Below are 72089 nucleotides of genomic sequence, written 5' to 3' on the forward strand. Positions count from 1 at the left end.
TCACACTTGTTGTCCAAGCTGGAATGCAATGATGGCACAATCTTGGTTCACTGCAACCTCCGCCTCTCAGGTTCAAACGATTCTCCTGCCTCAGCCTTCCAAGTAGCTGAGATTACAGGCATGTGCCACTATGCCCAGCTAATTTTTGTATTTTTAGTAGCGATAGGGTTTTACCATGTTGGCCAGGCTGGTCTCGAACTCCTGACCTCAGGTGGTTTGCCTGCCTCTGCCTCCCAAAAGGAGGCTTGTGATTTGTGCTGGGGTTACAGGCGAGGGCCACTGTGTCTGGCAGGACTTAACTTTTAATATCCTCATAGAAAAGCAAATCAACTAATCAGGAGTTGAGCCCAAAATTCTATTGAAGCAATTCTGAGAGATACGGGGCAGGACAAGCAGACCCAACTTGTGAATGCAGAATCTAGGGAATCATGGCGACGCTGAGTGCAGGTCATCAGCTGCCCTGTTGTGGTGCATGGCTGCCTTATCTACAGGATGGTCTGGAACCTGGTGGGTGTAGCTGGCCAGTCAACAAACATCTGCTCCAATCTTCCAGTGGGCCTTCTCTTAGCAGAGAGTGCAAAACATCAAGGACCCAGACTCCTTACATGCGGTTTAAGTTTCATCAGTGACTTGATTTGTAGGGAATATTGATTCTGAAGTGAATGACATGGATAAAGAAACAAGATTAGGCAAGCTGTATTGAGGGTGTGCATTTCAGCAAGCATTTTGGGGCTAACAGGGTGATAGGCAAAGAGTGCAATTAGTTATTTTTATCATTCCCCCAACAAATTGTTTCTTATTTTGAGAGTCTGAATGATATACATACATACCTTCATGTGCCTACCTGGTCGTTTTAGAAAGGTGTATGGGGCATAATCACAGCAAATATTTTCTTAGCCTCTGCTTGATGCCAGACACTTTACTAAGCACTTTGCACACAATGACTCACTGAATCCTCAAACAACCCTGTGAATTAATCTCCATTAGTATCTCCACTTTATACTGAAGAAACAAGTCATCAAAATGAAAATAATTCTCCAAGGGTTGCATTGAGCAAGTGCTGGGAGTGGAAGCGGGACTTTATCTCAGGCAGTTTGGCTCTGAAGTCTCCTTACTTAACCTCTTGAAGATTGTGACATCAGAAAATCCAAGGTCACAATGACTTGGGCTGTGGAAAAGGTAACCGATGATAGAAACATACTTTTGATTCCTTGGGTTGTAGCATGAATGCTTGAAACTCAATCCCCCAACTTGGGCTAAAATGAAAAATGTATCAAGCAGAAATACTTACTGTGTGGTAAGATGTATAGTTGTAATTCTCTGCTTTCTCTTAAAATCTGGCCTGTTGCATTCAGGCACTTACTGAACAAAATGCATCTACACCAGGGATGCCTTTCCTCAACTCTAGTCAATTTGGTCACCAGCACAAGAGAAACAAGGATTAAAAGCATTTGAGCAAGAATACCTCAACTGTTGACAGACATTCGAAAGGCAATTTCAGAATGAATTGCTATAAATGAAAACCAAATAGGGCTCTGCGAAGGGAAGGGGAATGATCCATGCAATATTTAATGCATTGTGCCAATGATATTTGAGGCAACCCAGGGCTTAAAAAAAAATGTAAAACAAAGGAACAAAACTTCTAAGCATAAAAGTAATGCATTTGATGTAAATAGATTGTCGGCTTTGTTCTTCACAATGGCTACCACTGTGAATCCAGTGTACACATCTTTATTCCCCTAAATCTGAGGAGGGGCTCATGATTACAGGTAGTTTTCTCCTTCATTATATTTTTTGTTTTATTTTAAGTGTTAAAACTTTGTCTAACATTATGGCTTGCTTTGAAATATACTGATGGAATATTTCATGAAAAAAAATATCATCAACTCCTTCTCAAGGTTAAAAACTAAAGGTTTAAAAGAGGTAACATCCATCTTATATGCATGTGCCCAGGATGAGACGATTAATAATGAAGTTTAAAGTTCTCTAATTTCTCTGTAATTCCCAGGAATTTAAGTGATATTTTGCTATAACAATGTGACTGAAATTTCTCTTTTTCCAAAGAGGAATCCCTTACACTGTGATTTTTAGATTTAATATTGAAAACAGTTTTAGATTTAAATAAAAATGAAAAAGATAGTACAAAGAGTTTCCACACATTTTCCACAAAGTTTTCTGTATTATTAGCATCTCTGTTAGTACTGGGTATTTGTTACAACTAATGAAACAGTATTAATACATCATTATTAATTAAAGTCCATGGTGCATTGTGTGTGTGTGTGTGTGTGTGTGTGTGTGTGTGTGTGTGTGTGGTGTGTGTGTGTATGTATGTATGTGTGTGTGTGTGTATGTGTGTGTGTATTTATGTGTGTGTGTGTGTGTGTGTGTGTGTGTGTGTAGCACTTTCTTCCTTTCTAGCACTGCATGGCACTCCATGATCATCTTACTTACTTTCTGAGTTCTAGAATCAGCCATTTCTCTAAGGAGCCTTGGTTTCTTTCACTGAACAATGATATTAGAAATCAAGAACTTGGTGTTATGTGTCCTTGTAGCTCTTGATGTCCTTTCCTTTTAGACAATCTCAGCAAACATATGTGTGTATACTCGCTGGCTTTTACACAGATATTTATCAATATTTTTGTATGTATCCATTTGTATTCATCTAAACATGAGTTGATATTAATGACCTAAACTCTCTAGTCTATCACCACATGGATCACTTAGCTGCTGCTTCTTGATTGTCTACAAATTTTCACTTTACTAGTTGGAAACGGCTCCCACCAGCAGCCATTTACTGATACATTCAATTCTAGAATACAAATATAGCAAGATGAGGATTTTTAAGCTGTGTCCCCATGGGAAACACCGTTGTCATCTACAGCACCATTCTTAAGTGCAGTTCTTTTTGCCTTTAGCCTTACAGACACTATTTCTTCCCAAAGTTACTTGGGTCATCACCTTTCCTTCCTAATCCCATAAATGAGCTTATTTTATACATGAGTGATACAGTTAGATTCTCTTGGCATGGTCTGAATTCCTTCCTGGGATATCCAATTCTTCTAAATAACCTTTTTTTTTAATTTGCGTGTATTTATTTTCACTTTATGTTTTGTAAGTTCTGTAGTTTTCGGCAAATGGATAGGGCCACGTAGCCGCAATTATATATCATACTGTGCAGTCTTTATGTTCTAAATACTCTCCTGTGCTTCCTTCCTCTCCTCTCCTTTCCTCCCGTTTCTCTGATCTCTCTTGGCATGACTGATCTTTCTATCATCTCTATATCTTTGCTTTTCCAGAGTGGATATAATTGAAAGCATACAGTATGTAGCCTTTTTACACTGATTCTTTCACTTAGCAATGCACTGTGCTTCCTCAGTGCCTTTTTATGGCTTGATAGTGCATTTCTTTTTATTGCTGAATACTGTGCTATTGTACAGATAAACCACATTTTTTAATCCATTCAGTTATTAAAGGACATTTTGATATTTTCCAATTTTTGGCAGCAGCATATAATATAAACAATTGTAAGCCGCGTTATCTATGAAAATCAGTTCTAATTTAATTTGTATAACAGAGCTAAAGTAAATTTACCCTTGTTCCTCTAAAGGTAAGCATTCCCTCACCTCCCATTCATGGCTTCCTTCAAGACTTTCTCTTTCTTTCTTTTTTTTTTTTTACAGTTTGAAAATGTTATGTTTAGGTGAGTGTGTTTATTTATTTGCTATTTAGTCTGCTCTGTGTTCTCTGTGTATTCTGGTCCTTAGTTTTGAGTATCAGTAATTTTCAAATGTTCTCAGTGACTATTACTTCAAATATTTCTCAGTTTTGTCTCTTTTTTCTTTTATACTGCCATTGCACATATGTTACACCTTTAAAATTGTCCCAGAGTTCCTGGTTTCTTCTTCTTCCTCCTTATCTTCTTAGGTTTCTCCTTCTTCCTCTTTATTGTATACTTTTTGCTTTTTGCATTTCAGTTGGGAAGTTCCTGTTAACATGCCCTCAAGCTCACTCATCATTTTCTTTGCCATGTCTAGGATCCTGATGAGTCCATCAAAGGCATGTATCTGTTCCAGAGTTTTCCGGTTCTAGCATTTTCCTCGAATTTTTCTTAGGGTTTGTGTTTCTCTGTTTACATTACTTATCTGTTCTTCTATGCTGACCACTTTTTCCAGAAGTGTTAAATTTATGGCTCCTGCAGCCCAACCTCCAGGTAAGAAGATCTCAGCTGTTTCTGTCTATTCACCTGTCTCTGCAGATTTCAGGTAACAGTTTGTCCTGAGACTTCAGCTCTTTAACATGTCCAAGAAAAGTCATTAACTTTCAGTGTATTCATATTTTTTTCTTGTTGTAAGAATTGGAGTAACTATTTCTAAGATTTTTGCACATCAGACCTGAAAGAAGCCTATTATATATTTTTTAATAGCAGCATTTAGGTTCCTTACTTACTTTGTGATTTTACTTTGTGTGCGGAAACCCATTCCGTAAAAACGTGAAATGTATGCCTTTTATTTGGGCGTTTGCAATGGTTCTTCGGAACTGAAATTGAAGCACAGTTTCATATTAATACAAAAGTTCATCCATTGTACTATTATTGTCATGCTATGTGGTAGAATTAAATACGTGTGTGTCTGTGTGTGTGTGTGTTCATAATAAAATCTTGTTGTATTTGTATTGAAGAATAATGTAAGACTTTTAATTTAAAAATAAGAATGTAGGATGACTAGAAATAGCTGTGAAATGTCAATGCAATTTTGTTACAAATTTATAATTTTTCAACCTCAAAGTTTTAATGTTATTGATGAACTCTGTGAAGGGCAACTCTGCTTTGTGACCTGTCAGTTTTATAACGTGCTGAAAAATGCATAATGACACCCCCGGAAAGATTTAGTAGATACATTTTGCATACAAACATAGAATTTAGTATAAATTCAACAATTTACTAATGGATTGGAAAAGGGAACAGGAATGTTAGATTTCTTCAAGTTTTGGTAGCTAATAGTCTCACTATCTATCTTATAGCCTTCTGAAGATATGTGCCAAGTAAGATTTATTGTCTTCAAGTGAAGAGCTTCTAATTATTTTTCTGTTTCATGCTATCTCCGCTCTACCTAGGTCTGCACTAGATGTACAGTATATATCTTTGCTTGTCCAGGGACTATGGCACTGAAATGAATTGTAGTCAACACTTGGCATCTGGGAATGAATTGTGCTACAAGTAGATTATCCTGATCATGCTTTTCTGTCATTTCTCCGTCAATGTGTCTGTCCCTTGACAGACAATATTTGTCTGGCCTAGATATCTTCCAAAGAAACTGCGAGTTCATTTTGTATAACATATTAATCTAGGAATAACCTAAATGTAAATTTGTTGAAAATACATCTTTGAAAAATAAATTTATTAAATCTTAAAATCAGTTATAAATATTTTAATGATAACCCCCCCCTTACTGGCAAATAGAGTTAGACTATGATTGAAAAATAAAGTGATTTTCACCATTGAGTTTTTACCACTCAAGGATTCCTTCCAATACTTCAAAGGAGTAGTAGACCAGTGAATTAAAAATTAAAAAAAAAAAAAACAGAATTAGTGTTATGGTACTTTAAATCTTAGAAATTACAAAATTACAGGTTAAAAAATGTACTATAGTAGAAGCTAAACCTACTTGTACATAGTTACTAACTAGCTTTGCTCTTAGCTAAGTCATGTATCTTTCTAGATATTATTTTTAGTGCAAAATACTCCTGAAATGAGTGTAATTTATGCACTGATAATGTATGATTGCTTCTTTGAAGTCTAATATTATAGAATCAATGTTGTTAAACAATACGAAGTTGGAATATGGGTGTTACAAATTCAGACCAAAAATATATAATGTAATATAATCATCACAAAACATGTTGACTCTAGATACACAATGGATTTTTTTTTAATTACAACATGGTAATATTGAGGTAAAGTACATAACTTAGTGTAAAGAAACATGGAAATTTCTTGTTTAGTGCCATCAAGAGCATATTAAAAATCTGTTCAACTTACTGAAAATTATTTTTTATTTAATATTTTACATGCACCCTTAGAAACAATAGCTATTATCTAGCTTTTGAAGTGATTTAGTAAGATCTTTGTTATCAGGGAAATATTATATTTCATGTTCTCCATATAATTATATTCAGTTAATAATAATCGACTAGCATTGTTTATGTACTTGGCACCATGCAGTGCACTAGTTCTTTAATGCACTGTCTTTCTTAATCCTGAGAGCAACACTGTAAAGTCAGTAATTTTATACTCCATTTCACCAATGAGAGTACAAGACTATTAGGATCAGAGCAAGGATTCCAAGCCAAGGTGGATTTGCTTCAGAACTTCTACGTATTGCTACTTCTCAATTAAAGCATTTATAAGAAAAATAAAACAACTATCAATGAAATGAACCATAATATTCTACATCTTATTTTTTTAAGAGGGATATCATTTTTAAAAGATTTTATTTTTATAAGAAATATTGTAATTACAAATACAAAATCATTTTGCTTCAGTGAAATCAACGAAGGTTTACATTAGAAAGCATCTGACACCAAGTTTCAAAATTTATTTTCCTATTAATTCTGTTTTCTGAATTTCTGGTATATAAGGATACAGCTGTGAAAGAGACCAACAGAATTTTGCTCTCAAGGTATTAATATTTTCTACAATAGAAAGTAAACAAAATAAAAGGACAGGCTGTGATATGTGCTCTTATATTTATTCAGAAATTTCTATCATAATTTTAATGAATTAAATAAATATACTATCATACATTTTGGCAACATAGAGAATAACCCCCACATTTTACATCTTTCACTTAAAGGTAGTGTTATTTTTCTCTTATTTTCTTCATCAGCAGACTGAATACAAACTCAGCAATTTTTTGTACAGTATCTGTTTTAACTTCCACTGTGATAATGAGGAAAGTCATTCAAACAAAGTAGCTCTGTTGCCTGGGCAACACGTTTCTTTCCTGTGTTCATCCAGTTCCAGATAGGGGTCTATTTTAACCGTAAGTAAAGACATGAAGATTATATCCCCTAATGAATGACAGAGATTCTACCAAATGTGAGTAATGAAAATTGCCTGTAGAAGAAATTGCTCTCTATAGAACAATTTGGGTTTAGTGTTGAGATGCAGGATTACATGAACATAATCACTCCATACCTATTGAACATTCATTAGGAAACGTTCTCTTGTATAGAAAGATACAGATTCATGCCCTCCAAGAATTCATGGTTTGGTAAGAGACAGAGATGAGCAAGAAAATAGAAAAGAGAAAGCTGATAATACTTCTCCACAAGAAAATGATAAGTATTCTGCTTTTCTATTACAATGGACGACAATGGTATGAGATGGTTAATTCTCATCTCTAGCATGTAGTCTATTGACCAAAGTTGTGTCTATATAGACTCTGTAGCAGAAAAATTCAAATTCTGAAAGTGCTGTTGAATGGAACAGATCAGAAACGGTTTTGTCCATGAGGCAGCAAAATTGGCCGGAATTCAAAAGTGCCATTCAGTTCCTTCCAGCAGCTGTGTTGTAAGATCAGCCTGACCAATTCGAATGGCAGTTTTGGCTGGAATGTTCTCAGAACCATTCTGTCAGAGAATGTGTGGAAGCAGTCCCAGAGCAATTCAGACCTGCCTATGCGATGGCGAACAGCATTTTAACAATGCCTCTCCCAATAAGTTCCATTTGGAAATAACACTTCTTCTACCTCTAAACTGCTTGTATTTTATTGCCTGCCATACATTCCCTTGTGTCTTTGTAGTGTGCATATATATCATCATTCCTATGAAAGAGTAGACACCTACACATCGTCACTTATGCAATATTCTCAGACAGGCTTGCCTGTGCATAGGCCGTGTGCCAGTATATATTTCTAGAAGGAAATAAACCACCATGTATGTGTGGAGGTGGCAAAAATCTTAATATCTGAACAGGGATTTATTAGTGAAGTCTTCCATATAGGAATTTTTTTCATATGGCTCCATCATACCAAATTATATTCTTGTGATTCATTATTGAACGATAAAAGCAAACTCCCAAAAAATGAAAGCAGTATTGATAAAAATGACTAAAATAGTATGTAGGATATGGCATGCCACATACCAATTGCAGTGGGGGGATGCTTTCTGGCATATATATACATTTATATGAGTTGATCTGAAAATAAACTAATTTGTCATCAAACTTTTGGAAAAAATAAATATGTACTTTATTTTTGATTTTGGATCTGGTAAAGCCTTTTCAATTGTCCATCCTAGGCTTTGACACTTAAAAATAAAAGGGACCGAGCAAATACAGAATAGCTAAGTCAACAAGTTGCAAGTGAGTTGGGCTTAGCTCCAGTACTCTGAAAAAGCTGAGGACACTATAGAAAAGTAACATACTAGAAGCAAGGGGAAATTGTCTCGCTGCTCAGCCGCCTGGATGTCTCAAAGAGACCTCATTTGACTGACTTCATTAGTGGCACATCCAGTGGCCTTGAAGGCAAAGGCAAAGTAATCTCTTTTTATCTTTCAATTCTGAGATTCAAAATGCTGTAGCCTGGGTTTGCTCTGATAGGTTCTGCAGTGGGGGGTGAGATCTAACCTTACGCTGACCACGAGATGGCCACATGTGCACCAATCCAGGAGGAGCATCCTCCTGGGGCCCTGTCTTCTAGGGCAGGAACAACTCTCTTAATTACAGTCCAGTGGATGTCACAAAGCAAAATCAACAATCAGCTGAGACTTTTAGAAAATGTCAATCTTCAGTGATTTTGACTTTTTCTTATTTAATAAAACTTAAAATACTATATCCATCTAGGAAAAGTTGTATGAGGAAGAATAAGACATTTTAATGTTGGATACCTCAGTTTGAAGTGCGAACAAGGGGCGTAGAAAACTATATATGTATATATATTGTCTATGCGCTTTGATTTGCTATTACAAATAAAAACCTCACAAAATGAACCATGTCAGTATGTGACATATCACAATGTACATAAGTTTCATTATTTTTATTTTTATTTGTATAGGCACTTTAGGCCAAAATAATTAAATGCAAGTTATATAATGAAACAATCAATAAGAAGAGCCAAAAAGTGTTTAAAATGCCAATTCATGATCACATTATACTATTTAGGATGGCTAGATTCTTGTTTGAACATATCATTTATAATTAGGCATAGGTGAAACATTGAGATTGGTTTAAGATATCCTGATGTTTTATTATAATTGTTATTTCAAGTGACAATGATAGGGATCAATAAGGTTTATAACAAAGGTGATAAATTATAGCTTAATTTTAAAAATAATTTTAAAAGTATTATCAATCCAGACAAACTGTTGAACTCTAGGTAACCAATTGAAACTAGTCTCTCTCCTTTCAAAAAGATTATAGGCAGAGACATATCTTCTGAGACTAAAATCCAATCCTTTTCAAACTTTCTAGAAAGTTTTCAGAAGGAGATTATGAATTTAATTAAATTTAATCCCAGCTAGCTCTTCACATAGCATCTGCCACATGGATAACTAGTATCAGTGCAAAAAAGTTCTTATGAGTAATATCCAGTTTAATTGCAAAATTGAATTAGTGATCACTTTCACTAGAATTTATTTATGGCAAAATGTATTGACAAATCCATCAAGATTAACTGTAAGATCAAGGAATTTTTTTTTACATAGAAAGCCAGAAAGTTTCTATCTCACTCGGGAGCATGGCTCAGGCATGTCTTCCCCCTTGAAAAATGTCTGATTCTTTGGCACTGACAGATGGCTGGGACACCTGTCATTCCACGACCTTCTTTCAATGGGTCAGCTGATTTGGCTGGATTGATTCGCTCCTTCTGTATCTTTCCATGTAAGCATCTTTAAAAGTCATAAAGGGATAGGAACATTTGTAAATGAACTTTTTACATATTACTGATCTGTTTTTCGTGTTTTAGTTTTACCTTCCCTCACATTCATTATTTTGGCTCCATGTGCTTTTAGTTCCTTGTTTCACATGTTGTCTTTTACTCAACTGCTTTTGAAATGCTGAACTATCTTTACAGTAAGATAGTGCATTGCTGAAGGAAAGAAGTATGCCACTTATTTTTTCAATAATCACATATTAGGTTTTTATAAGTCTGGTGTGAGGGAAATAAGAAGACTCAATAAATTTGTACTCTTAAGAGTGGCGAGTGACTTAGGGGATGAAAGTGGGTTGCTCCAAATCTATAACATCCATTTGTTATAAATTACTGAGACAAATTTGCTTTAGGTTTTATATGAAGTGGTGTATACTAGACAGTATGATTAAAAGAACATTTTCTGGGTCTAGAATATGGTAATCACAACTTTGTTGACAATGAAGGAAATTAATCATGGATCGTGCTATTTTCACGTTGACTTAGGAATTAAATATCTGAGAACTCTTTTCATAAGAAGAGGAAAGTTGCTAAAATTTTATGTTAATAATTGACTAAAAAGCATAACATAGTGAATGATTTTAGAGATTACTAAATGCATTTATTCCAGAGTGCATGCTAGAATAGCATTTGGAGAACCAACACTGGCAGGTTTTTTTTTAATTTTTTTATTTTATTTTTTATTTTTTGAGACAGAGTTTCGCTCTTGTTACCCAGGCTGGGGTGCAATGGAGCGATCTCGGCTCAATGTAACCTTCGCCTACTAGGATGTTTATTATGTCAGAAACTAGTTGACACACCAGATAGTATCCTGTTAATATTTAACAGAAGTAAAAATGTACTTATTGAGTCTGGAGGAAAAACAACGCAAGGGTAAATTTAGAATATATATATATATATATACATATGTATGTGTGTGTGTGTAAGTTTATTAGCATTGAACATTAATGAAACAAATGTGCTGACCTCAAAAGGAGCTGATTTTCAAATCAATGATTCAACTTAGTGTAGACATATTAGGCTAATAAAAGTAAAACCTCATCATGATATGACTATTTACATATTTAGATGTCACTTATTTATGAATGGTTAATGTATTGGTACATACCATAACTTGTTTCATGTTGCTGATGTAAAATCACATGTAGGAAAAGTGTAATAAAACCAACTTGGGGCCTATGTTGAAAGAAGTATTAATGAAAGAGGAGTCATATTTTTCAGCCACTGGGAAGACAGCCCAAAGGAATAAAGAATTTTATATATATATATCATATTTCAGAACCAATCTTAAAAACTCTATTTCCTGACCTTTGCAATAAAACCAAGTTGCCCGTTTGTACTCTTACTTAGCACCTTCATAATATGTGCTGGGATGTAATGCTCTTATCTCAAGTCCATATAATGAAAGTAGGCCAATAGCAGATTTAATAGAAAAAAGTCAAGTGGATGGACACAAGGCTAAATCTATTTACAATTTAATTACAGGATTTAGAATCAACTTATGATATTAAAAACCTATTATATTAAAAGTTCCCCAACATTCTACAGTCACTGTTTTGTCATTTAGCAGAATATACTCTTCATGACAACTCTTCAAATTATGAAAGGCTGAGAAAGGTCACCAGATTTTCCAGTAGTCCAGAGAGTGATGGAGACAGTATTCAAAATCTGTTATTCTGATCTCCATCTCTGTGCTGTTACCACAGTACTCAGCGAAAAGAAGAGTGTGTGGGTGTGAGGGTAAGGGGAAAGACTGCAGACTACATTCATTCAGAGCCATGCAAAAGAAGAGGGTTCAAAGACTTCCATTTCTGCTTTTTAAGTGTTGTTATCATTAAGTTCTGTTCTGTGAATAAAATCAAATATAACAAAAACACCAAGTCACCTCAGACCTTGAAATGGAATTTCATGGCTCCAGCAATACTAAGCCATTATTTCAGCATAAGCTAATTCCTTGTCATGGCATTTGGGCATGTGGCTTTTTTCATAATAGATAAAATTTTCACTCTCAATGTAAATGTTATTTTTGAAAATGAGAGTGATGTTTTCTGTTGCCTAACATCAGCAATATACTTACCAACTATCCCCAAGGAATGCACTGAGCATACGGATGCTTGCAGAAAATCATGTTTGAGGTCTGAATGCATGTTTAGCACTGTGGGTTATGCTTTGCTTCCAACAACTCCTCAATCATTGTAAGAATTTAAGAAAAAAGTTTAAAAGTTCACAAAGAAAAGAATTCATTCGCATCCGCTGTATCAGAGTTCAGGATTTACACTCACTGTGTAGTTGTTATATGTTTAAATTTATTTAATATTCATAAATAACTGCATTATATTTTCTTAGAGAAATAAAAAGAACTATTTGTCTTAAAGGTATACAAACTCATAAAGTGCTTAATAATCAGTATTACATTTTTCCTATGATTTTTTTTCAGTATAGAGAATGTTTAACAAAATAATATGCTTAAAGTAATACTTTTTCATGATAACATGTTATAGTTATTGAAATTTTTAAAATACAGGACCACAGACACTAATATCAAGTTCAGCTATAATCAGACATCAAATTCCAGCAATGTAGCAGACTAATTGCCCAAATAACCTTTGTAATATGTCACACATTAAAATAATTAAAAACTGGATACAAATATCCTCTTTATGTAGCGTTGAGTTACAAGAAAGTAAGAGGCATCCACAGAAACAAAAACAATGAATTGGGCAGGAACTGAAGCCACAGAGCCCAAGGGCTCACAGACTCCTTGATCCCCCACGGCCCAAGTCTCTGGATTTAAACGGGCCTCAGGAGGAAAACAAGATCAAAAGTCTAGGTCCTCACAAGATGGGAAATCAGTATGAGACTTGCCCACAAAAGGAATTTCCAAAATGTGATTTTCTCAAGGAAGTAATGAACTATGAAAAGAATAAAGTAACAAAAGAATGAGACAGTGGGGAAACCTGGATGTTTTGGGCTTATATTGAAGGAGGAAAAACAGCTTTAATAAAGCATTTCCAGTGACAGGCTGGTTACAAGGCATCTCTTAGACTAGAATCCACTACACTTCTAATGCCAAAAGACTTAAGCCTGGCATTAACTTTAAGAAGTGCCCACTGGTGACGCTTCCCAGGTAGCTGACATAGAGAAGGCCTAAATCAAAATCCCAAAAATCCCACAGATCAAATTTTATTGATTATGATATCACAATCCTCCAAGTCACATGAAATATGAAGATACGAGCCATCGTGAGCAAGTGTAAGGAGAACCAATAAATACCAGTGTATTCATCTGTTCTCACATTGCTATCAGGGACTCCCTGAGACTGGGTAACTTATAAAGAAAAAAGATTTAATTGGCTCAGGTTCCACAGGCTGTATAGAAAGCATGGCAGGTGAGGCCTCAGGAAACTTGCAATCATATGGGAAGTCAAAGAGGAAGCAGTTAACGTCCTATATGGCTGGAGCAGGAGGAAGAGAGAGAAAGAGGAGGTGCTACACACTTTTAAACAACAAGGTGTCATGAGAACTCACTCATCATCATGAGAACAGCAAGGGGAAAATCTGTTGCCATGATCCAGCCACCTCCCACTGCACCCATCCTCCAACATTGGGGATTGCGATTTGACATGAGATTTAAGTGAGAATACAAATCCAAATCATATCAACCAATAACAAAGGAGCAAAGATTCCACATGGAATAACAGATTTTAAAAGGCAAATTATAGAAAAATAGTGAATTTTTATTCATCTAGGACAAAACAGACCTTAAGACCAAAAGCCTTTCTAGAGATCAAACATAAAAGTTTAATTCACCAGGAGGAGAGAACAATCCTAAACTTACCTAAACACAGTAATGTAACTTTAAAATATATAAAGTTAAAAGTGAAAGAACTATAAGGAGAAATTGACTTATCTAGAATTCACTTGAAGAAGGTTCCATTGGTGACCCTTCTCAGGTATCTGACAATAAGAAGGTCTGAGAGCTCAAAGCCTCAAAAATCCTACAGATAAAATTTTATTGATCATGATATCACAATCCTCAAGGTCACGTGAAATCTAAAGATAGAAGCCATCTTTGGGGGTAATTTCAATGCCTCTGTCCTTAACATTTATAGGACGTGTGGAAGAGTTGAACCACACAAACTGCAAGGTGAAACTGCAGGTGATGTAGATATTTCTGCACTGAAACATTGTCTACTTCCTGAAAAATATATTTAAAAGACAGCAGGGATTATGAGCAAAAGAGTTGTGGTGGACAGTACAAAACTACGCAGCTTTGTAACAAGAAGACCAAACAGAAAAGAGTATAGGAGACTGGAGGAGATCATCTGCCTGCCCATGCAGATGCATTCACATAAGCACATGCTGCCACAGTGGTCACTAAAAATGCCTCAGAACAACAGAGTGAAAATGTGTTGAAGTTTTGCTGGAGCGGAGCTGGTGGGTACAGACTAGCAGATGGAAGGAGCATGAGCCAGCGTGCTCCTTAATGATAGCTATGGAGGCAGGGCAATGGAGCAAGAGTACAGCATGGCAGGAGGAGGGATGTGGTCCTGGGAAGGTCCCCAGTACTTGTCTGTAGTTTTCTTAAGATGGATACAGTAGTGCTTTTCCAGCCAGCATGGGAGCAGCATTGAAGACTTCTATTTCCCAGTAAAGATATGATCCTACTATCATTCTCTCCCCTCTTGCCTAAAATATATTGTGGATTAACCAACACAGTGTTTACTCCATTCTAAACTAATTCTCTTATTAACAAATCACCTGTGAGTGAATTCACCTTCCAGAAACTCACACTGTGACTGCATATAGAACATTGCCCTATGCAACTGGAGAAAAGGTCTTCCTTTCAAATCTAGTCCATAAAACCAGTACAGGTATTACATAGATTATATTATCTGATGATAGCACAATTGAGTTAACCATTGGTAACAAAGGAAAACTCCCATATATTTGGAAATTAAAAGAAATCTTCTAAGTAACTCATAAAGAGGAAATCATAATATATATATATATATATATATAAATGTATACAATACATTAATATGGAAAATATTAAATTTGTATAACACAGAAATGTATAGCCTTTAATGTATTTGTAGGAGACAGTACAAGATTTAAAATCAGTTTGAATGTTAAGGAACATGCAATAGAGGGCAAAATAGTTATAATGGGGAATTAAAATGAAAAGGGCAAAAGAGAGGGTTCAACAAACCTAAAATTGTTCATAGAAAGAAAAGATGAACATGGCAAAACAATAATACAAAAATAGAGATGACACTTAATGCAAGGACTTTCACATCTGCTACTCCTCCCAACATACACATACACACATGCACTCAAAAAAGACTGACAAATAATAATACCAAATACTTAAAGGCAGCAAGACAGTTAGAAATATAGGATGGATCTGGTAGAAGATTGCAGTACAGCAACGTATGTGTGTGTTTGGCCTGTTTAAAAAAATTATTTTAATGGACACATAATAATTGTATTTATTTGTCAAGCACATAGTGATGTTTTGATACATACAGTGTATAGTAGGCAGATAAGGGTAATTAGCATATCCATTTAATGAAACAGGTTCATTTTGCCAGCTGCCCAGATAAAGCCAATTTATCAAGACAGGGGAATTGCAACAGAGAAAGCATTTACTACATGTAGAGCCAGCTAAATGGGAGACCAGAGTTTTATGATTACACACATCAGCCTTCTTGGAAATTCAGAAGCAAGGGTTTTTCAAAGATAGTTTAGTAGGTAGGGGGCTAGGATATGGGTATTGTAATTGGTAGGGGATGCCATCTTAGGGGTGTGGAAAATGACCTTCATGCACTGAGTCCGCTTCTGGGTGGGAGCCACAGGAGTGGTTGAGTGGAGAGTTGCAGGCAAAAGCCTGCAAAAGCAAGAAAAGACATATCAAAAACCCAATATTAGGCTCCACATTAGTAAATTGGAGAAGTTGCAAATCTTATGACCTCTGGAATAACAGCTGGTAATCATTTACCTATACCTACAGCTTAGCAGAAATCAGGCCCCTCTCATCCTACTAACCTGGTGGCCTTTCACTAGTTTTACAAAGGCAGTTTAGTTTAGGGGAGGGCTACTATCATTTAAAGTATAAACTAAATTTCTCCGAGTTACATTGGCCCCTCTCCAGGAATGACCAAGGGTAGTTTGGAGGTTAAAGGCAAGTTGAAGTGGTCAAATCATATCTCTTTCACCGTCATAATTTTCTCACTATTATGATTTTTACAAAGGTGGTTTCTCCATCATGTCAAAACATATCATTTTTTGGTGTGTTGGTAATCATTCGGTTCTCTAACTATCTGAATATATACAACAGTTTTCAACCAGAGTTATCCTCCAGTGCTATAGAATACTAGAACATATTCCTCCCTTTTCCAATTGTCCAATTGGGGAGGATTTTGACCACTGACTACAAGGCACTGTGGAGACACTACTTTGCAGCTAGGGATTGCCAAGTGTTGAGGTACTGCCCAGCCACGTGCTAAGAGTGAGGATTCACTTGATGCAGACAGGCCTTAGCAGGGACTGCTGCTCAGCCTCACAGCATCTCCAACACCAAAATTAATTTAGAATTACCTGGGGAACTGGTGGCCACAGTTGCAAACAGAAGCAAATGTAGATGCTCTCTAGAGACATATAACAGCAACTGAGTCTTTAAATTATTTCTGTAAAAACCCTTTTCAAATGCACTGTTCAACTTACAATGCCTGAAAATCAGCAGAAAGAATATTCAATAGAAATGGACCAATAGAGGCTTCAGGAATTGGAGTTATTAGAAAGACTGGTACCTGAAAACCTTGGTACCAACATATTTGACAATTTATATAAATTGGAAAGTTTCCAGGACCAAATCAAAATAACATAAGCAATCTAACTATTAAAGAATTTAAAGATATATTAAGCTAAGGGTGATAAGGAATGACTGCTAATGGGTATAGGTTTGTTTCTGGGGTAATAAAAATGTTCTGGAATTAGATACTGATTAAAAGTATACAACCTTATAAATACATTAAAAACACTGAATTCTACACTAAAGGAACAGAAATACTGTACATTTCTCTACAAGCAGAATAGCTTAGTATACTCATTTCATATGGCTAGCATAACTGATCTCCTAATAGAAAAGGAATGTGAGAAAAGGAAAATAAAATATGCAATTTTACTCAAATACTCAGAAGCAAAAGAGTTAAATCAAACAGTAGCAAAAGGAATCAATGGTATATAAAAATATAATAGGGAATATCTATTATTGGAAATAACTATCATCACTGGATTTATTATACAAAAGGAAGTTATTTTCAACATTAGAAAATCTGTTAATGCAATTTATTTCATTAATAAATTTAAAGAGAAATAAGACCATCTCATTAAATGAAAAAAAAAAAAAAAAAAAAAAACGTTTGATGAAATGCAACCAACGCTTTTGAAACAACAAAAAAAGAGAAATCAAATACAGAAAACACATTTTTTCAAATGGCTGTCTCTACATGAATGGGAACTTCTTCAATCAATAAAGCACATTTTCAAAAGAACTACAGCAAATTTATTGAAAGAAGAAGAATAATTTTTTAAAATCCTTGTAAATTCAGACACATGACAAAAATGTTTAATTTCTTTTCATTGTAGGACTGAGGCTTTAGCTACACAAAAATGGTAATAACCCTAAAATATAAGGAATGTAAGAAAAGAATAAAATACTATCACTCTTTGTAAATGAGACATTCATCTACATAGAAAATCCAAAAGACTCTCAGAGTGATAGATTTAATAAAAATCATAGTAAAATTGCCAGACATAAATCTATTCAATTTAGTGAGTGACATTTAAATAGAGCAGTAAGTATTATCAAAATAAAAACAAAAATTATTTTAAATGTCTAAATATTATATAATATGCATAATAATGAATAATGTAAGACATATAAGACCTACATATAGAAACATATAAGTGAATGACATACATTGCAGAAAACTTAAATAAGTTGGGAGACATATCACATTGGTGAAAATACTACTGTGCTAAAGATATAAATTCTGCTTAAATTGTTTTAGGTATTTAAAGCAAGGAAAAAGTGACATAAAGTACACACAGAGATTTTTCAAGCACTATCATACATAGACCTAATCAGGAGACATCCCTCCATGGGCCCCAGGCTTTATAGATTCCACAAATCACAAACAAACAGAAATGCTTTTATTAAAGAGCATATGGCTTCTCTATCATGCAGACCAGAACTCAGCTTTCAAAGGAAGACTCAGGAACCCAGCCTCAAGGCTGTTACTAAAACCATTCTTCACACACATTCTCCTCTGTCCATAAAACAAAATATATTTTTCCTGAATGCAATTGCGAACCAAAAAATAAAAGTCTAAGCCCTCCAACTAACTGACTGGGCTCCTCCTTTCAGCTAAGGGCATTGTGGGATAAAGCTGAAGCTGTCGTTCAGGCCATGATGGGAATGGGTGGTTGAACATGCCTCCTTATATCTTCCTTCTGGTCAGGCATAGCTAACCAGCATTCACATTGAAGCAGAGACCTTAAGACTAACAAAGCAAACTCTGTAGCAAAAAAATGCCCACGGGACAGACAGCAGGCCCAAAATATATTGCCTTGACATATTATAAAATGTTCCTGCAAGGTTCCCTCTTTTGGGGGAAATCTATATTCTAGAGAGAATCCCTTCTCTTTCCAGGCTTTTTCCTGATCCAGGAGAGAATTAACTAAAGAGTCTGGTGTATTTTTAAGTCTGATAAGAAACATTTAAATCTGTTCTCCCTGAAGTAGGCAATCTGAAGACTTCATCTACATAGTAAGAACCTTGGTCTTCACAATCTCTTAGGCGCTTCCTTCTGTTGACTCCAGGTCTTTAGATAAGCTATAAATGTTTTCAACCATTGTCAATCAGAAAATGCTTGAATTTCTCAATAACCTAGAAGTGTCACATCCCCCACGCAGCACCATGAGTTGTCCCGCCTTTTCAGACGAAACCAGTGTTCATCTTACATGTATTGATTGGTGTTTTATGTCTCCTTAAGACATATAGAAACAAGCTATAGTGCAGTCACCTTGGGCACATGTTCTCAGGGTCTCTTAACTCAGATTTAGCTCAGAATAAACCTCTTCAAATATTTTACAGAGTTTGAGTCTTTTGTCTTTGAATTACATAAAAAATAGGGAGGATTTTAAACAATGAAGTGCTTGACTAAGAGAAAAGACAAATTAAGTAACACATTAGATACTTCTCCAATTTATGAATGCATTATGTTCTTGAATAACAAAGTATTCTTATGCAGTAGAACCAAATATCCATTTGTTTATTTCATATTGTCACCTGTTGTTCAAGAAGTATTGACAATTAGCATAGTGTTTGCAACAGTTATCACTGGCAGCTGAAAATATTTTGCAGTATTTAAGATTTACATTATAATTAAATATGTACACATAAAGGCCTGGATATACATAATAGAATATGATGCTGATTCTTTATATTGACAACAAAATTAACAAGCAATAGAATTGAAAATAGTGTTATTTTTATTAAAAATATTATAAAAGTTTATTTTCAAAAGGTTAAATTATGGTTTTTATTTTTATTTAAATAATTTTATGTAAATGTCATATCTATATTGAGCTCCAAGCTCTCTGATTATTTTATCTTGCCCAAATTCCTGTCTAAGGGGTCTGGGGAGTCATGCCTTATAAACCATAAATCCTCGTCAGATGGGTTTTATTTAACCCTGGATATCATGACTTACTTTCCAATTCTGACTCTAGCATAACATTATGAGACAAGGAAGAAAACCAAAATATTTTATTTCATGTTTCTCTGCAGTCCTCTGTCGGGAAAATCTGCATCTGTAAAGAATCCCTATTAACATAGCTGGATCTTTTTCTTCTAGGCCTTCCCAATCCTGAAGAGATAAATTAGAAGTCTAACAACCAATTTTAAAGATCTGAATAGGAAACATATGTCCTCTGTCGTCTCTAAAGGCAGCCACTATAAGACTTCAAAAGAACTTTAGTCTTTTATCTTAACCTAAACATTTACTGTCAATCCCAGGTGTTTAGACAAAACTCAATCATCAGCCAGAAAATGTTTAAACATACCTATAATCTGGAATCTCCCCCCACTTTGAGTCTTCCCACCCTCCTGAACCAAACCCATAGATTTCTAAATGTTTTTGATTGATGCCTCATGCCTCCTGAAATATATAAAACCAAGCTGTAACTCAACCACCTTGGGCACATGTACTCAGGGCCTCCTGAGGGCTATGTCACGGACAATGGTCACTTACATATTGCTCAGAATAAATCTCTTCAAATATTTTCCAGAGCTTGGCTCTTTTCATCAATAATGTATTCACTATAATATAACACTTCATTTAATTTGAATAGATGACTCCAAATATTTACCAAAAAATTTTAAAAACAGATTTGAGAGCAAAGTTTGACTTTCGCACTGACAAGTAAAGAATTTGGAAATTGTTGGTCTAGTTTTTACAAGAAAATAACATCTGGACACACTGAAAATCAATGACTTTTACTGCACTTACCAATAACTGAAGCTGGCAGGCCTATCATCAACATAAAACTCTGGAGAGACAGGCCAATTTGGCGACTGACAGCCAAGATTTCTTCTGTGGAGAAGAAGGCCCTGAACTATGGATCTGTAGAAACACTGAAATGCTGATGTTCTCAAATTGGTGGAGGCAAAGTGTAGACTGGCATAAGAATGATAAACTAGTGCTGCAGTTTTAGAGGGAGTTTTACTTTCAGAAACTGACCAAATTCTGATGCTAAAATACTAAATAGGGAAGAGGGAGGGGAAGGGTAATTATTGCGAAATAGGTCCAAAGAAATCTTCATTAGAAAATCTACTCTACAAGGCAAAAGACTACCAGAGTTTTGTCCCAACTGCTGAATGATACTTCTCTCACTCCAGTTCCCTTTAGCTTTCCTGTATCACGTAAGAGAATAACTGGAGAAAAACTTGTGTAAGTCCCAGGCCACAGGCAGAGGCCCATGGGAAGAAAACGATTATATTCTCAGGCTGTAGAATGTTTCTCCTCTCTGACCCTTCCCACAGCACCGACGCAGCTCCAGTAAAATAACCGTAGCTAGAGCGAAAGGGCTGCAAGGCACAGACTTTCCCTGAGGAGGAGTCATCAGAGAAGCCACAAGTCAAGGAAATGAAGGAAAGGAAAAAAAAAGAAAACTATGAGAGGCTTTGACAACCATAACTAAGAAAGTATTTAAAAAGCCCAATTCCTAGCCAAATTGATATATATCCCAAAAGTTAAGGTCAATTTTATCTTTAGTTTATACTCAGTACAAAATGTCCAGCCTCCAACAAAAGTGTGAGCAATGACATAAACAACCAAAAAAAAACAAAGAGGAACCAACACCATTATAAGCAAAACACAGTTGGGAGAGGCAAACCAAACACTGAAACAAGAGTCAGATTATGATACAGATTTGATATTACCAAATGAAGAATTTTAAAATAGGTTTAATATAAAAAGCACTCTAACAGAAAATATAGGCAGAAATATGGTTTATGAAAGCAGAGAGATAGAAACTCTAAAAATGAATTAAAAGAAAATGTAAGCATCAAGAACATTGTAAGAGAAATAAAGAAGGCCTTTGCTGTTCTTATAAGTAGTCTTGACATACTCAAGGAAAATGCTATTATGAAACTAAAATATAAAAAACAAAAGGAATAAAAGAAACAAAACATCTAAGAAACATGGAACGATTTCAAAAATATTACATACATGTACGTGGAATACCTTACAAAGATGAAAAAAAGAAATTATCAGAAGGGATATTTGCAGTAATGATAGCTAAGAGCTTTCCCAAACTAGTGACAGACACCAAACCACAGATCCAGAATGAAAGTCAATGCTAAGCATAATACTAAAATTATCTATGTATTTCTAGGACTATTTAATCTGTTGAAAACCAATGGCAAAGAGAAAATCTTGAAATAAACCAGAGGAAAAAACACCTTCATTCTAGAAGAACAGGAATAAAAATTAAAAGAGTCTTCTCTTCAAAAATCAAGCCAGCCAAAAAAAAGTGGAGTACAATGTTTAAAATATTAAAGGAAAATCATTTCACCAACTTACAGTTCTCTATGTTCTACAAAACTATCCTTTAAACATTAGAATAAATAAAGTTCTTCTTAGATGAAACCTGAGGAAATTCATCACAAGAAAACACGTCTTGCAAGAAACGTTAAAAGTTCTTCAGGGAGAAGGAAATAATATAACTCACAAATGCAGAACTATGAAAAGAAAGGGAGAGCACAGGAGTGGAAATACATTAAGGTGTATTTAACATTGCATTTGTTTAATTCTTGATTGAAAATATAACTGCTTAAAATAATAATAGTAACCATTATAAGATGATTATGTCATATAGCTAAATGGTTTCAATGTCATAAGTGGTGAGAAAGGAATTGGGAGTACTCTGTTATAAGGTCCCTATACAAGCAAAGAGGTTTATTTTTATTTGAATGTGGGTTTATTTCATTTAGAATTATATTTTATGAACTCTAGGGCAATTACTACTTTTAAAAATGTATGGTGAATATGCTTGGAAAGGAGATAAAATGCTCAGTTAAAATCCACTAATATAGAAAAAGAAGGGAAAATAAACAAGAGCAAATGCAATAAATTGAAAATTGTTAAGCATGATAAATATTAATTCAATAATTATTTCAAGTGGACATAATCTACACATACCAATTAAAAGACAATGAGCTTCAGAATGAAAGACCGAAAAGTATGCTAATACACTGTCTATCAGAAATCCACTTTAAATATAAAAAATTACATGGTTTAACTAAAGGGTAGAGAAAGATATACTTCACTAACACTAATTTAAAAAAAATAAAAAGACTGGGTTAGCTATATAAATTTCAAGGAAAAAAACCCAGACTTCCAAACAAGGAAGATTATCAGGAATAATGATTGGTTTTACAAGGCAGCTTAGCAATCATTAACATGTATGCAATTAAAAAGAGAGTCAAAATTTGTGATGCAAAACTTGATAGTTATGAAAGAAAAAAAATTTAAATTTAAGAATATGGTACGAGACTTTATCATCCATTTTTTAGTAACATTGATCAAGCAGGCAAATACTCCATTTAGTTGAATGAACAGAACCGTAAAACAACTTGTTCTAATGGCTATCTATAGAATTATCCATCCAGTGGCAAGAGAATTCAAATTCTACTCCAGCTTACGTGGAACATTCATGAAGAAAGATTACATTTTGGGCAACAAATACACATTATTATATTTAAAATAACAGCAATCATACAAAGTCTATTCTTAGACTTCGATAGAATTATGCTAAAACTCAACAACATAAAGGGATGTAGGATATCCTTTAATATTTGATGATCAAACAACACACTTCTGAATAACCCATAAGCCAAAGTAGATGACTTCTGACTAACTTAAAAATATTTTGTGTAATCCCAGCACTTTGGGAGGCTGAGGCGGGTGGATCACGAGGTCAAGAGATCGAGACCATCCTGGTCAACACGGTGAAACCCCGTCTCTACTAAAAATACAAAAATTAGCTGGGCATGGTGGCGCACGCCTGTAATCCCAGCTACTCGGGAGGCTGAGGCAGGAGAATTGCTTGAACCCGGGAAGCGGAGGTTGCAGTGAGCCGAGATCGCGCCATTGCACTCCAGCCTGGGTAACAAGAGCAAAACTCTGTCTCAAAAAAAAAAAATAAAAATAAAAAATAATAATATTTTGATTTAAATAAAAATGGCAATGCAACTTATCAAAATGTGAGATGTGGCAAATGCAGTGCCAGGAGGGTGATTTACAGCATTAAGAACATATGTTAGAGCAGAAAGAGATCTGAAACAATAATGTCAGCTTCCAACCTAAGAAACTAGAGAAAAAGCAATTTTAGCCTAAAACAACAGAAGGAAAATAAAGCAGAAATCAATGAAATTGAAAACAGGAAAATAAGAGAGGACGCCAATGAGACAAAACTCTGTTTCTTGGGAAAGATTAATGAAACTGACAAATCTCTGAGAAGATTGAGGAAGAAAAACAGAGAAGACATCAATTACCAATATTACTATGAAAGAGGGGATGTCACTCCAGACCCTGAAAAAACCAGAAGTACATTAAGGAAGTAATAATGAACAAGTCAGATAATATGGATCAATTACATTAAAAAGACAAACTATCTCAACTTGTCCAATATCAAGTACATAATTTCCGAGCTTTATTACTATTAAGAAAATGGAAGGCATAATACAAAAACTTATCAAAAAAGCAATCTATAGGACCAGATCCTTTCATTTGCAAATTCTACCCAACGTTTAATAGCAAAAAACAATGGGAAAAATGACAGTCTCTTTAATAACTGTTGTTGGGAAAACAGAATATCCACATGCAAAAAAAAAAAAAAAAAAAGAAAAGAAAAGAAAGAAAAGAAGAAAAGAAATTAGACCCTTATCTCAGACTATATATAAAATCGAATTCAAAATTATTACAGACTTAAACCTGACTGGACACTGTAAAACTACTAGATGAAAATGAAGGGAAAACTATCTACATTGGTTTGGGTAACACTTCTTTTTTTAAATTTGACTCAAAAACCACAGTCAACAAAACAAAAATAGATAAATAGGATTATATCACAGTAAAAAGGTTCTGCACATCAAAGGAAACAAGGGCCAACAGACAACCTTCAGATTGATGGAAAATATTTGTAAGCCATACATCTGATAAGGGATTAATATCCAAAATACATAAGGAATTCAAACAACTCTAAAGAAAGAAAACAAATAATCTGATTAAGAAATGGGCAAGGAACTTGAATTCCTAAGAAAATACCAATAGCTAACAGATACATGATAAAAAATTTACTAATCATTGGGGAGACACAAGCTAAAACCCCTATTAGATATGGCCTCATTTCTGTTAGAAAGGTTACCATAAAAAAAGAAAAAAGACAAGGATTGCCACAGATATGGAGAAAAGGGAATCCTCTTACACTAATAGTGGAAATGTAAATTAGTATAACTATTATGGAAAACAGTATTGTGGTTCCTCAAAAAACTGCAAAGAGAGTTATTATATGATATGGCAATCCCACTTCTGGATATTTTCCCAAAATATTTGAAATCAATGTGTCAAATAGATGTCTGAACTCCTATGTTCATTCCAGCACTGTTCAAAATAGCCAAGTGATTGAATAAACCTAAGTGTCTGTCAAGGGATTAATAGATAAAGAAAATGTAGCATACATGTAAAATGTAATACTATTTAGCCTTAAAAAATGAAGTTCTGTTGTTTGTTACAACATAGATAGAGAATATTATGCTAAATGAAATAAGCCAGAAACAGAAAGACAGATGCCACATGTTCTCACTTATATATGAAATCTAAAACAACTAAACATGTAGAAACAGAACAGAAAGGTGGCTACAGAGGATGGGGACTCAGAGGAATGAGAAGATGATAGGCAAGGGACACAAAGCCTTGGTAGCAGGAATACATCTGGTTTATTTTTAAATCAATAGCACCATTTGATGAATATGGCTAATAACTGAGTACTGTACATTTCAGTTTTGCTGATTTTCAAGATTATGGTACATAGTTATCTAACTGTATGGTATCAACAGAGAGATAGACACATAGATCAATGGATCATAATAAATGCCCCAGAAATAGCATGCAAGTATGACCAAGTGATTATTGGCAAATATTCAAAGCAATTAAATGGAGGAAGGATAGTCTTTTCAAAAAAATGGTGCTAGAGTAATTGAATATCCACAGGTAAAAGTAAACCTTGATTTAAACCTCACTCCTCATGCAAAAGAAAAAACGAAAGAAAGAAAACTTCAAAATAGAGCACAGATTTATTTTCAAGCTGTAAATCTATAAAATTTTGAGAACAAACTTTAAGTGAAAATGTTAGTGCCTAGGATTTGGTTAAGACTTCTTAGACATGACCCCAGAAGCATGGTCCATCCAAAAACATCAATCAAGAATCAATTAAAACACTAGCTTTGAAAATTCTTTGTTAAGAAGATGAAAGACATGCCACAAGCTGGCAAAAAAAATATCTTCAACCCACAAATCTGTTAAAGAGCTCATATCTAGAATTTATAAAAAAAAATTTCTCAAAACTCCACATTAAAAAAACCCACTAACTAGAAAATGAAAAAAAAAGGAAGACCCATTTTGCTAAAGAGGCTATAGGGATGGAAAATAAGCACATGAAAGAATGCTAAACATCATGAAACTTTAAGGAAATGACAGCGTTAGGAGAGCTGAAGTAAAAGTTACTGAGAAGTCCAAATGCTGGTAAAGAGAAAGAGAAAATTGCTTATATCTGTCTGTAAGGAATATAAAGTCGTAAAGCCACTCTGAAAAATATTTTGACATTTTTTTAAAATTAAACAGAAACTGACGATGTTAACCAGTGATTGTATCACTGGGCATTTATTCTAAAGACATACACATCTATGCTTGCACAAGATTCATATGCAGTTATTCATACTAAATTCATTTGTAACAGCCAAAGACTGAAAATAACCAAATGTTCCTAAATGGTTGAATAATTAAACAAAGTTTTGTACTTCCATATCAAGATATACTTTTCAGCAGTAAAAAATAGTGAACTAAGGATATATACAAAAGCTTGAATGAATATGAAGAGCATTATGATAAAGGAAAAAGGCTATATCAAAAGCACATACTGTGTGATGCCACTGAATGACAAAGTGATGAAAATCTCAAGCAGACTAGTGGATTCCATGGGATATGTGTGTGTGTAACTATAAAGGAGTAGCCCAAGGGAGATGTAGTCATGAAATGCTTTTTCCCAATAGTTCTGTATCTTCATTTGACATTGGTAACCAGAATCTAAACATGCAGTAAAATGGCATCACACTACACACGCTTTGTACCAATGTCAGTTTTCTGCAATGATATTTTACCGTAGTTACATAAAGTATAACCAATGGAAAAAACTGGGTGAAGGGTACAAGCAAGCTCTCTAGACTGTCTTTAAACTTCCTAGGAATGTAAAAACATTGAAAATAACAAGTTAAAATGCATCACATTTATAAAACCATATCCTAAATATTGCTATCATTAGTATTTCTAAATATTATAAAAAGAAAACAAGATAACTTTATCTATAATAGTGACTAAAACACGACATCATGCAATCCCTGAAGCTTTTAAAATGCTTCTCTGGGTCTCTTTTTCTGATAGATTATATCGAAATCTTTTTGCTAGAATAAGAAAAGGAGGACAATACCTAACAGCTATAAGCTGTTATTAATAGATGTGGAAAAATTGATAAGATTGGCAGAAATAGTCATATTAAAATTAATGTAAGGAAAGACGCAGGTGTATTTGGAAATTTCAGTGAAAAGTTACAACTGAAAGAATCAAGGTCAGCTTGGTTATTAGTTGACAACATTTTAGGAAATGCTGACAAAATATATGCTGTTCTCTACTGGACATATAGCAAAAGGAATGAAAATCAGCATGTTGAACAGGTATCTGTACTCTCATGTTCATTGCAGCTGTATTATAATAGCCAAGATATGAAAGTAACATAAGTGACCACGGACAGGTGAATGGATAAAGAAAATGTGGAATATGTACATGGTGGAATACTACTCTATCATCAAAAGAAGGGACTTTTGTCACAGTGACAACAGGGATGAATATGGAGGGCATTATGCTAACTGAAATGAGCCAGGCACAGAAAGACAAACACTGCAAGATTTCACTCATGTGGGACCCAGAACACTTGTTCTCATAGAGTGAACCATCCTGTAAATCATCATGTTGTACATACCACATACAACTTTATCTGTCCATTGAAAATAAAAACAATTACAATTTTTTAAAAAACAGATTTTCTAAAAAAAAAAAAAAATGGACAGTGATCTGTGAGTGGAAATCTACCAACATATTTTTGTTGGAAAATAAAACAATATCAAGGTCAACTATGCTTATGATTGTGAAAACTTGCTGGTTTATGGGAACACAGTTGGGTAGTGGATTACGTGTGGAGGAAAAGTTCATTAGATAACAAGTAAGTCACAGATTTGAAAAACAATTATGATTCTTTCTTTTTTCCCACTGGTATATTTTGTAGGTTTTCTTTCCCTAAATGCATGGGAAGACAACGGTATAAAAGTATTCAAAATAAATGTACTTCAGTCCTCTTATTTTCCTCCAAATCCAATGTGTTAGCTATTTCTCACAAAAACTTCAGCCCCTCCCCCCAAAAAAGAAAAAGAAATATGTTTCTAGCATTATTTTAATTTAATGTAGATAATATCCCACCCTTAAAGAAATTCAGACAGCTAAATGATCTATTCTTAGTGAGTTTATAAGTCCTGTTATCTAAAAAAACAGTGGAGCAGTCTCTGTCCCACAGTGTGAGAGATTTTTGAATGGCATTAGGAATATGAAGGAGAGGAAGTGCCACTTTAAGATGATACAATTCTATCCGGACGGCTTTTCCATGTTACACAAATTTCCTTTCCCTAGTCTAAGAGAGTGCCATTATAGTTTATTATAATATGCTATATTGCTCAGGTATACTGAAGGCAGAAGTAACAAATTAAGAAGATATAATTTTTGGAATAGGAAATAGATCATAACTGAATGTAGACAGACATTTCATAATATTTATTTCTAATTAGTGTCTTCTAAGTTCTCTCCTTCCAAGGTATTATTCAGTGCATCATTCTTTATACATTTAAATTTTACAAGTGGTAAAGGCTCTGAAAGTTTACGAAAACTTTTTAATTATAAAAATTGTAATATTTTTATAGATTAAAAAATATATATTATTTATATATTAAAATATATATTATATCTGTATAAAATATATAATTATGTATTTATATATAAAAAATAAAATATATTTTATACAGATATATGTTTTTTAATATGTATATTATATATCTGATATATTTATACAGATATATATTTATCTACATATTTTATACAGATATATAACATATCTGTATAAAATATATATATTTTATACAGATATAAAATATATTTATTTTACATATTTATATATAAAAATATATATATTATATTTATATATAAAAATGTGTATAAAATATATTTATATTTATATATAAAAATGTATAAAATATATTTATATTTATATATAAAAAATATAAAATATATATATTTTATACAGATATAAAATAACATAATGAACTGAAATGTAGACATTACACAGCTGTAACAAATGTCAACATGTTGTCAGTTTTGTTTCTTCTATGCCCTCCCATTATTTTCTCTCTACTTTCTGTGGGTTATTTCAAAGCAAATCCTGGATATGAAAACTTCCTTCTTAAGTAGTTCAGTGTGTGTATCTAAAAAATAACTTTTTGATTTACAGCAATACCATTGTCACAAATGTTGTTTGAGTACGAACAAGTACTTAGTATTTGAATTTTTCCTATATTATAAAATATAGAATATTTTATAATAATTTATCAAAATCTGAAATCTAGTAAAGATCATAAATTATCATACATTGAATCTCTGCTTTCTCACTCTTTTTTTTATTACATCTATTTCTTTTTTCTTATAGTTCATTTCTTGAAAGAACCAAGACCTTTGTCTGATAGTGTTTCTCATAGGATTTGTTTTCAATTGCTTTTCTATGGAGTAGGTTAACATGATCCTCTACTCTGTATATTTCCTGCTGGTTTGTAATAGGAGCTCTAAGGTTGATAAAATTTGGGTTCTATTATTTTTGGCAAGAACACTTAATTGATGATATCATGTACATCTATCAGGAGCTGTGTGTTAACTTTCTTTTCATGACTTTGGCCATCATTGCTGATTATTGATTAGATTTCTCATTTCATTAGCATTTTGAAATGACATTCACTTATTCTCTAGAATAAATTTAATAGAAAACATCATCTTACCAACTATTTAGGTAAGCTGAAGAACAGATCATATAGAAACAACAGGAAAAATGCTTAATTATTTATTTCTACTTGCCAGTTTTCAATATTATAATTTTTCCCCAAACTATCCTTCAAAGAAGGCAAAAGAGGGTTTCACTTTAGTATCCATTTAAATTCATTTTTTAATATTTTTGATCCATCACCTTAAAGATTCTCACTGATGCTAAAATAATCCCAAGTTTGGCCAATAGGAACTTCTTTATTTTGTCTCCTGAGTCCATGTAATATACCCTAATAGTGTTTGGTAGTGTTTTGTCTTCTTTTATAAGATATTTTAAGGGTGATATATTATTTTCCCTGAAATTACCTATTTCTATAAAAAATGATATTTAGAGATGAAACTCGGCACTGTGGCTACTCATTACTACTCAGAATCATGGTTTCTTGGCCTATTACTAGAAAGTTGCAACTTTTTATCTTCAAGATGAATCACATCATGAGATCATAGCCTGATTAAAATTGTTGAGCCACATGGATAGGAAGAATCAATATTATTAAAATTGCCCTACTGCCCAAAGCAGTTTATAGGTTCAATGCTATTTCTATCACACTACCAATGACATTTTTCACAGAATTAGAAGAATTTCTAAAATTCACATGAAACCAAAAATGAACTCAAATAACCAAAGCAACCCCAAGCAAAAAGAACAATACTGGAGGCATCATACTACTTGACTTCGACCTATACTACAAGGCTACTGTAAGCAAAATAACATGGTACTGGCACAAAAATAGATACATAGACCATCAGAACAGAAAAAAGAACCCACAGATTAAGTAACACACCAACAAGCATCTCATCTTCCACAAAGCCGACAATAATGAAATGGGAAAAGGACTCACTACTCAATAAATGATGTTGGGATAACTGGCTAGCCATATACAGGAGATTAAAACTGGACCCCTTCCTTACACCATATACAAAAATCAACTTAAGATGGTCTAAAGACTTAAATGTAAAACCCAAAACCATGACAATCCTAGAAGAAGACCTAGGATATATCATCCTCGACATCAGTCCTGGCAAAGATATTATGACAAAGACTCAAAAAGCAACTGCAACATAAACAAACATTGACAAGTGGGGCCTAATGAAGTTAAAGAGCATTGCACAGCTAATGAAATAATGAAACTGTCAACAGAGTAAAGCAACCTATGTAACGTATGCTTCTGACAAAAGTCTAACATCTGAAATCTACAAAGGACTTAAATTTACAAGAATAAAACAAGCCTCATTCAAAGATGAGCAACATTCATGGACAGACATTTCTCAAAAGAAGAAATACACATGGACTGCAAGCATATGAAAAAATGCCCAACATCATTAATCATCCAAATGCAAATCAAAACCACAGCAAGATACCATCTCATACCAGTCACAATGGTGATTATTAGAAAGTCAAAAACTAACAGATGCTGGAAAATTTGTGAGAAAGGGGACTGCTATACACAGCTTGTAAGAATGTAAATTAGTCCAGCCACTGTAGAAACCTGCTTGGAGATTTGTCAAGGAAACTAAAACAAAACTACTATTCAACCACGCAATCACATTACTGAGTACATACCCAAAGGAATATGAATCGTTCTACCATGAAAACACTTGAAGATTTATGTTCATCACAGCACTGTTCATAATAGCAAAGACAAAGAGTCAACCTAGATGACCGTCAATTGAAAACTAGATGTTTTAATTCATTCTCACACTGCTATAAGGATACTACCCAAGACAGGGTAATTTATAAACAAAGGAAGTTTAATTGTCTCACAGTTCTGAATGGCTGGAGAGGTCTCAGGAGACTTAACAATCGTGGTGGAAGGGGAAGCAGACACCTTGTTAAAAAAGCTGCAGGAGAGAAAGTATGTGCAAATGCAGGAAAAACTACCATTTATAAAATCATCAGATCTTGTGGGAATTCACTTACTATCCATGAGAACAGCATGGGAAAATCCATCCCCATAATCCAATTGCTTCCCTAGCTCAACATGTGTGGATTGTAGGTCCCTTCCTCTACATGTGGAAATTACAATTCAAGATGATATTTGAGTGGAGACACAAAGCCTAACCATATCTTTCCACCCCTGGTCCCTTCCAAATTTCAGGCCCCTTTCACATTTCAAAACCAATCATGCCTTCCCAACAGTCCGCCAGTGTCTTAATTCATTCCAGCATTAACTCAGAGTCCAAGTACAAAGTCTCATCTGAGACTAGGAAAGTTCCTTCTACCTATGAGCCTGTAAAATCAAAAGCAAGTTAGTTACTTCCTAGATACAATGGGGGTACAGGTATTGTGTAAATGCTCCCACTCCAAATGGGAGAAATTGGCCAAAACAAAGGGGCTACAGGCTTCATGCAAGCTCAGAATCCAGTGGGGCAATCATTTTTTCTTAAAGCTCTGAAATGATCTCCTTTGACTCATATCTCACATCCAGGGCATGCTTATGCAAAGGGTGGGCTCCCACAGCCTTGGGCACTGGATAAAGAAAATGTGGGACATGGAATAGTATGCAGCTATAAAAAAGAGTGGGATTCTGTCCTTTGCAGCAACATGGATTGAGCTGGAGACCATTATCCTCAGTGAATTAACGCAGGAACAGGAAACCAATACTATATGTTCTCACCTGTAAGTGGAAGCTAAACATCGAGTACCCATGGACACAAAGAAGGAAACAATAAACACCAAGGCCTAATTGAGAGTGGAGGGTGAGAGGGAGGTGAGGATCAAAAAACTACCTACCACGTGCTATGCTCATTACCTGCTTGAGAAAATCATATGAACACAAAACCCTTAGAAAACACAAATTACCTGGATATGTACCCTTGAACCTAAAATAAAAGTTGACACAAAATAAAAAAAAAATTGTTCACACATTACTTAACTCTTTGGCTTCCTATTTACATCTCCTTCATTCTACACTGGAAAATTCTGGTTTCTAATATCAGCATACTAATTTACTTTATCTCACAATACAGAAAACAATGTCAGAATAATAATATCAAACATCCTAAAGAAAAAAATTGGAAGAATGATATTGAAAAGATGGATAGGATGTACATTTTTAATTTTTCCTTCTGATGTGTTGTCTAAGTCTGTTTTGTGGTACCGTAACAAAATACATGATACTGGGCAAATTATAAAGAATCAGAAATTAATTTTTTCACAGTTCAGAAGGCTGAGGAGTCTTAAGATTAACATGGCAGCGAGTCTGGCTGTGTGGTGAGGGTGTCATCCTTGAGTGGGCAGGAACACTGTGTCCTCACATGGCAAGAGGTGGAAAGGAAAAGTGGGGAATGCTGCTTCCTGAAGCATCTTTCATAAAGACCTCAATTCCATTCACAAGGAGGGGGCCCTCATGGCTTTTTCTTTTTTTTTTTTTTGAACTCTTTTAGCTGTGCTGCCCAGTCTGCAACATTGTATAATAATAATTATTTTTAAGAAACGTAATTTTGTTATTTATTTATTTATTTATTTATTTATTTTCTTTGAGACAGAGTCCGTCACCCAGGCTGGGGTGCAGTGGCACGATCTCGGCTCACTGCAACCTTGACCCCCCCCAAGTTCAAGCACTTCTCATGCTTCAGCCTCCTGAGTAGCTGGGAATACATGCATACACCACTATGTCTGCTTATTTTTTATTTTTTATGTTTTAAGTGTAGACAGTGTTTTGCCGTGTTGCCCAGGCTGGTCTTGAACTCCTGACTTCAGGTGATCTGCCTGCCTAGGCCTCCCATATAGTGTTGGGTTTACAGACATGAGCTACCTGCACCTGGTCTTTGTATTTTAATTAATGTGAGATTGTTGAAGAAGGCATTTTGTTTTCTATTTGTACTATTTCAGTCTTATTTATTGTACCCATGTTCAAATTACGTTGTTTGCATCATTTTTATTTGAAAATCATTGAGGTATTTTTATGAAATGATACAGATAATTTTATCAATGTCCCATGCATACTTAAAATGATAACAAATTGTATACTATCCAGGCTTAGCCATGAACTGGAAGCTGGAACACCCACCTTGAGCTACTGTTTCATGTTTGGCCCACGAAGCATTCCACTCTAAGTTAGAATTACTCAGCTGTAAATGAGAACCAGTTGGCAATGGAATTTCTCCTAATATCAGGCTATCAGAATAATTTTGATTTCCCTGCTCCACTTCCTCCTAGAGTCACTGCTGACATCACCAGGGATTGTTGTAGTGTGTGGTTCAGGCTTCCAAATATTTCAGGCTTGTGAGGATACTTCGTCAATATTGTTATAGATGTTCTTCATAGTTTCGATTGTTCCTTTAATTATTCACTAGGTTTACACTGCTTATGCTGTTGTTTCATTTATTTCAGGGATTGGGGGAGAGTTAAAGATTTTGGGATAGGTAAATCCATCATTATCTTTCCCAAACCTTGGTCTCAATTTGATAGTATGCTCAACAGTTCTAATACCATCAAGTTAAAAACCCCACTTCTCATTTCTGTCATAAGAACAAACTTTGACTTTCATCACATCTGAACATTCACTAAGTATTTATAATCTTTGACTTCTGCAATGGGCAGGGAACTGTAGGAATATTTGTAAGAACAGTTAATGCTAAAAATATTGGGGTTAATGGAAAGACAAAAAAAAAGACTCTCTTGGTATTTGCAGAGACAGGTCATTAATATGCCTGTTAGACTTTTGTAATGAGACATGCCCAGATATTTCCATTTGAGGAAAGTAAATGAACAAATAAACCTTTTTTTTTTTTTTGCTTCTGAAATATAGACAAGGCTTTGCATATTGTTTACTTTCACAAGGATTCCAAACACTTTTCTTTTAGGAAGACGTTTTTGTATTTTTAATTTCAGCAGAAGATAACATTAAGCTGAATTGCCTTTCTGAGTACCAGAATCCACAATTTCTCCTTAATAATGTTTGTGGAATAAATGAGATTTACTTAGCTAAAAAAATTAAAATTCCAGTGAATCTCTTTAGATACATCTGAAATAATTTAAATTTTTGAGCCATCATGAATCCTGAACTCTGCTTTTGCTTTGAAACTTCTTGGACCAAAGTAAACCTGTTGCACAATTTTATACTTTATGTAAGAAGCAATTTTGTGCCAAGAGAGCTTTCCTCTGTGATGGGCAGGAAAGGCGGGAATCAAGCAGCACAGAGGGCCCTGGAGGCCAGCCCTGCTCCAGCCTCGCCGATGTTGCCTCAGTTCTTCGTGGTGGCCTCTGACTCATTCCCTCATCCATAAGTACTTTATAACATAATGCTTAAACAAAGAAAACCAATTTATGCTTAAATAATTTTAATTTATCAGTCTCTAAAATACAGGCATTTCCCATGAAAGATTCATATTTCAATTTCTTATTTTTAAATCTCAAGGTGATTATTTATATTTTTCTGTTTTACTTTTCCTAACAGTGAAGCCTGGTAAATAGAAAAAGGCAGCCTTAATGTAATTAAACCTTGATAGAATCAGACAGTGTCTACTGTAGAAAGCCTGTAGGAAGCTTATAAGGTCATAGGATAGTCTTCCTTTTCCTTGAGAAGTTAGAGTAAGTAAAAGGACAATCTCCTGTTGGTCTGGATAAAGGCTAGTCGTAGATCAAAAAGTTCAGATACATTTATACTTTCAGAGTTAATGTATACGTTTGTTTTGTGTTTTTAATTTTACAAAATGTTTTGAAATATCGTGGTTTTTAAAAAATGATTTTTTACCCTCTAGCTACTGATTTCTGTGAACTTACATGACATTTTAAGGTCAAATATATAGAAAGAAGGACAGAGAGTATCAGTGGCAAAGGCTTGCCGTCAGAGAGATACTTTGAGAAAGACAAGTTCAGACTTAATGTTACTAGATGAGGTGACAGAGCAGTTCCAGGTAAATGAGGAAAACAGTATTTTTTGATGTGTAACAATATTCTGTTGAATTTTAGTCTCTAGCCTGCCACAGTGACAAAGATGAAGCTATGTGACATTTCTATTAATCTGTTTAAGGGCTGGAGTGAGGAGCAATCATTTAGGTGGGCGGTGTCTGCTGTCCCAGTGGCCAGGCATTCAGCATGGATGAAGCTTCTTCAACGCCTTAAGTACTGCCTTTGGGTTTCTTTTCTCTTTTGGGGAAGAGAAGAGTAAGATGATGTCCCAATGTAAAGAGGAAGTTGAAAAAACGGTTGTCATATTGTGCTCACGTGAACTAAGGTAGAAATATATTGATGAGCAGGGGTAATGCTTCATGCTAGATGAAATGATAATGAACTTTAAAATTATGCAGTGATTCCTCTTCTCAGCTTCAATGTGCCACAGAGGACGCAAGTGGAACTTGGGAAGCAACAGGGAACCCACTGTCCAGCAGTAACCTCTCAGTCTCAGGTCATCTGCCTACAGTCTTGAGGTTCTCACTGCAAATACTAAGCCACCCTTCTGGAGTGATGGGGGATTTAGAATGAGCCTCTGCCTTCTTTTATGTGCCACACCTAGATAGACCTGTGGCCTGGGAGGGAAAATATTTAACCCAGGTGCCTCAGAGTCGTTGAAAATAAAGGCAAAAAGAAGTGGATATGCTTGGTTATGAGTTACAGTTTTTGTCACCACTGCTAATCAATTAGGGAGGGCATTATCATTATTAAAAAGTTCATTTTAAGAAATATTGTTGGAGAAGGGAGACATCTATACAAGGTGAAAAGAAGGACAGGTGACCATGTCAGGCATCTTTCTAACATGTCCTTTCTATTGCATCCCAAAGTCACCCTAGTTATTCTCATATTTTTTGAATTACTATTACCGATATTACTTAGTATTAATTCTTGGCAAATTTAAAAATTGTGTATATATGTGTGTGTCTTTGTTCATTTGAAATGCTTCAGTGAAATATCTGAGATGATGTGGTAATTTCTAAAAAATGGAAATTTATTTCTCACAGTTCTGGAAGCTGGGAAATTCAAGATGAAGATCCGAGAGTTTGGTTAGCAAGGACCTTCTTACTGCGTCCTCACTTAGCAGAAGCAGAAGAGCAAGCTGGCTGCATGCTGCTGTGTGAGGCATATTTTGTAAGGGACTTGATCCCATTAACAGAGGAGGTGTTTTCATGGCCTAATTGCTTCGTAAAGGCCCCACCTCTTACTACTATCATATGGGCAACATTGAAATTTTGGAGGGGACACATTCAAATCTCAGCATACATATATATATACAGCATGTATGTGTCTACTCTTAAGAACCCTTGCTTTTGTGGTCATTTTGCAAGACAGATACTAACATTGTAAAGATGCAGAGAAGATTAGCATGGCTCCTGGGCAAGGATGATATGCGGATTCATGAAGCATTTTATATTTAAGAAATAAATACACAAAAGAACCCTTGCCTTCTCTTCCCTCAAGCATCCATTGTTCTTGAATCTTCTGGCTGTTAAGAAATCTGTTCAGGAGTGAGAATCTGATCATTAACCTACACCCAGGTCAGCAGATCCCCAAGGCCCTTGGAGGGCAGCAACATCTAGGACAAATCTGGATTGGGAATCCCACTGCGAGTCAAACTGTGAAACTGGGACTCAGTGTTTCTGAACCTCACTTTTCCCATCTGTGAAATGAAATGGTACTTACTTCAAAATGCTGCCTCCTAGCTGGAGCCCTCTTCTCTCTCAATCAGTCAATAGATAGATAGACAGGTAGCTAGCTAGATAGCTGGCTTGATAGATAGATAGACATATATCTGTGTGTATCTATCTATCTCTCTTCCTGTAGAAGAAAAGCTCTCCAGATGAATAGGCTATAACAAAGATACTTCCATCTTTCTGGTTGCTAAAAACTCTATTTTAAGATAATGTAAAGGAGGAAATCAGTTATTTCCTTAGCAATGGGCATGAAAATACATCTGGAGCTGTAATTGTTATTAAACAGCACACATATTCATAGGTTTCTTAACACATCCCCAGAGCACTCACATCCAGAGGGTCCAAAGCCACTACATTCATTATGCAGATCCACAGAGTAATTTCCTAACCTAACCTCTTCTTTCTGAAAAGGATTGTTAGAGTTAAATGAAGGATAACTTGAGATCTGGTTCACATCTTTAACAACATTTAGTTACAGAGAGAAGTATATTTAAGAATTGTCAGGAGCTAAAGCAGCAAAGCCTTTACAAAAAGGAGTTACAGAAGAGCTTTCCTCTAATTTTCCAAAGTGGTAACCTTACAGTCAGAAGAAAGGGAAGGAATACACCCTGAGATATTTAGGAGCATATCAGGAAGCTCTTATGATACAAATACAATTTTGAAACCTACAGGTTATTTTTAACGTATTTTTTCCACATATTCTGTCTTACTAATATTTAAATTTGGTTTATCATAAAGAAAATGTTCTCTGTAAGTCTTCGAGTAAAGCTGATGCCCTAAGATGTATTCTAGGCCAGGTATGGCGGCTCATGCCTGTAATCCCAACACTTTGGGAGGCCAAGGCGGGTGGATCACTTGAGATCAAGAGTTTAAGACCAGCCTGGTTAACATAGGGAAACCCCACTTCTATTAAAATACAAAAATTAGTTGGGTGAGGTGGTGTGCACCTGTAATCTCTGCTACTCAGGAGGCTAAAGCAGGAGAATCGCGTGAACCTGGGAGTGAGCAGAGATCGTGCCACTGCACTCCAACCAGCCTGGGTGACAGAGTGAGACTCCATCTCAAAACAAAACAAAACAAAACAAAGAGGATATATTCTGTTTATTCTGTAGCTTTTTATGGAAGATTGTATATTGATGTGAAACCCTCAAATATGTCCACATTCCAACTTGTGAGGTATGGGAGTGGTTAGTCATTAACTAATCTCTGTCTTTCCATTAAGTTGTTTGTATAGCCATATCCATATTATTTATGTATTATCATATTACTACTATATAATTATCGATTATCACGTTTATCTATTTTAACATATTATCTATTTAAAGAAAATGCAGGCATGTAAATGAACTTATAGAAAATATAAACACATATACTGCCTTTTACTTATTTGCATACTTATAGAAAACAAATAATGTCTACTTTTTGAAAAGTATTGCATAGAAATCGTGAAATTTGCTTTGATTCATGCAGGCCTTATAGAGTATGTCTGTTCGGATCAAGGAATCAGTCTGCTATTTGTACTAAGATTTCGAAATAGTTTTTTGAATATTGACACAAAATAATTAAATTTAACTTGTGAGAGTTAATTACATATGAGAATTAGTAAACCCTGGAACAAAAAACATACATCTATAAAATATTTAAGAATAAATTGACAGCTAATGGTATATGTCTGGATAAATGTGTCCTGAACTATCTTAATATATATTTAAAAGACCTGTGTGAAAATTAATCACATTTTAACATTTTAAGAGCCTGACCAAAAACTATCTGATAATATTATCTGACATCTCAGGTTCATAAGAAATCACAATTATATATGCTGAATGAGAGTTTGATGCAAGCATAGGCTTTATGAGTTTATAGATATTTTTTAATAATTTAATCATGGAGTAACTTTACTATAAATTATCTAGATCAATTTGATTTTTAAAAATCCTTTCATCTTTCTTTCGACCTCTACAATATCCATATTAGAAATAAAAACTCTTGGGATTTCAAGGAATTTCAAACTGCAAATGTCTATTTGCTGCATCAAACAATTCTACACTAGTCCTGTGATACCATTATTAGCCATTTTTAAACATCTTCAGGGACAGAGAACTCACCAGTTTTAATGCATCACTTTTTGGACCTACTCTAAGAGCAAAAGTAATGCATTTTAAGGTATTCATATTTTGGCCAGGTCTCAGGGTAATTAATTAATTTTTCTTTTGTGTGCCATGGACATACATACAGATTACAAGTTCTAGAATGTTAGACTAGATATTAAAACTCTAACAAGTTTCCTCTTCATTTTGTGAAAAAAGGAAATACATATGCAAGAATGAACAAATGATTGAGGATAGGAATAATTGATATATTCCCTGATATCTCCTTTTTCTTCATTGAGATAAACTTGAAGGGACCTCTGAAGAGTGAAGAATCGATCTTTGTGTCATTGAGCTGGTATTTGGGGAATAGGGAATGTATCAGGGCATCCTTGTATTGTTTTAAAGAAATATCTGAAACTGAATGGTTTATAAAGGGAGAGGTTTAATTGGCTCATGGTCCTGCAGGCTATATGAGCATGGTGCTGGCATCTGCTTGGCTTCTGGGGAGGACTCAGGGAGACTTTACTTGTAGCAGAAAGCAAAGTGACAGCAGACAGGCAGGAGCAAGAGAGAGAGAGTAGCGGCAAGGGGAGTACCACAATTTACAACACCCAGATCTTGGGAGTACACACTCTCCATCAAGAGGACAGCACCACGCCGAGAGAAATCCACCCCCATGACCCAAACACCTCCACCAGGCTCCACTGCCAACATTGGGGATTACAATTCAACATGTCATTTAAGAGACAACAACTAGCCAAACCATATCAGAGGATCCTTTCGGTAAGTGGAGAGACTCTTTTTTCCTCTGTATCAGTAGTCTCAAAGTATCAAGGCAGGCCTACAAAATCCCTTAGATCCTCTTGTTATTCATACTTGTGTTTCATGACACTTCTTAAATACAAGTCATGAGCTTCAAAACAGATCCCTCTGATTCCAAAAGTCTGTGAATGTCCCACCTCAAGCATACATATTTTTAAATTCTAGGTTGAGCATGCTCAATTTTCTGTTTCCCTCAGGAGGACCACAGTTACTTGAAATTTCACTATGAAATTTAGCTGCCCTGAAGATAGGGAGCTCTATTGGCACAGCAGACATTCTTATGGGCTCCATCCTGAATATTTGCTGCATTCACAGATATATGAATATTTACCAACACTTTGCCAATGTAAGAAAACATAATGGTTAATTAAATGTCAAGACATTCATGATAAGAAAAACTTGCAGTCTCAAATGTGCTGGGTGATCACAGAATACATGCTAGACAGTTATTTCAAGTGTATAATCTCATAAACCTAATTCACAGAGAAAGAGGGATAGAGAGATATTCTACTAAGCTAGAAGTTACTTTCCTTTGAAAAATTGTATTACAAAGTTTAAAGTATGATTCAGGTTAATATGAGTAAATGACATTTTTACATTTCTCCCATTACATCATTCTTGCAACAAAAGTTTTATCATGTTTTCTTGGTTAGATCAGAGCAATTATAACTGTCAAAGTGTCTAGGAATAGTCTCAGTGCATGTCTATGGCAGCAATAAACATGCTTTGTTTTCTGGGTCAATGAGATTGTTCTATCTCTTCCAAATGGTCTCAGAAGTCAACAGACCAAATGAGGGTGACTTGAAGATCATGCTGGGGGCTCCTCTCACACTCCTGAAAGCACACTCATCTGGAGTTTTCAGTGTCTCACAATTCCCTAATTTGAGACAGATCACCAGACTATAGATTCTTTGGTTTCTTCTGCTTTTTCAAGTTTGACAGTTAAATAAGTAGCAGCATGATATGGAGGGAGGAGCAGTAGCTGTAAAATGAATTTAAGATAGGCTGAGCATGGTTGCACACACCTATAATCTCAGCACTTTTGGATGCCTGAGGTCAGGAGTTCGAGAGCAGCCGGGCCAACATGGTGCAACCCTGCCTCTACGAAAAGCCAGGTGTGAGGGTGCATGCCTATAATCCCAGCTACTGGAGAGGCTGAGGCAGGAGAATCGCTTGAACTAAGTAGGCCGAAGTTGCTGTGAGCTGAGATCGCACCACTGTACTCCAGCTTGGGTAGCAGAGTGGGGGTCCATTTCAAAACAAACAAACAAAATGAAAAAAAAAAAAGTAAAATAGATATAATGCCCCCTTCTTATTGTTAACTGGGGCTTCTCGGCCATCCCTATGAGCTCAAGTTTCTCATATGTCAAAGTCATAACACTACAGGGTGAGAATATCCTCGTCTTGTGATAGTCATTATGTGTGATAGAATGTATAAGTACAGCTCTGCAAACTATGAGAACTTCCTGAACTATTAAAAATTATATCAATGGCTATCCCACTTGTCCTCAAATTAGAGTAACCACTAAACAATTATAATCTCAAAAGCCATTACCAATATAGTAGCCAGATAAAGATTTATCTATTGTGTAATTAAAGAAAAACAGCAGAAAAATTAAATAATTTCTATTAAAATGTATTAAAATCTTTCATGAACAGAAGTAATACAGACCTGATACTGGATGCATAAAATCTGAAACTGTTACTAATGGGTGAGTAGATATTATCTGATCATTTAAAACTGGAGTAGAAATATAGCTTCCTTAATCTGCTTTTTCTGTGATAGGTTGCTGGGGTTATGGTAACACTGTTTCACAAACTAGACAGCTTAAGGAATAGATACAAGAGGACATCAAAAGGTGTGTGTAAAATTGGAATTAAAAGATAACAATAAAGCTATTAGCTCTGGGTGGGGTGCAGTGGCTCATGCCTGTAACCCCAGCACTTTGGGAGGCTGAGGCACATGGATCACATGTTCAGGAGATCAATACCATCTTGGCTAACACTCTGAAACCCCATCTTTACTAATAATACAAAAAATTATCCAGACGTGGTGGCATGCGCCTGTAGTCCCAGTCCCAGCTACTCAAGAGGCTAAGGCAGGAGAATCACTTGAACCCAGGAGGTAAAGGTTGCAGTGAGCTGAGATCCTGCCACTGCACTCCAGCCTGGGCGACAGAGTAAAACACTGTTAAAAAAAAAATCAGCTCTATTTCTCAAAATAAGTTCCATTAAGTTTAACAAACTTTTGTAAATGATGATACCAGTCATTTATTAAATCCACAAAGGCCTGAGGGTCCTAGAAAGAGAAGCGTGTCAATTCACTCTTTTTGACGTTACTAGTTGAAGAAAAATTAGTGTCTTTCCATTTATTTTTTTTAATTAGAAAAGAAAAAAAGAAGTCAGAAGGAGCCAAATCAGGGCTATAAGGTGGATGCCTAAAGATTTCCCTTGAAACCCTCACCAAATTGTCCTTGTTTGATAAGAGGAGTGAATAGGAGTGTTGTCATGGTGGAGAAGGGCTCTCTGGTGAAGCTTTCCTGGGTAGATTGTTTTCCTAAAGCTTTGGCTAACTTTCTCAAATCACTCTCATCATAGGATGATATCATGATTTGATCCTCTAGAAAGTCAACAAACAAAATGCCTTGACCATCCCGAAAGACTGATGTCATGCTCTTGACTGGTCCCCTTTGGCATTGACTGGACTACTTCCACCTCTTTTCAGCCATTGCTTTGATTGTGCTGTCTTCAGGTTTGAAACACTGACGCCACTGTTCTAATTCTGCCAGTAAATGCTTCAGCATTTTAATCTCACCTGTTTACGATGTCCATTGAAAGTTCAGCTCTTGTCTGTACCTGATCTGGACACAAAAGTCTTGGCACCTGCTGAATGGAAAGTTTGATTACCTTTAATTTTTTCCATCAGAATTTAGTAAGCTGAGCCTATTGAGGTGTTGGCTATTGTTTCTGCTTTCAGTCATTGGTATTCTTCCATTAAGGCATGAACGAGATGAATATTTGCTGCACAAATTGCATATAGCCTACTCTGCAGGCTTCATCATCAACATTGTCTCATCCCTTCTTAAAATGAACTGCTGATTTCTGTGGGGCATTGTCCCCATAAACTGTTCATAAAGCATCAGTGATGTCACCGTTCTTTCACCCAAGTTTCAACATAAATTTGATATTTGTTTTGCTTCAGATTTAGCAGAATTCATGCTGACTTAATAGGGGCCATTTTCAAACTGAAGAAAGCATCATCCTTCTTAATGTCTCAAACTAGGTTTTGTTCAGACATGTTATCATAAGTTAGTGCAAGTTACGTTGGTGCCAAAAATTGAAAACTATGAATAAATTAAAAAACTATTTTTTATAGACAAATATTTTGTCACCCAGGCTGCAGTGTCCTAGCGTGATTATAGTTTAATGTAACCTCAAACTCCTAGGCTCTGGTAGTCCTCCTGTCTCAGCCTCCTGAGTAGCCAGGACTAAAGGTACACTCCACTCCCAGCTACTGTTTTTTTTTTATTTTTATTTTATTTATTTATTTTTTTATTTTGTAGATACTTGGTCTTGTCATGTTGCCCAGGCTGGTCTTGAAGCCTTGGCCTCAAGTGATCCTCCCAACTCAGCTTCCCAAAGTGTTGGAATTACAGGTGTGAGCCGCTGTTCTTGGTCTTATAGGTTTTTTGTAATACACATTTCCCATGAGCTTTTTGAAGACCCTTTGTGTTTATTTTCTCATAGTTTTGTAGGCAAGAAGCCTGAGAGCAAGTTGCTGGCAGGATTGGTTTTCTCTGAGAGCTATGAATGAAAGGTCTGTTCTCGGACTCTTTCATTAGCTTATATATATGGTCATCTTCTCCCTGTGTCTCTTCACATTTTCTTTCCTCCATTTGGTCTTTCTCTGTACCCAAATTTCTCCTATTTATAAAGACATCATTCATATTGAATTAGGGCCCACAGATAAGGCTTTATTTCAACTTGATTAGTTTCACAAACACCTTATTCCCTATAAGGTCAGATTCTAAGGTACCAGGAATTAGGACTTCAACATCTGCATTATAGTGGGGAGGGAAATTGCCAACCCATAAAATAGTCTAATTAACAGTACAACCCCCCCAAATCAAAGCTCCTTATTTGATGACTGTAGAGCTTTCTTGACTTTCAAATAAAACTGAGAACTCTCTCCATATTTGACTTTCAATTTCTCCTCTTATAATTTTAAACTCAGTTCCCCGAAGGACAAACATGCTCTTATACATCTTTGCATTTCCAAAAGTTGATTTACTTGTCCCAATTTTTTTCCTTGCTTGACACCTTCATAAATCTCTCTGTATCCTACTTTCCTCAGTCAGACTATTAATACTCCAGCGAAGCCTTCTTCTAACACCTATTCAGCCTTAATGATAAATCCAGATTACAAGGTCTCTCTGTTCTTTGTAATGAGTTTATGCTCTTTGAAATGAAGAACTCTATCTCTATCTAGATATTTCCAGAGCCCACCACAAAAATAAGGTACAGAATACATGGTAATCACTAAATATGTGTTAAAAGAACAAATAAAAAGAGAATAAGGTAATTAGAGCAATAAAAATAAAGATGGTGATGCTGCTGATTATGATGTTAGCAATAACTCATATTTCTTGAGTGCTTACCATATGCCAGGTATGTGCTAATTGGTTTACAAATTCCATTATCACTTTACAAATAAAATACGTTATAATTTGGCTAAATATCTTGCCTCAGCTCACAAAGTCATTAGAAGAAGGTACCAGAAGAGAGTGCCATCAGCATGGTGGCCACCAAGGTAACAAAATTCCTGGGAAGCATGGGAGCCCAGCATAATACCATACAGAGAGGAGCACAGTACTCTGCCTCTGTCACACGATGTCTCCTACTAGATCCAATCATAGATAGAAGAAACCTCTTTCTGCAAGTAAAATATAATCTGGAGACACTCAGTGGCCTTCAACACCGCCAGATACCAATGGTAACTGTTAGAGGAGGATCTTCTAGTTCTTACAGGCCCTGAGTTCAGTGTCAACATTGCTGGAAGTCTACACAGTTGTAACCACATCCCTAGAGCAGGAGTCCTCATGGCATCTGAAACCCCTATGACCTAAGCAGCTATGGCACAGAACTATCTTGAAATTGATCCCACATCTGGAGTATATCCTACTTTGGGGAGCAATAGCCACCAAACTCCTGTATTCATAAGATCTTGTCTTTGGTCCATGAAATTCACATAGATGCCTGTAACACCAATACTGTAGCTTCCCAGAGCCTGTGTCCAAACGAATAACTGGGATTTTAATGTTCAAACAGAAGAGGCATCATACCAACCAGAGAAAGAGGTGGGCCTGCATTGCAGATAGGTCCTGCATAGCTGCTGAGCCAATGTACACCCATTTCTGGACCAACAGCTTGCTTGGACACTGCAGCAGAGTTCTGCATAACAGCAAAACTGCATGTACCTGTCCCCACAAAGAGCCCAGAAGCATTCCTTCCCCATAAGCTGGCCTCACATCGCCAGAGAAAATTGGGGGCAGCCCCTGGACCCACATGCACCTGCCCCTAGCTTGACAGCTGCCTAGAGGTGAACCCATTTCTTTAGAGAGAACTCTTGCTCAGTTTTTTTAACACATGCACACCCACCCCATCCCCACAGTCAGCCTGGCAGTGACCCTGCCAATTCAGAAGAGCCAGCCACAAAATCTGTTGAACTGCCATGCCTGAAGCATCTGCACAGAGAACATGCTACTGAGTTCACCCAGAACCAAAGCCAATGCTACATTCTCAACCAACATCCTAAGATCCATTTATAGTAGAAAGTCTTTTCCTATGAGAGTTACTCTATAAACTGGAAAATGCAATTGTTCTACTAGATGCACAGATACCAATGTAGGGATACAAGAAATATAAAAAAGCAAGAAAATATAACAACCCCAAAAGAACACAGTTATTTGTCTCTAGCAACAGATCCTAAACGAACAGATATTTATAAATGCCTGAAAACAATTCCAAATAATGATTTCAAGAAAACTCAGTGAGATATAAGAGGATCTAGAAAAATAATTCAATGAAGTCAGGAAAAAATTTGTGATATGAATGAAATATGTAATAAAGAGATAGTATAAAAAAATTGTTGGAGCTGAAGAATTTAATAAATGAAATAAAAGTACAATTGAGAGCTTTAACAAACAGACTAGATCAAGCAGAAGAAAAAAACTCTGAGCTGAAAGGTAGGTATTTTGAAATAACCCAATCAAAAAAAATTTGAAAAAGGAAAGAAGAATGAAAAGGGACAAAGAAAGCCTATGTGACATATGGGACTTCATTAGGGAAACAAATATTCACATTATACAAATGCCATAGAAAAAGAAAATAACCACAGTATAAAATATATATTTAGCAAAATAATAGGTGAAAAGTTCCCAAGTCTTAGGAGAGATATGGACATTCATTTCTAAGAACCTCAAAAGTTTTCAATGATTTTTAACCCAAAAATATTCTTTTCAAAGTGTATTATAATCAAAATGTCAAAAGTTAAAGACAGGGAGTTCTAAAAGCTGCAAGATATAAATGTCAAGTTACATATAGGGAAATTTCCATTAGACTATCAGCAGATCTCTCAGCAGAATCCTTGCATGCCAGAAAAAAATTTGGTGACATACTAAAAATACTGAAAGATAACAAAGAAGAAGAAAGCAAGCAAACAAAAATGAATAAATCCTCTTAGCCAAGAATATTATATACAGCAAAGCTATTCTTCAGAAATAGATAAAGAAACACCTTTTAAGATAAGCAAAAACTAAGGGAATCCATCACAACTAAGATGACCTTATCAGAAATGCTTAAGGAAATGCTACAAAAAAAACCAAAAAGACAATAATTAATATCGCAAAAATACAAACTTGGCAGTATAGGTAAATTCATAACCATACTCAGAATTCCTTAGTGCTGTAATATTGCAACATAAATCCTTTCATATTATAGTATGTTGGTTTAAAGTGAAAAAGATCAAACACATCAACAGCGGCAATTAATGACTAAGGAACACATAAAAGATAAATATGCAAACTAAGGTAACCAAAATGCAAATGAGAAGGGAGAGGGAAAAAGTCTATGGCATTTTTATGTGGCCAAAGTTAAGTTGTTATCAGCTTAAAATAGGCTATTATACTTACAAAACTTCTTATGTGAACCTTATGGTAAACACACACACACACACACAATTACACTAAATGTACAAATGAGAAAGAGAAAAGAAACAAAATTTAGCATTACAGAAAACCACCAAACCAGAGGGGTAAACAATGAGAGAAGGAGAAAGGAAGAAACTATTTACAAAACAATCAAAAACAACAACAACAACAAAAACAATTAACAAACTTGCAGGAGTAATTGTTTGCCTACAAATAATAACATTGAATGTAAGTGGATTAAATTTTCCAATTTATATTTAGAGTAGTTGAAAACATAAAAAACAAAACCACACTGCATGTTGCCTATAAGAGATGCACTTCACCATTAAACACAGGCAGACTGAAAGTGAAGGGTGAAAAAATATATTTCACACAAATGGAAACCAAACCCAAGCAGAGATACCCATATTTATATGAGATAAAATACACTTTAAGTGAAAAACTCACAAAAAACCAACAATATTATTATATAATAATAAAATAATTAATTCAACAAGAATGTATAACGGTTTTGCTAGTATGCACCCAAAAACGGTCTAGCAAATATTACTAGACCTAAAGGGGGAGATAGATAAAAATACAATAATAGTAGGAGACTTCAACTTCACATTTTCAACAATAGACCAATACTTTCAGACAGAATATTAATCAAGAAACAACAGACTCAAACTATACCATAGATCAAATGAATGTAACACATATTTACAGAACATTTCATCTACAGCTGCAGAATTCACATGTTTTCTTAACTGCCTATGGAACATCCTCCCGGATAGATTACCTATTAGGCCACAAAACAAGTCTAAACAGGTTTAAGAAGATGGAGATAATATCAAGTATCTTTTCTGACCACAGAATTATAAAACTAGAAATTAACAAGGAAGGCTTCAGAAACCTTAGAAATACATGAAAATTAAATGGCATGCTCCACATTAACCAATGGATCACTGAGAAAATTAAAACAAATTTAAAAACTTCTCAAAATAAATGATAATAAAAACATCATACTGAACTGTACAGAACATAACAAAAGCAGTTCTATAAGAAAAGTCCATAGCAATAAACATCTACATAAAAAGAGGAAAATATTTATAATCAACAACTTAAACATGTAACTCAAGGAATTAGAAAAAGAATAAGCTAAGCCCAACATTAGTAGTAGGAGGAAGCTAATAAAGCTCAGACCTAAATAAACAAAATAGAGACTAAGACAATTCATAACATCAACTAAACAAAAAGTTAGTTTTTTGAAAAAATAAACAAAATTAACAAACTTTTGGTTAAATTAACTGAGAAAAAAAAGAAAAAAGATCCAAATAAAATCAGAGATGAAAAATGAAATATTATTATTAAGATCACAGATACAAAAGATTATTAGAGACTCTTTTTAACTATATCAACAAATTCAAGAACATAGAACAAAGGAATAAATTCCTGAACACATACAACCTATCAGGATTACGTTACAAAGAAACAGAATAGCTGTACAAACCAATAATTGGTGAGAAAATTACTTTAGTATAAAGCCTTTCATTAAAGAAAAGCCCAGGTCCTGATGACTGAACTGATGAATTCTACCAATTATGTAAAAACAACTAATAAGAATCCTCCTTAAACTATTTCAAAAAGTTCAAGAAGAGGAAATACTTCCAAATTCACTTTTTGATGCAAGCTTTATCCTGATTCCAAAACCGGATAAGGACACAATAAAAAATAAAAAGAGAAAACTACAGGCCAATATCCCTGGTTAACATAGATGTAAAAATTCTTAAACAAAATACTAGCAAACTAAATTTAGTAGCAGTTTTAAAAGATTATTCACCATGATCAAATGGGATTTAACCCAGGAATGCAATGATGGTTCAACATATATAAAATACAAAATGTAATAACTGAGCGAGTTACAGAGTAAAGCCACACTCTGAGTTTTAATTTAGGAGTCCTTTATTAATCAGCCAGCAAACGAGAGATGGCTAATTCTCAAAATTCTTTTGGCCCTGAGGAAGGGGCTTGATTTCCCTTTATACCTTGATTTAGGTAGGGAAGGGGGAGCTTAGCTGAAGTGGAATTTTACAGAAGCAGAACAAGCAAGTTAGATAAGGAAACTGGTAACCAGGGGGCAGGAGGCTCCCAGGATTGTTGGTTGCTAAGGGTATTTCCATACAATCACCAAGGGGTGTTCAAAGACAGTCATTCACAATAGCAGGTGATGTAGTTACATTGGTTATATGGTAGGATAAGCACAGAGTCAACGTGACATAAGCACAGCATCAGTGTGGCCCAGTTATGCACCCAAGGGAGACAAGCCAGTAAGGGAGAAGCCAAGCTGGAGTCTACTGCCAAGATGGAGTCACTTAGGGTAGCACAAGTTAGGCTATCACAGTAACACACCACAATTCTAGAGAAAAAGACAAAAACCATACAATTATTTCAATAAACACAGAAAAAGCATTTAACAAAATTAAACATTTCATCATGACAAAAACTCAGTACAAATTAGTTATAGAAGAAATATACATCAACACAATATAACCCGTATAGGACAAACTCCAGTTACTATCATATTGAAAGGGAAAAGCTGGAAACTTTTCCTCTAAGATCAGGAACAAGACAGGGATGCTCAGCTTCACCACTCCTACTGTACATAGTACTGGAAGTTCTAGCCAGAGCAAGAAAAATAAATAAAAGGCATCCAAGCTGGAAAGGAAAAAGTCAAAGAGATTCTGTTTATGTATGACATGATCTAAAATGTAGAAAAACCTAAAAAATCTCCAAAAAAAACCTGTTGGAACTAATAACCAAAGTCAGTGAAGTTGTAAAAAACAATATCCACATACAAAAATCAGCAATGTTGCTGTACATAGTCATTCATAGCAGACTATCTGAAAAGAAATCAAGAAAACAATTTCATTTATAATAGCTATCCCAAAAAATAAAATCCCTTAAAATAAACTTAGCCAAAGAGGAGAAATGTCTCTATACTAAAACTATACAATATTCTTAAAAGAAATTAAAGAAGACAAAAACAAATGGGGCAAAAAGCCCATGCTCATGTATTACAATAATTGATATTGTTAAAATGGCCATACTCCCCAAAGCAATCACTGATTTAATTTAGTCTCTATCAAAACACCAATAATATTATTCACAGAGGTAGAAAAAAAATCTTAAAATTCATATAGAACCAAAAAAGACCCTAAGTAGCCAAAAAATCTTGAGCAATAAAAACAAAGCTGTAGACATCACACTACCTGACTTCAAAATAAAGCTGTAGAAATTAACAGAGTATGACATTGGCATAAAATCAGACACAGAGACAAATGAAAGAGAATGCGGAGCCCCAAATAAAGTTAAGCACTTATAGCCAATAGATTTTCAACAAAGACACAACATATTTTGGGATAAATTCAGTCCCCTAATAAATGAAACTGGAAAAATTGAATAGTCACACACAGTAGAATGAAATTAGATGCCTACAACTTGCCAGATACAAAGGTGAACTTAAAATGAATTAAACACTTAAATGTAAAATCTAACACTATAAAACTACAAGAAGAAAACATAGAGGAAATGCTGTATGACATTGGGCTACAAAAAGTTTTTGAAAATAAGACCTAGCAAGTAAGAAAGCAAAAGCAAAAACGGGAAGATGGCATTACATAAAACTAAAGAACTTTGCACAACAAATGAAACAATTAGCAAAGTGAACTAGTAACCTAAATAATGGGAAAAAATATTTTGAGACTGTGCATCTGTCAAGGTGTTAATATTCAGAATATATAAAGAATTTAAACAATTCAAAACAACAACAAAATGGCTTGAATAATTGGCAAAAGGCCTTGTGTTAACCCATTTGCATTGCCATAAAACAATACCTGAGATGGGGTAATTTATAAAGAAAAGTGGTTTTTTCAAACTCACAGTTCTGTAGGTGGTATACTAAGCAGAGGGTCAGCAGCTGCTTCTGCTGAGGGCCTCAGGGTGCTTACAACCATGGTGGAAGGTAAAGGAAGAGCCCACAAGTCACATTACAAGGCTGAGAACAAGAGAGAAGGAGTGGGGAAGTGCCACATTCTTTTAATCAAACAGATCTTGAGTGAAGTCATTACTATTCATTACTGTGGGAAGGCACCAAGCCACTCAGAAGGGATTCACCCTTATAACCCGAACACCTCCGACCAGGCCCTTCCTCCGACACTGAGAGTCACATTTCAACATGAGATTTTGGAGGAGACAAAACATCGAAACATATCACACCATAAAAGACATTTCACAGTAGAAGAAATACAAATAGCTAACAGGTACATTAAAAAGTGCTCATCAGTAATAACAAGTAAAATGCAAATGAAAACCATGAGATATACCATCAATCCAAGTAGAATGTATTATCAAAAACACAAAAGAAAACAAGTGCTGGCAATGATGTGGAGACAGGGGAATCTTATACACCTTTGTTGGGACTGTAAATCCTAACGGCCACTATTAAAAACAGTATGGAGAGTCCTTGAAACATTAAAAATAGAGGTTGTGAGCAGTGGCTGATGCCTGTAATCCCAGCACTTTGGGAGACTGAGAATGGCAGATCACCTGAGGTCAAGAGTTTGATACCAGCCTGACCAACATGGAGAAGCTCCTTCTCTACTAAAAATACGAAATTAGCTGGGCATTGTGGCATGCACTGGTAATCACAGCTACTGGAGAGGCTGAGGCAGGAGAATCACTTGAACACCAGTGGCAGAGGTTGCAGTGAGCCAAGATTGCACCATTGCACTCCAGACTGGGCAACAAGAGTGAAACTCCTTCTCAAAAAGTAAATAAATAAATAAAACTAAAATAGAACTACCACATGATCCAGCAGTCCTACCAGTGGGTATATATCAAAGGGAAAAGAATTTGGTATGTCAAAGAGATCTCTGTTCCCCCATTTTTACTGTAGCACTATTTCCAGAAGCCAATTTATGGAATCATCCCCCTGTCACCTATATCTGGCATTTCTCCCCATGTTATCCCTCCCTAACCACCCTACTCCCACTGTCCCTCTCCTATTCCACCCAACAGACCCCAGTGTGTGATGCGTTCCTCCCTGTGTCCCTATGTTCTCATTGTTCAAGACCCGCCTATGAGTGAGAACATGTGGTGTTTGATTTTCTGTTCTTGTGTCAGTTTGCTGAGAATGATGGTTTCCAGATTCATCCATGTCCCTACAAAGGACATGAACTCATCGTTTTTTATGGTTGCATAGTATTCCACGGTGTATATGTGCCACATTTTCTTTGTCCAGTCTATTATCGATGGGCATTTGCGTTGGTTCCAGGTCTTTGCTATTGTAAACAGTGCTGCAATGAACATTCCTGTGCATGTGTCTTTATAGTAGAACGATTTGTAATCCTTTGCATATATACCCAATAATAGGATTGCTGGGTCAAATGGAATTTCTATTTCTAGGTCCTTGAGAAATCATCACGCTATCTTTCACATTGGTTGAACTAATTTACACTCCCACCAACAGTGAAAAAGTGTTCCTATTTCTTCATATCCTCTCCAGCATCCTTTGTCTCCAGATTTTTTAATGATTGCCATTCTAACTGGTGTGAGATGGTATCTCAATGTGGTTTTGATTTGCATTTCTCTAATGACCAGTGATGATGAGGATTTTTTCATATGTTTGTTGGCCTCATATATGTCTTCTTTTGGAAAGTGTCTGTTCACATCCTTTGCCCACTTTTGAATGGGTTTGGTTGTTTTTTTCTTGTAAATCTATTTTAGTTCTTTGTAGATTCTCGATATTAGCCCTTTGTTAGATGGATAGATTAAAAAAAAAATTTTCACATTCTGTTGGCTGCCAGTTAACTCTAGTGATTGTTTCTTTTGCTGTACAGAAGCTCTGGGGCTTAATTAGATCCCATTTGTCTATTTTGGCTTTTGTTGCTAATGCTTTTGGTGTTTTAGTCATGAAGTCCTTGCCTATACCTATGTCCTGAATGGTTTTGCCTAGGTTTTCTTCTAGGGTTTTTATGGTGTTAGGTCTTATGATTAAGTCTTTAATCCATCTGGAGTTAATTTTAGTGTAAGTTGTCAGGAAGGAGTCCAGTTTCTGCTTTCTGCACATGGCTAGCCAGTTTCCCTATACCATTTATTAAACAGGGAATCCTTTCCCCACTGCTTGTTTCGGCCAGGTTTGTCAAAGATCACATGGTTGTAGATGTTTGGCATTGCTTCTGAAGCCTCTGTTCTGTTCCATTGGTCTATATCTCTGTTTTGGTACCAGTACCAAGTTGTTTTGATTACTGTAGCCTTGTAGTATAGTTTGAAGTCAGATAGCGTGATACATCCAGCTTTGCTCTTTTTGCTTAGGATTGTCTTGGCGATGTGGGCTTTCTTTTGGTTCCATATGAAGTTTAAGATTTTTTTTCCAGTTCTGTGAAGAGGGTCACAGGTAGTTTGATGAAGTTAGTGTTGAATGTATAAATTACTTTGCACATTATGGCCATTTTCATGATATTGATTCTTTCTAAACATTAGGATGGAATGTTTTTCCATCTGTTTGCGTCCTCTCTTATTTCCTTGAGCAGTGATTCACAGTTCTCCTTGAAGAGGTCCTTTACATCCATTGTTAGTTGTATTCTTAGGTATTTTATTCTCTTTGCAGCAACTGTGAATTGGAGTTTGCTCTTTATTTGATTATCTTTCAGTCTGTTATTGGTGTATAGGAATACTTGTGATTTGTCCACATTGATTTTATATCCTGAGACTTTGCTGAAGTTGCTTATCAGTTTCAGGAGATTTGGCGCTGAGACAATGGAGTCTTCTAAATATACAATCATGTCATCTGCAAATAGAGACAATTTGACTTCCTTTTCTCCTAATTGAATACCATTAATTTCCTTTTCTTGCCTGATTGTTCTGGCTAGAACTTCCAATACTATATTGAATAGGAGTGGTGAGAGAGGGCATCCTTCTCTAGTGCCATATTTCAAAGGGAACACTCCCAGTTTTTGCCCATTCAGTATAATATTGGCTGTTGGTTTGTCATAAATAGCTTTTATTATTTTGAGATACGTTCCATCTCTACCTAGATTATTGAGAGTTTATAGCAGAAATAGCTGCTGAATTTTGTCGAAGGCCTTCTCTGCCTCTATTGAGATGATCATGTGGTTTTGTCTTTGGTTCTGTTTATGTGGTGGATTACATTTACAGACTTGCTTATGTTGAACCAGTTTTGCATGAAGCCTACTTGATTGAGATGGATAAGTTTTTTGATGTGCTTTTGCAATCTGCCAGTATTTTATCGAAGATTTTTGCATCTATGTTCATCATGGATATTGGCCCAAAGTTTTCTTTTGTTGTTGTTGTTGAGTCTCTACCAGGTTTTGGTATCAGGATGATGTTGGTTTCATAAAATGATTTGGGAAGGACTCCCTCTTTTTGGATTGTTTGGAATAGTTTCAGAAGGAGTGGTACCAGCTCCTCTTTGTATGTCTGGTAGAATTCAGTTGTGAACCCATCTGGATCTGGGCTTTTTTTTGGTTGGTAGGCTATTAATTACTGCCTCAACTTCAGCCCTTATTATTGGTATATTCACGGTTTCAACATCTTTCTGGTTTAGTCTTGGGAGGGTGCAAGTGTCCAGGAATTTCTCCATTTCTTCCAGGTTTACTGGTTTGTGTGCATAGAGTTGCTTTTAGTAATTTCTGATGGTAGTTTGTATTTCTGTGGAATTGGTGGTGATATCCCTTTGTTGTTTTTTATTGCATCTATTTGATCCTCCTCTCTTTTCCATTTTATTAATCTGCCTAGCAGCCTGTCTATTTTGTTGATCTTTACAAAAAACAGCTCCTGGCTTTATTGAGTTTTTGAAGGGTTTTTTGTGTCTCTATCTCCTTCAGTTCTGCTCTGATCTTAGTTATTTCTTGTCTTCTGCTAGCTTTTGAGTCTTATTGTTCTTGCCCCTCTAGCTCTTTCAATTTTGATGACAGGGTATCGCTTTTAGATCTTTCCTTGCTTCTCATGTGGGCATTTATTGCTGTAAATTTTCCTCTACACACTGCTTTAAATGGGTCCCAGAGATTCTGGTACGTTGTATCTTGGTTCTTGCTGGTTTCAAAGAACATCTTTATTTCTACCTTCATTTCATTGTTTATCCAGTCAACATTCAAGAGCCAGTTGTTCAGTTTCCATGAAGTTGTGCAGTTCTGAGTTGGTTTCTTAATCCTGAGTTCTAATTTGATTTCACTGTGGTCGGAGAGACTGCTTTTTATGATTTCTGTTCTTTTGCATTTGCTAAGGAGTGATTTGCTTCCAATTATGTGGTCAGTTTTAGAGCAGGTCTGATGTGGTGCTGAGAAGAATGTATGCTCTGTGGATTTGGAGTGGAGAGTTCTGTAGATGTCCATTAGGTTTTCTTGGTCCAGATCTGAGTTCAAGTCCTGGAAATCCTTGTTAATTTTCTGTCTCATTGATCTGCCTGATATTGATGGTAAATTGTTAGAGTCTCCCATTGTCATAGCGTGGGAGTCTAAATCTCTTTGTAGGTCATTAAGAAGTTGCTTTATGTATCTGGGTGTTCCTGTATTGGGTGGGTATATATTTAGGATCATTAGCTCTTCTTGTTGCATTGATCTTTGTACCATTCTGTAATGCCCTTCTTTGTCTCTTTTGATCCTTGTTGCTTTAAAGCCTATTTTATCAGAGACTAGGATTGCAACTCCTGCTTTTTTTATTTTTATTTTTTTTTATTATTTTTATTTTTTTTTGCAGTTTGCTTGGTAAATCTTCCTCCATCCCTTTATATTGAGCCTATATGTGTCCTTCGACGTGAGATGGGTTTCCTGAATACAGCACATTGATGGGTTTTGACTTTTTATCCAACTTGCCCATCTGTGTCTTTTGATTGGGGTTAATCATTTACATTTAAGGTTAATATTGTTATGTGTGAATTTGGTCCTGCCATTTTGATGCTAGCTGGTGGTTTTGCCTGTTAGTTGACGCAATTTCTTCATTGTGTCAATGGTCTTTACCATTTGGTATGTTTTTGGAGTGGTTAGTACTGGTTGTTTCTTTCTTTCTTTTTTTTTTTTTTTTTTTTTTTTTTTGGGATGGAGTTTCGCTCTTGTTACCCAGGCTGGAGTGCAATGGCGCCATCTCGGCTCACCGCAACCTCCGCCTCCTGGGTTCAGGCAATTCTCCTGCCTCAGCCTCCTGAGTACCTGGGATTACAGGCACGTGCCACCATGCCCAGCTAATTTTTTGTATTTTTGGTAGAGACGGGGTTTCACCATGTTGACCAGGATGGTCTTGATCTCTTGACCTCGTGATCCACCCACCTCGGCCTCCCAAAGTGCTGGGATTACAGGCTTGAGCCACCGCGCCCGGCCCTGGTTGTTTCTTTCTATGTTTAGTGCTTCTTTCAGGAGCTCTTGTAAGGCAGGTGTGGTGGTGACAAAATCTCTCAGCAATTGCTTGTTCATAAAGGATTTTATTTCTCCTTCACTTATGAAGTTTAGTTTGGCTGGATATGAAATTCTAGGTTGAAAGCTCTTTTCTTTAAAGATGGTGAATATTGCCCTCCACTGTCTTCTGGCTTTTGGGTTTCTGCCGAGAGATCCACTGTGAGTCTGATGGGCTTCCCTTTTGCAGGTAACCTGACCTTTCTCTCTGGCTGCCCTTAGCATTTATTCCTTGATTTCAACCCTGGTGAATCTGACGATTATGTGCCTTGGGGTTGATCTTCTTGAGGAATATCTTTGTGGTGTTCTGTGTATTTTCTGGACTTGAATGTTGTCCTGCCTTGTTAGGCTGGGGAAGTTCTCCTGGATAATATCCTGAATAGTGTTTTCCAGCTTGGATTCATTCTCTCTGTCACATTCAGGTACACCTATCAAATGTAGATTAGGTCTTTTCACATAATCCCATATTTCTTGGAGGCTTTGTTCATTTCTTTTCATTCTTTTTTCTCTAATCTTGCCTTTTCATTTTATTTCATTAAATTGATCTTCAATCTCTGATATTCTTTCTTCTTCTTGGTTTATTTGGCTATTGAAACTTGTGTATGTTTTGCGAAGTTCTCTTGTTGTGTTTTTCAGCTCCATCAATTCATTTGTATTCTTCTCTAACCTGTTTATTCTCATTAGCATTTTGTGTAACCTTTTTTCAAGGTTCTTAATTTCTTTGCATTGGGTTAGAACATGTTCTTTTAGCTCAGAGAAGTTTGTTATTACCGACCTTCTGAAGCCTGTTTCTGTGAATTCATCAGATTCATTCTCTATCCAGCTTTGTTCCCTTCCTGGTGTGGAGTTGTGATCCCTTGGAGGAGGAAAGGCATTCTGTTTTTTGGTGTTTTCTTCCTTTTTGTGCTGGTTTCTTCCCTTCTTTGTGGATTTATCTACCTGTGGTCTTTGTAGTTGGTGACTTTCAGATGGGGTCTCTGAGTGGATGTCTGTTTTGTTAATGCTGAAGTTATTTCTTTCTGTTTTTTAGTTTTCCTTTTAACCATCAGGCCACTCTTCTGTAGGCCTGCTGGAGGTCCACTCCAGACCCTGCTTGCCTGGGGATCACCTGCGGGGGCTGCAGAATAGTAATGGTTGCTGCCAGTTTCTTCTTCTGATATCTTCATCCCAGAAGGGTACCTACCAGATGTCAGCCTGAATGCTCCTTTATGAGTGTCTCTTTGATACAGAGGTGTCAGGAAGCTGCTTGAGGAGAGAATCTGTCCCTTATAGGAGCTGAAGTGCTGAGCTGGGAGCTCCATTGTTCCGTTTAGAACTTCTGGGCAGGTACATTTAAGTCTGCTGCAGCGGAACTCATAAACGCCTTTTTCCCCAGGTGCTCTGTCCTGGAAAGGTGGGGCTTTATTTATAAGTTCCTGACAGGCTGCTGGCTTTTTACAGAGATGCCCTGCCCAGCAAGGTAGTAGTCTAGCCACAGTCTGCCAGCAGAGGCATTACTGAGGTGCTGTGGGCTCTGCCCAGCTGCTGTGTGAACTTCCTATTAGAACTGCCTCAGTAATGGTTGTCTTCCTCAGTAATGGTGGACTGCCTCAGTAATGGCAGACTCCCTCAGTGAAGGCAGATTGCCTCAGTAATGGCAGACTGCCTTGGTAGTTGTGGACTGCCTTGGTAATGGCAGACTGCCTCTGTAGTGGTGGACTGCATCAGTAGTTGTGGACTGCCTCAGTAATGGCTGACAGCCTGACCCACCGAGCTGGACCATTCTGGGTCCAGCTGTGCTTGCTACAAAACTCTCCATCCAGAGCATTTCAGTTGTTGGTCTTTGTGGGAGGTGGGACCCACTGAGGCAGATCACCTGGCTCCCTATTTCAGCTCTCTTTTTTTTTTCAGTTGAATGGGCAGCTCTGTAGCCCAGGTGCTCTGGGCTCCTGTTGAAATGGCTGCCTGGATTTGTGTGAGTTTTTGTGTGAAGAAACGCAGTGCCAGCTGAAACAGCCATGCTGGGAACTCATGGTGCTTTTGAGCCCAGGAACTTCCTGGTCTGTGGGCAGTAAAATCTCATTTGGAAATGTGGTGATCACTCACTTTGCGTCTTCTCTCTGGGAACTGCACTCCAGAGCTGTTCCTATTCAGCCGTCTTGGATCTCTCCACCTATTTTAACTATTTTAAGCCTGAAGACCTTATTAATCATGATACCCTTTATTAACGTATTTTTAACCAATATGTTCCAAAGCTACATGAACATGAGTATAAATAAAACTTGTCTTCAAAAAGCTCGCAGCCTGGTAGGGGAGATGGACAATATATAAGGAAATAGCAGAATCGAGGGAAATTCTTTCCAAAAACATTGTTTTAGAAAAAATCATATTTATTATGTTGAATAAATATTTAGTAAGAAAATTTTAAAAAGAAGGTTACTGTAACTTACAAAACAAAGGGATCTTGACTGCCAGAATGGCATATTCAAGAACCCAGTGGACAGACCCACTCTACCACCATTTAACTACTTAACTGGAAAAAAGTGTGTGTGTATGTGTGTGTGTATGGTTTCTGAAAATTGTCCTAAGGGCATCAAATATACAATCATTTACTCATGGAAAGCTACTCAGACTTAATCAGAATAACAGTAACTTAATCAGAATAACAGTGTGACATTTGAGCCTGCTACCTGCTACCACTTCTGTGTCCAGTTCCATGTGATGGAAGACCTATTCTGAATAAGTGTGGCCAAGAAGACATGGTTTTGTATCTCTCCAGCTCACCACCTAGGAGTATAGTTTGAACACCAGAAGCAGCATGCCCACTAGCATCTCTCGTCAACCCCTACAACCCTGCAACTTGTGCAAGTGTGATATTGTGCTGTAGCTGGCCTAGAGCCAGAACCTGAGCAACACCATTTTATAAGATAAAGCTGTGTTTGGCTTCTGTAAATAAAGTTGCTAGCTTGCTCTGAAAAATGCCCACTATGTAAAACTGCTTACCTTTTCTTATCAGTACCAGAATAAGCAGCCCAAGCTAATGCCATCTTGGCCCCTGTGACTTGTAATAAGTAACTCATGTCTGTAATTTTCACCCTATGCAGATAATGTGTAAACTAACGTTTATCTTGACTTCTGTAGACCACTTAAGTAACAATCGGAGTGACAAAAGTCCCCTGGCCCTTGGAATGTCCGGAGCCCCCCTCACCCTCGTCTCCGCCCAGGAGGCGATTTACAGAATCCACTAGCCCTCGGACTGTCTGAAGCCCTTCATCCCCATCCCCGCTCCTCACCCTCTGGGCCCTAAAACCAGGATGTGGTTTTTCAGCTTAAAAACCCTGCTCTCCCTAAGTCCGGGGCCACAGGTTGTAGAGACGTGAGTCCTCTGTGGTTGCCGGCATAATAAAGACCCTGCAATTTGGCATACTTTTGTCTTGGTGTTAATTTTCTATGCTCGGTCCAGTATAACACAAGGGGAGCTCTTTTTGAGGCAGGCATGGTTAAAATTGAGGCTCCCTTCTCCTGCTGAGCATACATTACTTAAGAAAAGCTTTATCCAAGGAATTGCAGATGAAGAACATTGGACCTGTTGCCTCAACCCAGCCCACTCATAGGGTAGTTTTCTTGCCAGTAGGAAAAAATCTAAAAAGGACAGAGGTTGCCATCCACATCCAGCACCACCTACACAGAGTAGGGGTGCCCCTCCTTGTAAAGCAGAACATTTTCCCTGTCCCCATGTGTGGTGCAGAGTTTCTACCAAGAGTGAAGCATGCCATGAGGACAAAGAGCCTCTTAGCTCTCCCTAAGCAAAGTAGTGTTCTTAGAACTAATTTCTAAAGGTGTTTTAGAAAACACTATAGATCTGGTTGACAAGCAGTTAGGAGGGGGTAAAATGGTAAACCAGTTACAAGTTTAGCCCATTTACGAGTGAGGTCGAAATTTTTTCAATCAGACCTTGTCAATGACCTTGAGCATTAGGATATAAATAACTCCCACATGCTTAGCATTCCAATAATGGAACACTAGGCATAAATGGGAAGAGAGATAACCTTTCCTGGTTATGCCTTATCTGTTTATGCCTTATCTTTCCTGAAGACAGTTGAAGAACCCTCCTCAGTTAAGAGCAAGTTCAGAGAAGGAAAAAAGAACCCTACTGCTGCAAATGGAGCCCCAAACTTAATTGAATGAGACTGTGGAACAATTATGCCCCTGGGTCTTGTCAAAAATAATAAAGCAATCAGATAGCAATTAACAGAAGCTAACAGCTACGTGTGAAACCAATAGAGCAGTCAGGAAGTTAACATGAGATCAAGGAATGAAACAGTCAAAAGATATCTGGAAAAAGCCACATGCATTACTTTGTCCAAGGAATCTGTACATGACCAGTAATATGTCATCCAAGGAGTATATCAGAGGCTGCACATGCAGGAAAACAGACTTTACTGAACAAACCTAGCCAAGTTAGTAACAAACAAAACAACAGCAGCAGCAAGCTTGGAGTGCAGAATCAATATTCAGAGTTGCTACAATGTATTACTTAAAATGCTGAGTTTTCACTGCTAGATGATTCAAAAGCAGTTTCATTGATGAGGATGCTAATACTGTGTATTTTGAGTGTTTAAATAACACCATGAAATGTTAAGATTCACTTGGGGTGGCTGGCAAAATATTAAAGAAATGCTAGGGAAAGTTATAGATTTAGTCTGAAACCTTTCGGAAGGTTGAAAGGTTCTACTAGGACAGGCTGAACTTTAAGAGACAAAGATAGAGATTATGTCATCTGATTAGTACAGGAAAAAAGAAGAAAGAAAATGAGCAGAGTCTAAGATAAATGTGTGATGCTGTTAAATACACAAACTTACACATAATGAGATTACCACATAATGAGATTGCCAGAGGAGAGGACAAAGGAAAAGGAGTAAAAAATTCTTTTAAAAAATAATAGTTGAAAATGCTCCAAATATGATTAAAAGCATTAATTTACACTTCCAAGAAGTTCATCAAACTGTAAATAGGAAAAATGAAAAGATATCGAAATCTATATATATCACAGTAAAAATGTTAATAGACAGAGAAGAAAATTTTTAAAAGATTAAAATACAAAGGGATCACCATGGGATTAATTGATGACTTCTCATTATTTCCAAGGGCATTGCCATGAAATATCAAAGCCAGTGTAATGATGTATTTAAAATTCTGAAAGAATTATAAACCAACAATTTTATATCAAGCAAAGCTAGCTTTTTTCAAAAATTAAAGGATAAAGGGTAGGTATGGTGGCTCATGCCTGTAATTCCAGCAGTTTGAGAGGCCAAGGCATGTGGATCACCTGAGGACAGGAGTTAGAGACCAGTCAGGCCAACATGGCTAAATCCCGTTTCTAATAAAAATACAAAAATTAGCCAGGCATGCACCTATAATTCTAGCTACCCAGGAGGTTGAGGGAGGAGAATTGCTTGAACCTGGGAGGTGGAAGTTGCAGTCAGCCAAGATTGCATCACTGCACTCCAGCCTGGGGGACAGAGAGAGAGGCTGTCTCAACAAACAAACAAACAAGCACAAAAAGACAAATGAAAGGAGAAAAACACATTTCCCAATAAATAAAAACCTAATGTGTTCCTAAACAACCCACCTTAAAAGAACTGCTACAAATGTATGGTTTTCTGTATGATATATAAGGATCTTGGAAGTTGTCAATTTCATTCACACTATAAGAAAAAGCTGAACAAGTTGAAAATAAAAAACTCCTCTTAGATCCTTCAGAAAACTGAGGCAATAGGACAAATTTCTGCCACACAAATTGAAGAGGCAAGCAGGTCAATGCAGATAAATCACAATTTTTTGGAATAGAAACCCAGGAGAAGAAACTTTCCTGAGACACAGTCTGGGGTAGGCAAACCTAGGCTGTAATGGATTAACTGGTGGAGGCTCGGGATGAATGAGTGTTAATAATTCCAAGGAGCACCTGTCTTAGAAGGGTTTCCCACACTTTTGTGTAGGTTTTGCCACTGGGAGCCCTACCAGGTTTTCACAGAAAAGACTGGAGAAAAATTCACTTATGCTTCTGGCAGAGGGAGAAAAAAAGCAACCCTTTTCAAATAACCTGGGACATTCTCTTTTTAACAAGAACTGCCCTCAAAACCAAATACTTTACCAGAGCCTAACAAATGGTTTTTACCAGAGCATAAGCAACCAGGGAGAAGGAAAATATCCAACTTTAGCTCCTCTCTAGATTTCAGTGTGTCGGGGGAAGAACAATACTCAACTGCAACCCACTCCAACCTTCCATGTCGTGTTAGGGACATCCTAACTCTAGTCTCTTGTAGCATTTCTGTCTCACCACAGCAGAGGAGACTGAGAAGCATTTGTAAAGTCACGACACAGAGGCACAAGCTCACTACAAACCAGAGCTAAGCACATGACTATAGGACACTTCTCCACACACAACTTACAAATCCATCACTAAAGTCCTGTTTAATGCAGGGTTTTTTCACCCAGTGCATCACATCCAGCTTTTAACACACACACACACACACACACACACACACACACACGCACACACACACACTACACGGCATTCTAAAAAAGCGAAAGAGAATTTGAAACACCAACAGAAAACCATAAGAACCAGAAGCAGGTGCGGCGGCTCACGCCTGTAATCCCAGCACTTTGGGAGGCCAAGGTGGGTGGATCACGAGGTCAGGAGATGGAGACCATCCTGGCCACCATGGTGAAACCCCGACTCTACTAAACACAAAAAATTAGCCAGGAGTGGTGCTGCGTGCCTGTAGTCCCACCTATGTGGGAGGTTGAGGCAGGAGAATAACTTGAACCTGGGAGGTAGAGATTGCAATGAGCCAAGATCACGTCAGTGAACTCCAGCCTGGGCAACAGAGAGAATCCGTATAAAAAAAAAAATATATATATATATATATATAAAATATTTAACAACTGAAAAAAAACAATTAGAATGCAGACTCCAATTATTCAAATCAGGAATGAACGGGAGAACATTACAGAGCTTCCAGAATTAATGAAGAACATAAGAGAATACTATAAAAATCTCAATGACAACAATTTAGATAAAGTGGACACATTTTTAGAAAGAAAAAAAAAAACACCAAAGTAACTCATTAAGAAATAAAAACTAGAATGGGCCTATAAGTAATAAAGAGTTGAATTAAAAATTTCAATAACTTTTTCCAAGGTTAAAAGCTCAGGGTCAAATGATGTTACTGGTAAATCCTACCAAACATTTAAAGAAGAATTTACACCAACATTTTACATGATTCTAAACAATTAAAACAGAGTGAACACCCTTAACACATTATGCGACTTCTGCCTCCTGAGTTCAAGTGGTTTTTGTGCTTAAACTCCTGAGTAGTTGGGATTACAGAAACACACCACCACACCCAGATAATTTTTTTGTGTTTTTAGAGAAGGCGTTTTGCTATGTTGGCTAAGCTGGTCTCAAACTCCTGGCTTCAAGTGATTTGTCTGTCTTGACCTCCTAAATTGCTGAGGTTATAGATGTGAGACATCACACCTAGCCTCAACCAATTTTTGAAAGTTACAAAAGCCATTTATGGAAGGTAGGGTGGCCTTTTGACCAAATGATATTTGAGCAATTAGATGCACACAGGTGAAAAAAGGGGGGCTAACCCTTACATCTTATACAAAATTTAACTCAAAATGAATTACGGATCTGAACATGAAATGTAAAACTATTCAACTTACAGAAAAAAGAACAAAGGAGAATATCTTTGATATCTAAAATTGGGCTAAGAATTCTTAATCCTAGCATTAAAAGCATGATTCATAAAAGGAAGAATTCATAAATCGAGCTTTATAAAAATTAAAAATATTCACTGTGTAAAATACCTGTTTAGGAAAACACAAAGTACAGGCTGAAAGTAAATATTTGCAAAGAAGTAATATACTATCTAGAATACATAAAGAACACTTAAATTTAGCATGGATAACTGAGGGCATTTGAGCAAAATTGATTGATTTTATTACTATCATAATTATGGTCATGATATTGTTTGCCTAGGTATTACGTCTGGGGGAGATACTATGAAGTATAAACTAGGTCTCTCTATATTCATTTTGTTTTTTTGAGAGGGAGTCTCCCTCTGTCATCCAGGATAGAGCGCAGTGCCCATTCTCGGCCCACTGCAACCTTCAACTCCCTAGTTCAAGTGATTCTCCTGCCTCAGCCTCCCAAGTAGCCAGGATTACAGGCGCATGCCACCACACCCAGCTAATTTTTGTATTTTTAGTAGAGACGGGGTTTCATCATGTTGGCCAGGATGGTCTCCATCTCCTGACCTCATGATCCACCCGCTTCGTCCTCCCAAAGTGCTGGGATTACAGGCGTGAGCCACCGCGCCGGGCCTATATTCATTTTTAAACTCTATGCCAATCTGGAATTAATGCAAAAAAAGTTAAGGAAGAAACTTACGTGCCAGTAAAATTGCATTTTAACATCCACCACGGCAATCTCAAAGTATGGTGCTCATATTTGTATATACAATCCAGGAGTGTATATATGTATATGTATGTGTATGTATCACACTTTTAGTACTGATCATATACGACAGCTTGCATGTTGCAAATAGATAATTTAAAATAGAAAGTAGAAAGAAAAAAAAAAACAGAGATTTTGCCTTCAAGGATTCTGTAAGGTGGTAAGAAAATAAGACACACGAAAATGACTGTTGTACAGGCAGTATGTGGTAAGTTACATAAAAGACGTATACACATTTATTCTGTCAACTTTGGAGGAAGATAGCAGTAATTTTTGGAAAAGTTCATTGAACAGAGACCCTTTTTGCATTAAACTTTAAGGACAAAAAGACTTTTTTCTTTCTCCATGTTCTTTTTTATTCTTATTTAATCCTTTCTTTATCATTCCTTATCATTGTAAATAATTTTTTAAACGATTTTTCTAAATGCAAGTAATAGGGGTAACTTCAGGGTAAATCCAGCATGAACAAGAATATTGAAGCAGAAAACACGCACTAGCGAAATACACTCAGCCTATTTCTTCCAAAGCCAGAGCTATAATATGTGGTGACGGCAGAAAAGGATACAAGCTAGATTTTAGAGAGTTTTGAATGCCACGTTAATCATTTTATTTTTGTCCTATAGAGTCATAGAAGCTATTAAAAGTGTTTCAGTGGAACCACATAGAGATGAAACAGGCAATCCAATGAAAATGTGTATGTGTAAACTTTCAGTCCTATCATATGTATAAAAAAAAGAGAAAGAACATAAAAAGAGAAAGCTGTACTGTAGATAGTTCTCTAACAAAATTTAACCAATAACTCTGTTATCATCTTACTGGGTCTTTCAGAAAAGTTTGTGAATTTAACACCAAAAGTGTGTTATAATTGGAGAGCAGAAAGGCATCCATAATTTTGCCGTCATAATCTTCCAGGTCAGAGGAATTGAAGTCTGCATGATCTTTGAAAGAAACTAGGTTGATGAGATGGATTTCAGAACCATTCCTCCCTGTGAAGTCAATGAGGGAAGGAAGCGCACTCCTATTCAGGTCTCCGTTGTCATTGCTTTGTATAGTACTTGGAGCATAATCATAAATCAACATGTACTTTGAGTGAATTATAAATGAAAACAAACATGAGGTAAAATCAGAAGGCTTAGCACGTATTGACTCTGAGTGTAAAAGAGAATGAAAGACCTAAAAACAAAGAGCTATTCAGGCCCTGGTTTCTGGTAAGAATCGAGCTCCAATAAAAAATCGGGAAAGTCACGGCCACGCCGTGTGAATTATGAGCCAATCGCTGCTCAGCTGTTTGCAATGCCTTTGGGTGTAGTTGGAAGACGATAAAAATTACTCTAAATATGCTCTTGCTGCCTCTGTTTTTGCCACTTACAAACACTCAGAGACAGAAAAACAGATGAATCTGGTTATTTTTCCTGAGGAAGAACATGAGATGCTACGCGCGAAATTCAAATCGACAATGAGTGCTTTGAGATTGGATGATTAAATAGAATAACAACATCCCCGGCAAACGTGATTAAGGGAAAAGATTACAGAAGCATGTGAGAAATGGAAAATGTTATTAAAAACATGTCAGCTTTTGGTATTTCATCCCTAACGCTTTCGGAAGATTCATTATTATGCCAACACATTTCATGTAAGAATAATGATAGTGACATTTACTGAAGAACTACAAGCAATATAACTTTCCATTTTAATGTTTCAAATTTCTCATGTTTATCTAAGACTCAGAATGGTTTTATGTTTGTATTCAAATTCAAGGTGTTTTTTTTTTATTCACTTCTTTTTAAAATCACTAAAGAATATTTTATTTTGGAATCTGCCCAAGGTCTGAAGTTTTATGAAATGTTCTGAAAATGAATAAGCAGTGACTTTTAATTGGTTTTAGTTTTTAAAGTTGTTTTTGTGACTGATTACATCTATAAGGTTTATTTTGTATCTATATAGATTTCTTATAACTACTAGCTTTCCAATAACTAAATAAGCAGGCGAAAACTTAAGGTATAATTGAGTTTTCTCTCATCGGGATGGTTCAGCTGAGCTTTTTGGAGAGTTAGACAATATATTCATATGGCAGTTGACCTCCTAAATATTTTCATCCTGAAAATCCCATTACTAAGAGTCTTTGGGAGAGCTGCTTTTAAGTTAAGGCATAAAATATACATACTTAGTGTTATGATCTGAATGCCTGTGTTCCCACAAAATGCATACATTGAAATCCTAACTCCAATGATGGTATTAGGAGGTAGAGCCTTTGGAAAGGCTTTAGGAAATGAAGGCAGAGCCCTCATGGTTGAGATTAATCCCCTCATAGAAGAGACCCCAGGGAGCTCTTTTGTTCCTTCGACCAGGTGAGGACACAGCTCGTATCATCTACGAGCCAGAAAGCAGAACTCACCAGATATCGAATCTGCCTACACTATGCTATGGACTTTCCAGCCTTAAGCACTGTGAGAAATAAATTTCTGTTGTCTATCAGCCACACAGTCTAAGGTGTTTTGCTATAGCAGCCCAAATGGACTGAAACATTTATTAATTTTATTTATATTGACTCATTATTTTGATTTATTATCCGGTATTAATTTTATTGATGGCTATGAAAGGTACCTAATCAGGATTTATATTAACTAGGCCGGCGGGGTGTGGTGGCTCACACCTGTAAATCCCAGCACTTTGGGAAGCCTAGATGGGTGGATCACTTGAGGCCAGGAGTTTGAGACCAGACTGGCTAACATGGTGAAACCCTGTATGTACTAAAAATACAAAAATTAGCCAGGCATGGAGCATGTATCTGTAATCTCAGCTGCTAGGGAGATTGAGGTGGGAAAATCGCTTCAACCTGGGAGGCAGAGGTTGCAGTGAACCCAGATGGCACCATTGCACTCCAACCTGGGGCAAAGAGTGAGACTCGATCTCAAAAAGAAAAAGAAAAAAAAAGTTTATATTAATTAATAAAAATTAATTCCATGAATTTTTCTTTCTCTACAATTTTAAGGAAAAGTATAATTTTTTCTCATTATGGAGTGTAATGTTTTTCAAAGACAAAAAATTGCCTAGTTATTTACAGATCTTTAATATTTGAAATTGCAGATATTGTTTTCAACTGGTTTTGTACTTTAGACCTGTTGGCCTAACTTTATACTTTATACTTTCTGCCTCCCTAAAAGTATGATAATGATGCTTGTCTAATTGAAACAGAAATCTCTTCAGAAATCCCTGTGATTAAATTTATTGTGAATCATAAACAAGGACCCTTTAAGACATACAAAACTTTGCATATGGATTCATAGTTAAATGTTTAGGCTGTTATATGTAGCTTATCTATGTGGCTTACCTATTAAATTAACTATTCCCTTTTCCTGCTCTCTAAATCATACAAATGTTTAGGAGAACTATCAACAGACCCTAAATCAGTAATCTCAAGCATGAACTAAACGGGTTGATAAGGAAAAAAATAAATTTGGAAAAATGTAGAATTTTTAAAAACTTAAATTGAATCTGATATGTATATATATCTAGGAAAAATATCAATCAGCCACAATGTTTCAGATAAGGCCAATATTTATGCCTTTAATTTTTAAAAAAATCTTCTGTCTCTAAAAGAGCAGTGTACAGTTATTAGACTGCCATTTTCTGCTATGCAAATTTCAGAAATATTTATAACATTATCAAAGTACTTTTAAGGATCATTTTTGATATTTCATTGTTACGAAGTTATAGAAATAAAAGCTAACACAGCCTATGTCATCATTTGGAAGAAGATGAGTGCAAGATATGAGAGTATGCTTTCAAATATTTTCTCAGATCTATTATTTATGCAATCAATCAATGCATATTTTTCAAAAGATTACTGGACACATAAAAAATGCAGAAAACCATAGTCCGACACCTAAATAATTCACAATCTAATTGAGAAAAATAAGTTGATTTTACTTATGAAGCATGAGTATTTGACAAAAGCTGTAAGAGTATAGGTAAATCCAAACCAAATGCTCTTAAGAAATCAATCAACCTTGTGGAGGATGGCCTTGAGAAAACTCTTTTAAAGATGCTTATGGGCCGGGCGCAGTGGCTCACGCCTGTAACTACAAAAAATTAGCTGGGCATGGTGGCGCGTGCCTGTAATCCCAGCTACTCAGGAGGCTGAGGCAGGAGAATTGCCTGAACCCAGGAGGCGGAGGTTGCGGTGAGCCGAGATTGCGCCATTGCACTCCAGCCTGGGTAACAAGAGCGAAACTCCGTCAAAAAAAAAAAAAAAAAAAATGCTTATGATTTTTAGTGCCTGCTTCTTGGTACTACATTTAAAAAAATCTGAAAAAAGCATTATGAAAATTTGAATTAATAGATTTCAATATCAACTTGATGAACTCTTCCAGTATATTTGTGTACTTATTGATTGTATAACAGATTGAATAAGTAGAACAAAGTTTTGTCAACTAAGGCGATCTTATAATTATCTTATGAAATACATTTATCATATGTGCATGATATGTGCAAAATGTTTATGTGCTATTTTCAAGTATATCATGTAAATTAAAAAAAATTTTCTCTGCCCTTTTTGAGTTACTCGTTAAGACAGATGCTTGTAACAAAAAAGAAATTAATGAGAAAATCAAACAGAAGCTTATTAAAATGTATATATAGTGCATACATGGGAGATGACCCAGAGAAATTAGTAGATTTCCAGAGGAGACCTTGAAGAAGTGGCTTTGACTTCAGGATTCAGTACCATCCCTTGTTGAAACAAAGAAAGAAGGGTATGTGGAAAGGGTAATTATAGGGAAATTGCCAGGAAAAGCACAGTGAAAACAAACCCAGTCTGTTATGTGGACTTGAATCAATGCCTTTCCCACTGATGAGACATTTTAGAGATTTAGTCATCCTTCTCTTCCTGGAGCAGAAAGAGAGACAGCCTTATAAATGAAGATTTCCTTATATATGTGAATTTCTCTTACAAAAAGGTAACTTCCACTCTGTTTTCAAAGCTTCTTTCTTGTCTGATGTTTCTCAGAATAGTTTGTTTCAAGTTAGTTATACTAAGGAGGCATATTGGGGGAGCATATTCTGGCTTCCTACAGTCATATTTTGGCTAGTGAGTGATAGACATGAGCCCTCTTACTTTTCCGTTTGAAAATTCTGCAAGGAGTTTCACAGCCCAGGACAGGAGTTTGTGGATTATCCCATAACTTGTTGAAGAGGCATTTATATGGAAATAAAAGAAAAACACAGGTTAATAGTTGAAGCAAAATATAAAACAATTTCTGAATTTGGAGGACAGTTAGTTGAAAAAAATTCTAGATGTGGGTTGGGCTTAAAACAAACATAGTTTGCAATTTAAATGTCTTTGCTGATATCAGTGTTCCAGTGAACTCCACGCAGCTGTCAACAACAACAACAAAAAAAGGTAAACTCTGCAAAATATTTAAATAAGTTTATTCTGAGCCATGTAAGTGACCATGGCCCAAGGCACAGTCTCAAGAAGCTACAGATTGGTTTTGCATGTTTTAGGGAGTTAGAAGACATCAGTCAATCCATATGAGGTACACAGAGGTTCAGTCTGGAAAAGTGGGACGAGTTGAAGAATGGGTGCTTACAAGTCACACATAGGTGGGTACAAAGATTTTCTGACCGGCAATTGACTGAAGGAGTTAAGTTATAATCTAAAGATCTGGAATCAATCGAAGAAGTGTCGCAGTTAATATAAGGGGTTGTGTAGATAAATGCTACCATTATGTAGATGAAATCTCGTCGGTGGCCACCTTTTAGACATAACAGATGGCAAATTTTCCTGTTCAGACCTTTAACAGGTACTAGACTCTTGCTAATCTATTCAAGAAAAGTAAAGGACCTAGAAAAGGAAAGGGGATTCTCTACAGAATTTAAATTCCCCCCCACAAGAGACAGACCTTCAGGGCTATTTCAAAATATGTCAAAAAATATGCTTTGGAGTAAAATAGTTTGATTTCCTTAAGGGCCTCCTACATGTTATGTGATGCTACGCTAGAGTCAGGCTGGAATTGGTATCTTACTGCTACAAAGAGTTTGTTTAGTCAGTCTTAAGATCTCTGTTTTAATGTTAATGCTTGTCAGTTGTGCCTAACACCAAAAGGAAGGAGTAAAATGAAGCCTCTCTGATCCTCACTTCCCATCATGGCCTGAGCTAGTGATTCAAGTTTCTTTAGCCAAGGTTCTCCCTTGGCTCAGAGGGAGGTTTATTCAGTCAGTTGGAGGGCTTAGAATTATATTTTGGTTTACGTAAGAATAAATTCAAGTCTATCCACACGTGAGCTGTGGTAGTGATTTCTCTGAAGTTTTTTTAATCAATCTATCCACCTTCAGCTTTCAGGGCTTCAGGAAAAAGGTAGTTTTGTTTTCAGCAATTCCAAGTCAGAAGAGTGAGGGGAGCAAATGAGAAACTCTAGTTTGAAAATAGTTTGGAGGGGCATGGTAAGATATTGGA

The 72089-nt window shown here is 36.0% G+C and overlaps 1 non-coding gene across 1 annotated transcript; it reads left to right on the forward strand.

Moving 5' to 3' along the window:
* Window positions 1-37175: 37175 nt before the first annotated feature.
* LOC116563656 lies at window positions 37176-37278 on the forward strand. The gene has a single exon (XR_004274501.1). It is a non-coding gene; the product is annotated as a U6 spliceosomal RNA (small nuclear RNA).
* The last annotated feature ends 34811 nt before the right edge of the window (window positions 37279-72089 follow it).

Source organism: Sapajus apella, unplaced genomic scaffold (assembly GCF_009761245.1).
Source record: "Sapajus apella isolate SASKATOON/1434 unplaced genomic scaffold, GSC_monkey_1.0 scaffold35, whole genome shotgun sequence".
In the NCBI taxonomy this organism is placed as follows: domain Eukaryota; kingdom Metazoa; phylum Chordata; class Mammalia; order Primates; family Cebidae; genus Sapajus; species Sapajus apella.